This window comes from Phyllobates terribilis, unplaced genomic scaffold (assembly GCF_046119375.1).
Source record: "Phyllobates terribilis strain yellow unplaced genomic scaffold, ASM4611937v1 Scaffold_298__1_contigs__length_2340664, whole genome shotgun sequence".
In the NCBI taxonomy this organism is placed as follows: Eukaryota; Metazoa; Chordata; class Amphibia; order Anura; family Dendrobatidae; genus Phyllobates; species Phyllobates terribilis.
Genome location: NW_027363058.1, coordinates 1860070 through 1932158, shown reverse-complemented (window position 1 = coordinate 1932158; position 72089 = coordinate 1860070). Strand labels below are relative to the sequence as shown.

At 44.5% G+C, this 72089-nt stretch overlaps 3 protein-coding genes and 1 long non-coding RNA gene across 12 annotated transcripts; 3 read left to right on the top strand and 1 right to left on the bottom strand.

Moving 5' to 3' along the window:
* Positions 1 to 18376: 18376 nt before the first annotated feature.
* On the bottom strand, positions 18377 to 22160 carry LOC141220465 (uncharacterized). Its single transcript, XR_012288677.1, has 2 exons — positions 21927 to 22160; positions 18377 to 19216 (listed from the first exon to the last, which is right to left on the bottom strand). It is a non-coding gene; the product is annotated as an uncharacterized lncRNA (long non-coding RNA).
* Positions 22057 to 35018, top strand: LOC141220464 (gastrula zinc finger protein XlCGF66.1-like). Its single transcript, XM_073666377.1, has 6 exons — positions 22057 to 22258; positions 31802 to 31951; positions 32081 to 32182; positions 32266 to 32386; positions 32470 to 32567; positions 34772 to 35018. The coding sequence occupies exons 2-6, from the start codon at positions 31874 to 31876 to the stop codon at positions 34802 to 34804; spliced, it is 432 nt and encodes a 143-aa protein (XP_073522478.1). The 5' UTR covers positions 22057 to 22258; positions 31802 to 31873; the 3' UTR covers positions 34805 to 35018.
* LOC141220463 (uncharacterized) lies at positions 34787 to 38492 on the top strand. The gene has a single exon (XM_073666374.1). The coding sequence runs from the start codon at positions 34921 to 34923 to the stop codon at positions 36130 to 36132; it is 1212 nt and encodes a 403-aa protein (XP_073522475.1). The 5' UTR covers positions 34787 to 34920; the 3' UTR covers positions 36133 to 38492.
* A 6257-nt stretch (positions 38493 to 44749) lies between these two features.
* LOC141220466 (oocyte zinc finger protein XlCOF8.4-like) lies at positions 44750 to 70909 on the top strand. Of its 9 annotated transcripts, XM_073666378.1 has the most exons (10): positions 44788 to 44894; positions 47174 to 47294; positions 52782 to 52818; positions 54743 to 55042; positions 55258 to 55407; positions 55537 to 55638; positions 55722 to 55842; positions 55926 to 56023; positions 56220 to 56310; positions 69939 to 70909. In XM_073666378.1, the coding sequence occupies exons 4-10, from the start codon at positions 55016 to 55018 to the stop codon at positions 70148 to 70150; spliced, it is 801 nt and encodes a 266-aa protein (XP_073522479.1). In that variant the 5' UTR covers positions 44788 to 44894; positions 47174 to 47294; positions 52782 to 52818; positions 54743 to 55015; the 3' UTR covers positions 70151 to 70909. The 9 variants fall into 9 exon arrangements, with proteins under 9 accessions (XP_073522484.1, XP_073522479.1, XP_073522481.1 ...); XM_073666380.1 differs by lacking the exon at positions 52782 to 52818; XM_073666385.1 differs by lacking the exon at positions 54743 to 55042.
* The last annotated feature ends 1180 nt before the right edge of the window (positions 70910 to 72089 follow it).

Here is a 72089-nt window from a genome sequence, read left to right as displayed (position 1 = left end):
GCAACCTCTACGGCTGTAAGAAGATTCGGACAACGCCTTACCACCCGCAAACCAACGGGCTGTGTGAGAAAATTAATAATATCATCATTGATCTCCTCAAGACGTTGCCCCTGGAAGAATGCAGCCTGTAGCCGGAGAAGCTGCCAGACCTGATAGACTTATACAACCATATCCCGGTGAATGTTACAAATTGCACCCCGGCTTACCTGATGCGAGCAAGACCAGGTAAGCTGCCTATGGACCTGGAGATGGGAGTCCTGACACCCGAGGACACCTCCCCAGACGCAGACTGGGATGCGGAACGGCGGCTACTGTACAAGAAGGTACAGGAGAGTGTGGAGAGGAGTCTGGCTCAAGCGAGAGAAAAGCAAGAGAGGCTCTTCAACCAACACGCCCCTGCTGGTCCCCTGGAACCTGGAGAGCAGGTCCTGAAGTGGAAGAGAAGGCTTCACAAGCTAGATGACCAGTGGGAGAGCGACCCATACACAGTACTGCAGTCCGACCACAACAACCCGAAGGTATGTGTAATTACCAAGGATGGAGGAGAAACCACTAGCACCGTCTCCAGAGACCACCTAAAACGGTGCCCCGAGCAACTACAGAGTGCAGGAGAAGATCAACATGACCTTGAACCCGCAGAGGACAAGGAAGAAATGATCAGCACAGTTCTTGGAGAGTTTCCCCGGTCCTGGACTCGGATAAACGACGCAATAGTGGTACCCATCCTACACTTCCTTCAACCTACCCAGCAGGAACCTACAGGAGAGCGGGAAGAATCAAAAGAACAAGCAGCCCCGGAGGCAGAAGAACCCATGCCAGCAGCCCAGGAGAGTCAACCCTCTGCTGACAGTGAGCCTGCCATGCCTGCGGTAAACCAAAGGACCCGCAGACAGCTGCCTGCGCTGCCTGTAAACCCAGCTAGTAGCTGTACCCTAAATGCTAGTGGGGAAAGCCAGGTGAGACCACCACCAGACAGTGGGTTACGCAGGTCAACCCGGAGCACTAGGGGTCAAATACCAGCTCGCTGGAGAATCTAAATGCAAAGTATATAGTTAATGTTTTATATTTGTTACCTGGTTATTAATAATGTTTTTCCAGTTTTTCCTAGTACAATGGACTGACCGGTCATGGACACTGAATGGCCGGAACTGTCTTGTAGATAGTTGCACTTTGTGCCCTCTTGCGAAGATGGTCACAGAAGAAAAACATGTCCGGCGTGGCCCCTTGTGGCCCAAAGTAGGTAGCTCAGCCTTGTCGCCACGCCCAAGGCCAGGAACTTGGGGTCTATGGAGACAGGTCCCCGCACCGTTCCAAAACTTCACCTTATTGGGTGATATGGACACCCGGTCACGGAAGCGCCGTGACCTTAAGGACAAAATGTACTTTTATATATGTTATGTTATTGTTTATACCCTGTATTTGTGTTCCCTAAAAATGTGTTTAGTCCGGAGTACTAAATTTTACTAGGGGGGAATGTCACCCCAGGCCTGGATGCTACAAATATTAAAGTCTGTGTCTGAGAGCAGGAGGGAGGTTCCCTGGTTAGGGACCATTAGCATGCAGCACCTCCTGTCCCAGGCCAGTAGGGGGAGCTGGCTGCCCTATAAAAGCTGGAACTGGGGCAGGGTTAGGGAGGCCAGAACCCACTTCTGAAGTGACCAGACGAGTTCTCAGAGAAGAGGGACAGGTCAGCAGCAGCTGAGGAGTCCGTGAGGCAGAGGAGAAACTACAAGCCAGGAACAGAGGCGATGAGAGCCGGTCCTGGCAGAGAACCAATCTAACCGGACATTGGGGTCCAAGGCTGCCCTGGGTTATCAAGCCCAGCAGCAGAGAACCAACCCTCGAGGGATTTCAGGTCCCTTGGCCTAAGAAGACTGGGGCCTCTGCCACACAGAGGGACCAGTACAGCGAGGAGAAAGCAAAAAGGTACCCAAGGCCCGAGTCGCAAGCCATACAGGCGAGAAGTTCACGGCCAGCTCAGGGACGTGGGCTATTACACTACGAAGAGGGGGATAGTCAGAAAAAGCATAGAGAGAACGGTAGGCCTACACACTCACCCTGACCAGTGGGGCTCGCCCGAATGCTCTCAGATACCCAGGCCCATTCCTAACCGGTACTACTGTTGGGTCATTAATAACATCTACAATAAAGACCCAGGACTGCTTGAAACGGGCTCTGAACTTTTACTATCGCGGCCGGCATTATCACCCCCAGCATCCACCTACACTGCCCTGAGGCTACACTCTTCCCATGGGGAGTTGTCCTACCCCTGTGCTGCACACCAATACCAGCCTCAGTGGTCTGCCTCGCAGCGGCGGTTATCTCTGACCGCAATCCACGGGTGGCGTAGTCGGACATTCACAAATCTATTAATAGACTGCCACAGTATTTGGTCTGACCACCCTGAGCCACGGTATCGGGTTGCCACTACTACCCCCAGCATCGTACAGAAGCCCGGTTCCGGGTGCCCCACGGCCCAGGGGGCGAGTCAGCTTTAACATTAGAGCAACAATTAAATGAGCCTGGTGTCAATGTTTGGGGTGGTATTTCAAGTTTTGGTGTTTTAGGACCAATATTTTTTGATGGAACAGTCACAGGAGATAAGTATCTTGAAATTCTAATGAATCAAGTTGTTCCCCAGTTACAGCAACAGGCTAATTCACATGACCTTTGTTATTTCCAACAAGATGGGGCCCCTCCACATTATTCAAGAGTAGTCCGCGAGTATCTTGATGAAACATTTCCTAATAAATGGATTGGCCGAAGAGGCCCACTTGATTGGCCGGCACGTTCACCAGACTTGACCCCAATGGATTTTTTCTTTTGGGGAGTACTCAAGGACAAAGTTTATAGTCGAAAACCAAAAAGTGTCAGTGATTTGAAAAATTACATAAGAGATGCATTTCAAGAAATTAATACCCAAAGAGACTTGTGCAAAAAAGTTTGTCGAAGCGAAAGAGGCGACTTCAAAGCTGTGCAAATTGTAATGGAAAACAGTTTGAGCCCCTGCGCTGATAACATTTAAGGACTTTTGTATTATTGTTCAGAATAAAATGTAATTGTCAATGTTATGCTTGTGCTAGTAAATATAATTTTATATATAAATCAAAATAAATGTTATTATTTTCTGGCCACCTACTTTTGGACCACCCTGTATGTATACACCCCTGGTCAAAATTACTATTATTGTGAACAGTTCAGCAAGTTGAAGATGAAATGATCTCTAAAAGGCCTAAAGTTAAAGATGACACATTTAATTTGTATGTTACGCAAAAACAAATATATATTTTTTCATCTTTTACATTTTAAAAATTTCAAAAAGGAAAATGTGCCGATGCAAAAGTTTGGGCACCCTGCATGGTTAGTACCTAGTAGCGCCCCCTTTTGAACGTATCACAGCTTGTAAACGCTTTTTGTAGCCAGAAAAGAATCTTTCAATTCTTGCTTGAGGGATTTTCATCCATTCTTCCTTGGAAAATTCTTACAGTTCTGTGAGATTCCTTGGTCGTCTTGCATGCACTGCTATTATGAGGTCTAGCCACAGATTTTCAATGATGTTCCGATCAGGGCAGTGTGAGTGCCATTGTAAAACCTTCAGCTTGCGCATTTTGAGGTATTGCCGATTTTGACTGGTATTTAGGATCATTATCCATTTGTATAAGCCATCCCCTTTTCAAATTCAGGTTTTCTACAGATGGTGTTATGTTTGCATCAAGAATTTGTTGAAATCTCATTGAATCCATTCTTCCCTCTACCTGTGAAATGTTCCCCGTGCCATTGGCTGCAACACAACCCCAAAGCATGATTGACCCACCCCCATGCTTAATGGTTGGTGAGATTTTCTTTTCCTGAAATTCTGTGTCCTTTTCCTCCACACATACCTTAGATCATTGTGGCCAAAGAGTTCTATTTTAACCTCATCGGTTCCAAAGTGCATGAAGCTTGTTTAGCTGTTCTTTTGCATACTTCTGACACTGAATTTTATGGTGAGGATGCAGGAGGTTTTATTCTGATGACTCTTCCATGAAGGCCATATTTGTGCAGGTGTCTCTGAAGATCTTATGCAGTCAAGTGGGGGTTATGATTTGCCTCTCTAGCAATCCTATGAGCAGCTCTCACTGAAATCTTGCTTGGTCATCCAGACCTTATCTTGACCTCCACAGTTCCTGTTAACTACCATTTCTTAATTACATTTCGAACTGGGGAAAGGGCAATTTAAAAACGCTTTTCTATCTGCTCATAGCCTTTTCCGGCTTTGTGGGCCTCCACCATTTTCATTTTCAGAGTGCTAGGCAGCTGCTTAGAAGAACCCATGGCTGCTGTTTTTTTTAGCACAAGGTTAGACGAGGCTGGGTTTTTATAAAGTTGGGAAATTTGCATCACCTGGCCTTTCCTACCGATGATAGTGAACAAGCCATAACCCTAATGGGCTAATTAAGGTCTGAAACCTTGGTCAAAGTTATCTGAGCACACAAATCTCCAAGGATGCCCAAACTTTTGCATTGGCCCATTTTCATTTTTGTAATTTTTAAAATGTAAAAAACAACAGTATATATATATTTTTGCCTAAAATTCAAAGTAAATGCGTCATCTTTAAATTTAGGTCTTTTAGAGATAATTTCACCTTCAGTTTGCTTAACTGTTCACAATAACAGTAATTTTGACCAGAGGTGTCCAAACTTTTACCTGTCACTGTATGTATATATGTATGTATATACTGTTCTGCTCAAAAGTTTACATACCTCGGCAGAATTTTTCCTTTCTTGGCCTTGTTTCAGAGAATATGAATGATAACAAAAAAAAATCTTCTCCACTCGACAATTATTTCGCTTTCCCCATCACTCACAATCCAGAAACGTCAGTGGCTGGATGAAAGATGCAAAAGTCTGTCTGGATGCCAGAAACTCACTCAGCTTTTATGCACACACACTGATTACAAGCAAACAGGTCACAGGTGAGCATGTTACCTTTAGCAGCCATTCAAACCCATTTGTGTCAAATTCTGTGCATGTTATCAGTCCAAAATCACCAGGGTATGTGAACTTTTGATCAGGATCATTTGGATGTTTTTGGTTGTCATTAAGATTTAAAAAGAGAAAACACAGTAGTTTGACAATAAATGACTTCACCCAACCAATAACCATGAGTGGAGAAGTTTTTTTTGTTCTCATTCATATTCTCTGAAACCAGGCCAAGAAAGGAAAAATTCTGCCGTTTTATGTAAACTTTTGAGCACGACTATATATACAGTACAGACCAAAAGTTTGGACACACCTTCTCATTTAAAGATTTTTCTGTATTTTCATTACTATGAAAATTGTACATTCACACTGAAGGCATCAAAACTATGAATTAACACATGTGGAATTGCATACTTAACAAAAAAGTGTGAAACAACTGAAAATATGTCTTATATTCTAGGTTCTTCAAAGTAGCCACCTTTTGCTTTGATGATGGCTTTGCACACTCTTGGCATTCTCTTGATGAGCTTCAAGAGGTAGTCACCGGAAATGTTTTTCACTTCACAGGTGTGCCCTGTCAGGTTTAATAAGTGGGATTTCTTGCCTTATAAATGGGGTTGGGACCAATCAGTTGTGTTGTGCAGAAGTCTGGTGGATCCACAGCTTATAGTCCTGCTGAATAGACATAATTTGTATTATGGCAAGAAAAAAGCAGTTAAGTAAAGAAAAACGAGTGGTCATCATTACTTTAAGAAATGAAGGTCAGTCAGTGCGAAAAATTGGGAAAACTTTGAAAGTGTCCCCAAGTGCAGTTGCAAAAGCCATCAAGCGCTACAAAGAAACTGTCTCACATGAGGACTGCCCCAGGAAAGGAAGACCAAGAGTCACCTCTGCTTCTGAGGATAAGTTTATCCGAGTCACCAGCCTCAGAAATCGCAGGTTAACAGCAGCTCAGATTAGAGACCAGGTCAATGCCTCACAGAGTTCGAGCAGCAGACACATCTCTACAACAACTTTTAAGAGGAGACTTTGTGCAGCTGGCCTTCATGGTAAAATAGCTGCTAGGAAACCACTGCTAAGGACAGGCAACAAGCAGAGGAGACTTGTTTGGGCTAAATAACACAAGGAATGGACATTAGACCAGTGGAAATCTGTGCTTTGGTCTGATGAGTCCAAATTTGAGATCTTTGGTTCCAACCACCGTGTCTTTGTGCGATGCAGAAAAGGTGAACGGATGGACTCTACATGCCTGGTTCCCACCGTGAAGCATGGAGGAGGAGGTGTGATGGTGTGGGGGGGCTTTGCTGGTAACACTGTTGGGGATTTATTCAAAATTGAAGGCATACTGAACCAGCATGGCTACCACAGCATCTTGCAGCAGCATGCTATTCCATCCGGTTTGCGTTTAGTTGGACCATCATTTATTTTTCAACAGGACAATGACCCCAAACACACCTCCAGGCTGTGTAAGGGCTATTTGACCAAGAAGGAGAGTGATGGGGTGCTACGCCAGATGATCTGGCCTCCACAGTCACCAGGCCTGAACCCAATCGAGATGGTTTGGGGTGAGCTGGACCGCAAAGTGAAGGCAAAAGGGCCTACAAGTGCTAAGCATCTCTGGGAACTCCTTCAAGATTGTTGGAAGACCATTTCCGGTGACTATCTTTTGAAGCTCATCAAGAGAATGCCAAGAGTGTGCACAGCAGTCATCAAAGCAAAAGGTGGCTACTTTGAAGAACCTAGAATATAAGACATATTTTCAGTTGTTTCACACTTTTTTGTTAAGTATATAATTCCACATGTGTTAATTCATAGTTTTGATGCCTTCAGTGTGAATGTACAATTTTCACAGTGATGAAAATACAGAAAAATCTTTAAATGAGAAGGTGTGTCCAAACTTTTGGTCTGTACTGTATATATATATCTATATCTATAATATAAGGCGGCATGCGTGTCTCTGTCTGAAGCCTCGATAGACTGCGCATGCGTGACGCGCAGTCTGGCTCCAGAGAGAAGCAGGCATCCAGCCGTTACAGGTAAGAGGAGTATATGGCGCCGGAGATCGCGGTATGCGTAGACACTGAACGCATACCGCGATCTCCGGCGCCATACTTACATACTTACCTGACCGGGAGGAGCGTTGCCGCGGCGCCTCTCTTCGCTGGAGACCGGGGGCGGAGTGAAGGCGTCGGACCGGCGCATGCGCATTGCGCTACCCGGCACCATTTTACTGAAGACACATTTACAATGACATCCTGCATGGGGCATTATAAAGAGAGGGGGGTGACATCCTGCATGGGGCATTATAAAGAGAGGGGGGTGACATCCTGCATGGGGCATTATAAAGAGAGGGGGTGACATGCTGCATGGGGCATTATAAAGAGAGGGGGTGACATCTTGCATGGGGCATTATAAAGAGAGGGGGGTGACATCCTGCATGGGGCATTATAAAGGGGGGGAGGTGACATCCTGCATGGGGCATTATAAAGAGAGGAGGTGACATCCTGCATGGGGCATTATAAAGGGGGGGTGACATCCTGCATGGGGCATTATAAAGAGAGGTGACATCCTGCATGGGGCATTATAAAGAGAGGGGGGTGACATCCTGCATGGGGCATTATAAAGAGAGGGGGGTGACATCCTGCATGGGGTATTATAAAGAGAGGGGGGTGACATCCTGCATGGAGCATTATAAAGAGAGGGGGTGACATCCTGCATGGGGCATTATAAAGAGAGGGGGGTGACATCTTGCGTGGGGCATTATAAAGAGAGGGGGGGGTGACATCCTGCATGGGGCAATATAAAGAGAGGGGGGGGTGACATCCTGCATGGGGCATTATAAAGAGAGGGGGGGTGACATCCTGCATGGGGCATTATAAAGAGAGGGGGTTGACATCCTGCATGGGGCATTATAAAGAGAGGGGGGTGACATCCTGCATGGGGCATTATAAAGAGAGGGGGTGACATCCTGCATGGGGCATTAAAAAGAGAGGGGGGGCATCCTGCATGGGGCATTATAAAGAGAGGGGGGTGAGATCCTGCATGGGGCATTATAAAGAGGGGGCGTGACATCCTGCATGGGGCCTTATAAAGAGGGGGGGTGACATCCTGCATGGGGCCTTATAAAGAGGGGGGGTACATCCTGCATGGTGCATTATAAAGAGAAGGGGGAACAGCCTGCATGGTGCATTATAAGGGGGGGGGGCAGCCTGCATAGTGCTTTATGTGGGGTGAACAGCCTGCATGGAGCATTATAAGGGGGGGGGGACAGCCTGTATGGGGCATTATGTGGGGGGTAACAGCCTGCATGGAGCATTATAAGGGGGGGACAGCCTGTATGGGGCATTATGTGGGGGGTAACAGCCTGTACGGGGCATTATATGGGGGCCAGTATCCTGTATGGAGCGTTATAAGAGGACCAGTATCCTGTATGGAGCGTTATATGGGGGCCAGTATCCTGTATGGAGCTTTATAAGGGGGCCAGTATCCTGTATGGAGCTTTATAAGGAGACCAGTATCCTGTATGGAGCATTATATGGGGGCCAGTATTCCGTATGGAGCCTTATATGGGGGCCAGTATTCCGTATGGAGCCTTATATGGGGGCCAGTATTCCGTATGGAGCCTTATATGGGGGCCAGTATTCCGTATGGAGCCTTATATGGGGGCCAGAATTCCGTATGGAGCCTTATATGGGGGCCAGTATTCCATATGGGGCCTTATATGGGGGCCAGTATTCCGTATGGGGCCTTATATGGGGGCCAGTATTCCGTATGGGGCCTTATATGGGGGCCAGTATTCCGTATGGGGCCTTATATGGGGGTCAGTATTCCGTATGGGGCCTTATATGGGGGCCAGTATTCCGTATGCAGCCTTATATGGGGGCCAGTATTCCGTATGCAGCCTTATATGGGGGCCAGAATTCCGTATGGAGCCTTATATGGGGGCCAGTATTCCATATGGGGCCTTATATGGGGGCCAGTATTCCGTATGGGGCCTTATATGGGGGCCAGTATTCCGTATGGGGCCTTATATGGGGCCAGTATTCCGTATGCAGCCTTATATGGGGGCCAGTATTCCGTATGCAGCCTTATATGGGGGCCAGTATTCCGTATGGAGCCTTATATGGGGGCCAGTATTCCATATGGGGCCTTATATGGGGGCCAGTATTCCGTATGGGGCCTTATATGGGGGCCAGTATTCCGTATGGGGCCTTATATGGGGGCCAGTATTCCGTATGCAGCCTTATATGGGGGCCAGTATTCCGTATGCAGCCTTATATGGGGGCCAGTATTCCGTATGCAGCCTTATATGGGGGCCAGAAGTCCGTATGCAGCCTTATATGGGGGCCAGTATTCCGTATGGAGCATTTTATGGGGGCCAGTATTCCGTATGGAGCATTTTATGGGGGCCAGTATTCCGTATGGAGCCTTATATGGGGGCCAGTATTCCTTATGGGGCCTTATATGGGGACCAGTATTCCTTATGGGGCCTTATATGGGGGCCAGTATTCCGTATGGAGCATTTTATGGGGGCCAGTATTCCGTATGGAGCCTTATATGGGGGCCAGTATTCTGTGTGGAGCGATTCGCCGGTTTCTGAGCTATTGTGGAATTTACAATAGATATCACTCATGTAATGTAAGAAGTGAAATCTTTGCATTGTACTATATATATATATTTCTCTGCGGTATCTCTGCATCATGAATCGTGGTATGTGTTATAGGGGCCCATTGAGACTCTTTCGCCCGGGGCCCAGAGAAACCTGGAGCCGGCCCGGCTGACAGGAGCCCATAGATTCTGCTATCTTCCAGAATGTATGGGCTCCTTCCAGGACCTGACTACAGCCCATACATTCTAGGCTCAACCGTCCTGCATCCACTGAGGCCCCTGATCATGTGACCCCTGACTCCTCCCCTCCTGTGACCTCATCACAGGTCCTGTGCGCACACAACAGCCATATATGTGGTGGTGGCGGCTTGGTTGCGTCTAGTTTGGAGTTGATTATTTGTGCTCCTCCATTCTAGCTGATTCACCAGTGAGCCGTCTAGATTGGAGTTGATTTTTTGAGGCCTCATTTTATCAGCTCCACTCTAGGCGGCTCAGCACTGAAGTGACTGGATCGGAGTGGATATTTTGTGCTCCTCATTCCAGCAACTCCACTCTAGACGGTTCACAGCTGAGGTGACTAGATCGGAGTTGAATTTTTGAGGCCTCACTGTAGTCACATGTTTTTGAAGACCTCATTCCAGCATCTCCCCTCTAGCTGATCACTGGTGAGGTGACTGGATCGGGGGGATATATTGTGGTCCTCATTCCAGCATCTCCACTCTCGCTGATCACTGGTGAGGTGACTGGATCGGAGTTGATCTTTTGATAATCTCTCTGCTTCTCCATTCTACACAGTTCAGTTTCTACAGTGATGTTCCTCAAAAAAACAACCCCAATGTCCAGAATGGAGCAGATTCCTGGATCCTCACAGCCTGCAATGTAGTGGAATTGGAATGTACACACATTGTAGATATATATCAGCTTTATAATTGTAATGATTTCATGTTTTTATTTTTTAGGTACTTGCTGAAACTGTTATATTTATTATGTATTTCCAAAGGGCAAAATTTTATTTTTTTCATGATTAATCAAACTTGCATTTTATTATCGCTTTTTGTAATATAAATAATCACACACAGCACTGATCGTTCAGTTTTACGCGGGGAATAACGTAAAAGAGCGCAGCGACAGAGTCCTCATAATTTACAACATTGTATTGGAGTGGATTTTTTGAGGACCTCATTTGAGCAACTCCATTCTAGCTGATTCACTAGTGAGCCGTCTAGATCGGAGTGGGTATTTTGAGGACCTCATTTGAGCAACTCCATTCTAGCTGATTCACTAGTGAGCCGTATAGATCGGAGTGGATTTTTTGAGGACCTCATTTGAGCAACTCCATTCTAGCTGATTCACTAGAGAGCCGTCTAGATCGGAGTGGGTATTTTGAGGATCTCCCTGTAGCCTCCAAACTGTACAGTTTGGTGCTGAGGTGACTGGAATAGAGTTTTTCAAAGAGTGAGAGGAGCTTCGCAGGGAGAAACATAACAGAGCGCAGCTGAGAGAGTCCTCATAATTTACAACATTGTATTGGAGTGGATTTTTTAAGGACCTCATTTGAGCAACTCCATTGTAGCTGATTCACTAGTGAGCCATCTAGATCGGAGTGGATTTTTTGAGGATCTTCCTGTAGCCTTCACTCTGTACAGTTTGGTGCTGAGGTGACTGGAATCGAGTTTTTCAAATAGTGAGAGGAGCTTTGCAGGGAGAAACATAACAGAGCGCAGCAACAGAGTCCTCATAATTGACAACATTGTATTGGAGTGGATTTTTTGAGGACCTCATTTGAGCAACTCCATTCTAGCTGATTCACTAGTGAGCCGTCTAGATCGGAGTGGGTATTTTGAGGACCTCATTTGAGCAACTCCATTCTAGCTGATTCACTAGTGAGCCGTATAGATCAGAGTGGATTTTTTGAGGACCTCATTTGAGCAACTCCATTCTAGCTGATTCACTAGAGAGCCGTCTAGATCGGAGTGGGTATTTTGAGGATCTCCCTGTAGCCTCCAAACTGTACAGTTTGGTGCTGAGGTGACTGGAATCGAGTTTTTCAAAGAGTGAGAGGAGCTTCGCAGGGAGAAACATAACAGAGCGCAGCTGAGAGAGTCCTCATAATTTACAACATTGTATTGGAGTGGATTTTTTAAGGACCTCATTTGAGCAACTCCATTCTAGCTGATTCACTAGTGAGCCATCTAGATCGGAGTGGATTTTTTGAGGATCTTCCTGTAGCCTTCACTCTGTACAGTTTGGTGCTGAGGTGACTGGAATCGAGTTTTTCAAATAGTGAGAGGAGCTTCGCAGGGAGAAACATAACAGAGCGCAGCAACAGAGTCCTCATAATTGACAACATTGTATTGGAGTGGATTTTTTGAGGACCTCATTTGAGCAACTCCATTCTAGCTGATTCACTAGTGAGCCGTCTAGATCGGAGTGGGTATTTTGAGGATCTCCCTGTAGCCTCCAAACTGTACAGTTTGGTGCTGAGGTGACTGGAATCGTGTTTTTCAAAGAGTGAGAGGAGCTTCGCAGGGAGAAACAAAACAGAGCGCAGCGACAGAGTCCTCATACTTTACAACATTGTATTGGAGTGGATTTTTTGAGGACCTCATTTGAGCAACTCCATTCTAGCTGATTCACTAGTGAGCCGTCTAGATCGGAGTGGGTATTTTGAGGACCTCATTTGAGCAACTCCATTCTAGCTGATTCACTAGTGAGCCGTATAGATCGGAGTGGATTTTTTGAGGACCTCATTTGAGCAACTCCATTCTAGCTGATTCACTAGAGAGCCGTCTAGATCGGAGTGGGTATTTTGAGGATCTCCCTGTAGCCTCCAAACTGTACAGTTTGGTGCTGAGGTGACTGGAATAGAGTTTTTCAAAGAGTGAGAGGAGCTTCGCAGGGAGAAACATAACAGAGCGCAGCTGAGAGAGTCCTCATAATTTACAACATTGTATTGGAGTGGATTTTTTAAGGACCTCATTTGAGCAACTCCATTGTAGCTGATTCACTAGTGAGCCATCTAGATCGGAGTGGATTTTTTGAGGATCTTCCTGTAGCCTTCACTCTGTACAGTTTGGTGCTGAGGTGACTGGAATCGAGTTTTTCAAATAGTGAGAGGAGCTTCGCAGGGAGAAACATAACAGAGCGCAGCAACAGAGTCCTCATAATTGACAACATTGTATTGGAGTGGATTTTTTGAGGACCTCATTTGAGCAACTCCATTCTAGCTGATTCACTAGTGAGCCGTCTAGATCGGAGTGGATTTTTTAAGGACCTCATTTTAGTAACTCCATTCTAGCGGATTCACTAGTGAGCCGTCTAGATCGGAGTGGGTATTTTGAGGATCTCCCTGTAGCCTCCAAACTGTACAGTTTGGTGCTGAGATGACTGGAATCGTGTTTTTCAAAGAGTGGGAGGAGCTTCGCAGGGAGAAACATAACAGAGCGCAGCAACAGAGTCCTCATCATTTACAACATTGTATTGGAGTGGATTTTTTGAGGACCTCATTTGAGCAACTCCATTCTAGCTGATTCACTAGTGAGCCATCTAGATCGGAGTGGATTTTTTGAGGATCTTCCTGTAGCCTTCACTGTGTACAGTTTGGTGCTGAGGTGACTGGAATTTAGTTTTTCAAAGAGTAGGTGTAGCCTCGTGGGGAAAAACATAACAGAGTGCAGCCGACAGTCCTCATAATTTACAACATAAGATTGGAGTGGATTTTTTGAGGTCCTCATTTGAGCAACTCCATTCTAGCTGATTCACTAGTGAGCTGTCTAGATCGGAGTGGATTTTTTGAGGACCTCATTTTAGCAACTCCATTCTAGCTGATTCACTAGAGAGCCGTCTAGATCGGAGTGGGTATTTTGAGGATCTCCCTGTAGCTTCCAAACTGTACAGTTTGGTGCTGAGGTGACTGGAATTGAGTCTTTCGAGAGTGGGCGGAGCCTCGTGGGGATAAACGTAACAGCGCAGCGACAGAGTCCTCATAATTACCAGTAATGGATTGGAGTGGATTTTTTGAGGACCTCATTTTAGCAACTCTATTCTAGCTGATTCTTCATTGAGCCGTCTGGATCGGAGCGGATTTTTTTTGTGGACCTCCCTGTAGCCTCCAAACTGTACAGTTTGGTGCTGAGGTGACTGAAATCAATTTTTTTTTAAAGAGAGCGGAACCTCGCGGGGAAAAGCGTAACACAGCGCAGCAACAGAGTCCTCATAATTTACAACATTGTATTGGAGTGGATTTTTTGAGGACCTCATTTTAGCAACTCCATTCTAGCTGATTCACTAGTGAGCTGTCTAGATCGGAGTGGATTTTTAGAGGATCTCTCTGCAGCCTCCATTCTGTACAGTTTGGTGCTGAGGTGACTGGAATTCAGCTTTTCAAAAAGTGGCGGAGCCTCGCAGGGATAAACGTAACAGAGCGCAGCCGAGAGAGTCCTCATAATTTACCACATTAGATTGGAGTGGATTTTTTGAGGACCTCAAGCAGCCTCTGTGGCCAAATGTTTGAGACCTCCACTCGAGTCTATAAAGCTACAGCTGACAATCAAAATACAGGGTGCCATGATATACTGAGGGGCTGCCATTGGTTTGATTAGTATTTCTGTGATGACAGAGTCTCTTTACCCCCTGAGTGATTTCAGACCAATCACCTATTCTGTGGAGAAGTGATAAAGATTTACAAGACAGTGACTTGAAGGGTCAACTTGATATTTGAATTTTTTTCTCAAAACTTTATTTCAGTTATATTTTCAAGCAGATCAGGGGATGTTCATATCCTGAGACCACCATAAGATGCCCCAAAAAAACTCACTGTGTTCACCGAGGGGTGCGCAGTTCAGGCATAAGAAAAGTATACACAGTCCATAATATGGATATCCATGGAAAACAGAGGGCTTGTAGTGATCGATGGGTTATTGCATTGTAGGGTGTCTAGGTTCTGCTTGAAAGTATAAGGACATTCACAAATGAAAAAGATATCATACAAGGTTTACTTAAATCTCACAAATGAGAAAACAGGTGTACTGGTGTGATAATTCTAATAATACAGGTGCATCTCACTAAATTAGAATATCATCAAAAAGTTAATTTATTTCAGTTCTTCAATACAAAAAGTGAAACTCATATATTATATAGAGTCATTACAGACAGAGGGATCTATTTCAAGTGTTTATTTCTGTTAATGTTGATGATTATGGCTTATAGCCGATGAAAACACAAAAGTCATTATCTCAGTAAATTAGAATAATTAACAAAATACACCTGCAAAGGCTTCCTAAGCATTTAACAAGGTCCCTTAGTCTGTTTCAGTAGGCTCCACAATCATGGGGAAGACTTCTGACTTGACAGATGTCCAGAAGGCAGTCACTGACACACTCCACAAGGTCCCAGAGTCTGGAGGAAGAGTGGAGAGGCCACAATCCAAGCTGCTGGAGGTCTAGGGTGAAGTTTCCACAATCAGTGATGGTTTGGGGAGCCATGTCATCTGCTGGTGTAGGGCCACTGTGTTTTATCAAGACCAAAGTCAGCGCAGCCGTCTACCAGGACATTTTACAGCACTTCATGCTTCCCTCTGCCGACAAGCTTTTTGGAGATGGAAATGTCATTCTCCAGCAGGACTTGGCCCCTGTCCACACGGCCAAAAGTACCAGTACCTGGTTTACACACAACAGTATCACTGTGCTTGGTTGGCAGCAAACTCGCCTGACCTTAACCCCATAGAGAATCTATTATAGAGAATCTATGGGGTATTGTCAAGAGGAAGATGAGGGACACCAGACCCAACAATGCAGACGAGCTGAAGGCGGCTATCAAAGCCACCTGGGCTTCCATAACACCTCAGCAGTGCCACAGGCTGATCGCCTCTATGCCACATTGCCGCAATGATGCAGTAATTGATGCACAAGGAGCCCGACCAAGTACTGAGGGCATTTACTGAACAGTCATTTCAGTAGGACATTTCGGATTTTAAAATAATTTTTCAAGCTGTTATAAAAGTATTCTAATTTACTGAGATAATGACTGTTGTGTTTTCATTGGCTGTAAACCATAATCAACATTAACAAAAATAAACACTTGAAATAGATCCCTCTGTGTGTAATGACTCTATAGAATAGATCCCTCTGTGTAATGACTCTATAGAATAGATCCCTCTGCGTGTAATGACTCTATAGAATAGATCCCTCTGCGTGTAATGACTCTATAGAATAGATCCCTCTGCGTGTAATGACTCTATATAATAGATCCCTCTGCATGTTATGACTCAATATAATAGATCCCTCTGCGTGTAATGACTCTATATAATAGATCCCTCTGCGTGTAATGACTCTATATAATAGATCCCTCTGTGTGTAATGACTCTATATAATAGATCCCTCTGTGTGTAATGACTCTATATAATAGATCACTCTGTGTGTAATGTCTCTATATAATAGATCCCTGTGTGTAATGACTATATAATAGATCCCTCTGTCTGTAATGACTCTATATAATAGATCACTCTGTGTGTAATGACTATATAATAGATCCCTCTGTGTGTAATGTCTCTATATAATAGATCCCTCTGCGTGTAATGACTCTATATAATAGATCACTCTGTTTGTAATGACTCTATATATGAGTTTCACTTTTTGTATTGAAGAACTGACAAAGTAACTTTTTGATGATATTCTAATTTAGTGAGATGCATCTGTAGATAAAAGGGTTTCTTAACTTCAATTGACATCATAGCACAGACCTGCATCAACTCAGCTTAAACGGAACAAACCCCTAGGACCCTATTCATCATAGTGTTTACTCCAGATTTCTGTTATAAAATGCTCAATCGTATAATTTGGATGCAACTGATGACTATGTAAAAACGTTGCACCTTTTTGCTTTCTAATGCCATTTTTATGGGTAAGTGGGCCGGGTCGTGATGACTGCTGTTTGGCAACTTCATCATGAGCAGCGGTGGTCGCTACAAATCCTACTCCAGTCAGTGGCATAGCATGGAGGCGCTGTCCAGCCATCAGACGCTTCTGATCAATATGTCTCTTAATGAATCAGGAGCTGCGTCCTTCACCCCCGCCCTCTCATCAAGACATTAATCAGGTGCAGAGTTCTTTTAAGGTGACAATGCAGCAATTTAGCTCGAGGAGTTAATATTTTCTATGCATTTATGTACATAAGTGACAGCCGAGTGCTGTGATGGCCTATTTTTTAGTCCCATACAGAATCCATGAATGGACGGACAGACCTGTGCTAAGCATAAGTGAATTTTTTTTTATTAAATATGGACATAGTCTTTCCTAAGTAACATTGGGGTCCCTGGTGGTCCTAACCTCAGCAACTTGTTTTATCCAATATGACTAACAGTGCGTTCTTCACTTGCATTTCCGCATGCGGGTTGACAAGCGCTTTCCAAGAGATTTTAGCATCACTTGGAAAGTGCTTGACAACTTGGTCACACTATATAAATCCATGCAACCGGCATATATAGTGTGACCATAAAAGAATGGTAAAAAATAAAAAAATAAATCTATACTTACCCTCTGATGGCCCCCGGTGTCTTGCTTTGCTCCGTTCTGGCTGCCGGCAGATCGCGGTACACTGAAGGACCTGCCGACGTCAGCGTCGCGTGACCCGTCACATGACTATGAAGTCAGCGCAGGTCCTTCAGTCCATCGCGTTCTGCCGGCATGGGAGGACGAGTGCAGCGCGGGCCGCCAGAAGGTAAATAACATTTATTTTTTATTTTCTTTTTTTCACAGTGTCTATGGTACGCAGGTCCGGAGGAGAGTCTTCTCTCCTCTAGACCTGCGTACCATCCGCACATTGAACGCTTGTATTCCGCATGTACTTATCTAGTGAAGCGGAATGCATGCCTTCTAATGCAAGTCACTGGCGGCAAAAACGCAGCACTGCCGCAAAATAGTTGGTAGTGCTGCGTTTTTTTCCCCAGCTTGCGGTACACTGAAGGACCTGCCGTCACATGACTAAATGACGTCAGCGCAGGTCCTTCAGTCCACAGCACGCTGCCGGCAAGTGAAGACTAGGAGAGCGGGGGCCATCAGAAGGTAAGTATAATATTTATTTTTTATTTATTCTTTTTTTCACAGGTTCTATGGTACACAGGTCCGGAGGAGAGTCTCCTGTCCTCCACACCCGGGTACCATCCGCACATAGAAACGCATATTATCCATGTGTGCAAATGTGCTGACACGGATAATATGCGTTTCAATGCAAGTCAATTACAGTAATTACGCTGCATGTCCGCAAAATTAATTGACATGCTGCGTATTTTTCCGCAATGATAATGCGCAGCGGAAATTTCCGCAGCATGTGCACAGCACAGATTATCATTGGGGAACATGGCAGACCTTCTACCAAGCGTTTAAGCATTTCTGCAGAGTTTTTGCTGGTGCTTAAACGCATCGTGGGCACACAGCCTAACAGCGTGTCCCTCCCCCAGCCTGTGTTCATGGACTGTAATGTAATCAGGCCTAGGTCAACATCTCTTGTTGCATCTAGAGGGTGTGAACCCTTCCCCCATCCAGGGGCTGATCCCAGTAGACAGAACAATAGACTCATGTTTGGCCCAGTCAGTTGCGTGGTGCCTCCCGACGCTGGAGGGTCTCAGGCTGCGGCCAGACCCTCGTGGCGTGTGTGGATTGATAGAAGTTACCACGTGGGACTGTGTTGTGTCCTTCATCTGCTGGATCCATTGAACTCATCCAAGGACTATTTCTATATTTTCTCTGGCGGGAGGCGCCCCCGGACTTGTTTCTGCCGTTATATAGAAAAAACGAACCAAATACGGAGAATATGGCAAAGAATCAAAAAACTTTATTGTAAACAATATACAGAAAAGACAAACATGATTAAAAAGGACGACACACAGACAACCAAACTGGGTGACACATATACAACATAATAATAGATGTTACATATCTATTAGGACAAAGTGCAAGAAGTGCTCGAATTCAAGGCATTTATGCACTGGTACAAAATTATGGTATATTTCATCACTATGGATATGTACCACGTGCCATATGGCCTATAGTGCCCTATTAAGAAATGCTAGAGAATTATATTGCACTCTTACCCATATTAGATCAGCACTCAGAATAAACAAGGACCCCAATGCGTGTTTCGCGTGGTATATCCTATGGCTTCCTCGGGGGGATTGTTTAATAGGACCTTCCATGTCTGTTTAAATATACTTTAGGGCCTGCGGTTACGTGACCACAACGGACCAATCATCTCCTGGACCATCAGCGCATGCGCGCTGAACCGCCCGAGCCAGATGCGTCACGCACGGCCATCAAGGTGAACCACGCATGACAGGGAACCAGGACACGTTGCCATGACCCCCGAACATGTGCAGACACCATGCAGATGCCGTGCATGACGCAGAGGCAAGAGGAGGCATAGCACCCACGCGCTCGCCAAAGAGAACACAGCAACGCATTTAGACAAGTATAGTAACGCAACTACTTAATAATGCAAAAATGTGTTAGAGTAAGAAGTATCATCTTCCTATAATTGCAACACGATTCTGTCAGTACAAAAATCTATTTTCTTGGTCCAATTTAATTGTTGCTCGTAGTATCCTCATATTGATTAACCATATGTAGGTGATCCATATAGATGGTGCATATAGACTATGGAGCGGGAAAGTTACAAATGACAAAGAAAACTAATTAAAATCAACACATACAATTGTATAAAAATACCACAAAGAATATATCTATTAAAGAAATGGGTGAAGCTCAGGGCCTCATTAAGGCCATTTGGCGTCATTGTTCCCAGTTCCACTATCCATTTGGTTTCCCCTTGAGCCAGAACTTTTTTACATTTCCACCCCTAATGCCACTATGGATGACATCAATACCACGTACCATAAAGGTTTCAGGATTTCTCCCATGACAGATTTTAAAATGGCGTGCTATCGTCTTTAAGGAGGTTGTGTCGGCCACCGTCCTCGTACCCCATGTCACCTCACACCAGCCCCCTGGATGCCCCTCTACATACCCCATGCCCCTCACACCAGCCACACAGCCCCCTGGATGCCGCTCTACATACCCCATGCCCCCTCACCACCCACACAGCCCCCTGGATGTCCCTCTACATACCCCATGCCTCCTCACCACCCACACAGCCCCCTGGATGTCCCTCTACATACCCCATGCCTCCTCACACCACCCACACAGCCCCCTGGATGTCCCTCTACATACCCCATGCCTCCTCACACCACCCACGCAGCCCCCTGGATGTCCCTCTACATATCCCATGCCTCCTCACACCACCTACACAGCCCCCTGGATGACCCTCTACATATCCCATGCCTCCTCACACAACCCACACAGCCCCCTGGATGTCCCTCTACATATCCCATGCCTCCTCACACCACCCACACAGCCCCCTGGATGTCCCTCTACATACCCCATGCCTCCTCACACCAGCCACACAGCCCCCTGGATGTCCCTCTACACACCCCATGCCTACTCACACTACCCACACAGCCCCCTGGATGTCCCTCTACACACCCCATGCCCCTCACACCAGCCACACAGTCCCCTGGATGTCCCTCTACATATCCCATGCCTACTCACACAAACCACACAGCTCCCTGGATGTCCCTCTACATATCCCATGCCTCCTCACACCAGCCCCCTGGATGCCCCTCTACATACCCCATGCCTCCTCACACCAGCCACGCAGCTCCCTAGATGCCCCTCTACATATCACATGCCCCCTCACACCACCCACACAGACCCCTGGATGCCCCTGTATATATCCCATGCCTCCTAACACCAGCCACACAGCCCCCTGGATGTCCCTCTACATACCCCATGCCTCCTCACATAAGCCACACAGCCCCCTGGATGTCCCTCTACATACCCCATGCCCCCTCACACCAGCCACACGGCCCCCTGGATGTCCCTCTACATACCCCATGCCCCCTCACACCAGCCACACGGCCCCCTGGATGTCTCTCTACATACCCCATGACTCCTCACACCAGCCACACGGCCCCCTGGATGTCCCTCTACATACCCCATGCCTCCTCAAACCAGCCACACAGCCCCCTGGATGTCCCTCTACATACCCCATGCCTCCTCACACCAGCCACACAGCCCCCTGGATGTCCCTCTACATACCCCATGCCTCCTCACACCAGCCACACAGCCCCCTGGATGCCCCTCTACATACCCTATGCCTCCTCACACCAGCCACACAGCCCCCTGGATGTCCCTCTACATACCCCATGCCTCCTCACACCAGCCACACAGCCCCCTGGATGTCCCTCTACATACCCCATGCCTCCTCACACCAGCCACACAGCCCCCTGGATGTCCCTCTACATACCCCATGCCCCCTCACACCAGCCACACAGCCCCCTGGATGTCCCTCTACATACCCCATGCCCATCACACCAGCCACACAGCCCCTTGGATGTCCCTCTACATACCCCATGCCTCCTCACACCAGCCACACAGCCCCCTGGATGTCCCTCTACATACCCCATGCCTCCTCACACCAGCCACACAGCCCCCTGGATGTCCCTCTACATACCCCATGCCTCCTCACACCAGCCACACAGCCCCCTGGATGCCCCTCTACATACCCCATGCCTCCTCACACCAGCCACACAGCCCCCTGGATGCCCCTCTACATACTCCATGCCTCCTCACACCAGCCACGCAGCCCCCTGGATGTCCCTCTACATACCTCATGCCTCCTCACACCCACACAGCCCCCTGGATGTCCCTCTACACACCCCATGCCCCTCACACCAGCCAGGCAGCCCCCTGGATGTCCCTCTACATACCTCATGCCTCCTCACACCAGCCACACAGCCTCCTGAATGCCCCTCTACATACCCCATGCCCCCTCACACCAGCCAGACAGCCCCCTGGATGTCCCTCTACATACCCCATGCCCCTCACACCAGCCACACAGCCCCCTGGATGTCCCTCTACATACCCCATGCCCCTCACACCAGCCACACAGCCCCCTGGATGCCCCTCTACATACCCCATGCCCCCTCACACCAGCCAGACAGCCCCCTGGATGTCCCTCTACATACCCCATGCCCCTCACACCAGCCACACAGCCCCCTGGATGTCCCTCTACATACCCCATGCCTCCTCACACCAGCCACACAGCCCCTGGATGCCCCTCTACATACCCCATGCCCCTCACACCAGCCACACAGCCCCCTGGATGTCCCTCTACATACCCCATGCCTCCTCACACCAGCCACACAGCCCCCTGGATGCCCCTCTACATACCCCATGCCTCTCACACCACCCACACAGCCCCCTTTATGCCTCCACAGCATTTATCCACATGGTCAGTTCCCCCCACCTTAGTCCTCACAGCACAACGCTGAACACGAGCTCCTCATCACCATCCTCCTGTCCCGGCCCAATGTGCACTGCTGCAGCTGCAGGTGGAAGAGTGTCCACTGGACTGAGAAGCCCCGCCCCTTCCGGTGACGTCATGATAGAATGAAATCACTCCTCCCCCTCAAGAGATCAACTCCAAACTAGACGCTACCTGACAACCAGCACAGCAGAGTCCTGCATCCACTGAGGCCCCTGATCATGTGACCCCTGACTCCTCCCCTCCTGTGACCTCATCACAGCTCCTGTGCGCACACAACAGCCATATATGTGGTGGCGGCTCTGCAGGTGGAGGTATGTGGAGACCCCATTACTGGGCGCAGGGGGCATTAACCCCTTCAGCACGGAGACTCTTTGGGGGTCTTGTGTTGTCCCTTTATAAGAATCATAAGGTTTCTGTTCTGTTTCCTGTAATAGATACATACGACCCAACTATGGAGACAAGAAGGGAGGAAACGTATTGTTCTCAGAGTACGGGACCCCCACAGTGTAATGCCCCCATTATGCCCCTTATGCAGGATGTATGATGTCCCCACACAGTGTAATGCCCCCATTATGCCCCTTATGCAGGATGTATGATGCCCCCCCACACAGTGTAATGCCCCCATTATGCCCCTTATGTAGTATGTATGATGCCCACACACCGTGTAATGCCCCCATTATACCCCTTATGCAGGATGTATGATGCCCCCACAGTGTAATGCCCCCATTATGCCCCTTATGCAGTATGTATGATGCCCACCACAGTGTAATGCCCCCATTATGCCCCTTATGCAGGATGTATGATGCCCTACACAGTGTAATGCCCCCATTATGCCCCTTATGCAGGATGTATGATGCCCCCATTATTCCCCTTATGCAGGATGTATGATGCCCACCACAGTGTAATGCCCCCATTATGCCCCTTATGCAGGATGTATGATGCCCCCCCACAGTGTAATGCCCCCATTATGCCCCTTATACAGGATGTATGATGCCCTCACACAGTGTAATGCCCCCATTATGCCCCTTATGTAGTATGTATGATGCCCTCACACAGTGTAATGCCCCCATTATGCCCCTTATGCAGGATGTATGATGCCTCCCACAGTGTAATGCCCCCATTATGCCCCTTATGCAGGATGTATGATGCCCCCACACAGTGTAATGCCCCCATTATGCCCCTTATGCAGTATGTATGATGCCCCCACACAGTGTAATGCCCCCATTATACCCCTTATGCAGTATGTATGATGCCCCTACACAGTGTAATGCCCCCATTATTCCCCTTATGCAGGATGTATGATGCCCCCCCACAGTGTAATGCCCCCATTATGCCCCTTATGCAGGATGTATGATCCCCCCCACAGTGTAATGCCCCCATTATGTCCCTTATGCAGGATGTATGGTGCCCCACACAGTGTAATGCCCCCATTATGCCCCTTATGCAGGATGTATGATGCCCCCCCACAGTGTAATGCCCCCATTATGCCCCTTATGCAGGATGTATGATGCCCCCACACAGTGTAATGCCCCCATTATGCCCTTTATGCAGTATGTTTGATGCCCCCACAGTACCGCCTGAGGTCCTGCAGTTGGAATAATCCCTCTGGAGTTGGTTTTCCCTTTGCCTGCTCCCCTCCATGTAGACCCTCGAGCATGTATACATGCATGTAGGGGAGCAGCCGGCCTTACTAGATATCGAGGCTTTGTACAGTAATATACGGCCTGAGGATGGTATCAGAGGGGTAAGACGTTTCTTTTAATCGAGATCAGTACAGTGTAGCAGACATAATGACTTCATGGAGGATCTTCTAAAATTCACTCTTACTCATAACTTCTTTCTTTTTGACAGGCAGTACTTCCTCCAGCTCAGGGGTACTGCGATGGGGAACCCCTGTGCCCCCTCATGTGCTAACTTATCCCTGGACTGATGGGAGGAAAACATAATATTCTTTGATGATTATAAGTGGTGGCATCCATATACTGGGGTATGGTACAAATATATTGACTACATTTTTATCATCTGGTCGGGGACGAGTGAACAATCTTTTTAATTTGTCGGGGAACTCAACATCAATAGAGTGGGCCTTAGATTTACATCTGAATTTAATTCTAATCATAATTTTTATTTTTATAGCACCAACATATTCCACAGCACTTTACAATTTTAGGGGGGATTTATACAGACAATACAGACTTTACAGAATAAGCATAACTCAGATGTTAAACGGAGTGAGGGTCGCAAGCTTACAGTCTGTAAGGAAATAGGGGAGACATAAAGGTAAAATGTAGATATATTCTATAATACAGCCTTAATATAGTAAATAGGGTAAGTACGTAACACTACATGAACTGGTTGCCAGCCAGTATGTGTACAGTACAGACAGAGGCTAATCAGTGCATGAATGGTATGAGCATGATTTTGAAGAAAATTTTAATATGGGCCAAACTGGGACAGTTAGATAAGTGTGTTGAGGTGATAGGCCAGTCTAAAGAAATGGGTTTTTATGGCTCGCTTAAAACTGTGAGTATTAGGAATTAATTGAATTGTCCTGGGTAGTGCATTCCAAAGAATTGGTGCAGCACGCGAGAAATCTTGGAGGCGGGAGTGGGAGACTCGGATTATGGAAGATTTTAGATTTAAGTCATTGGCAGAATGGAGGGTACGGGAAGGGTGGTAGACTGAGACGAGGGAGGAGATGAAGAGTGGTGCTGAATCGTGGAGCGCTTTGTGGGTGAGAGTGATAAGTTTATATTGAACTCTGTATTGGATGGGCAAGCAGTACAATGACTGGCACAGGGAAGAGGCATTGGTGTAGCGGTTGGAGAAGAATATGATCCTGGCTGTTGCGATCAGGATGGATTGGAGAGGGGAGAGTTTAGAAAGAGGGAGACCGATTAGTAAAGAGTTGCAATAGTCTAGACAAGAATGAATAAGAGCTACAGTAAGAATTTTTGCCGAGTCAAAGGTAAGAAAATATCTGATTCTAGAGATGTTTTTGAGGTGTAGATGACACGAGCGAGTGATTTGATCTGAGGAGTGAAGGAAAGATCTGAATCGAGTATGAACCCAAGACCAACAAGTGGGCTTGTTGCTGGTTGCTGGGGAGTAATGGTGGAGCCACAAACTGAAGTGGCAATATTGGGCGCAAGTAGGATAGTGGAGGGAGGAAATACGAGTAGTTCAGTTTTTGACAGATTCAGTTTTAGATAGAGGGAGGACATAGTGTTAGAGATGGCGGAAAGACAATCACTGGTATTTTGTAATAATGCAGGGGTGAAGTCCGGAGTAGAGGTGTATAATTGGGTGTCATCAGCATAGAGATGGTACTGAAAACTGAATCTGCTGATTGTTTGTCCAATAGAAGCGGTATATAAGGTGAAAAGAAGGGGGCCTAGGACTGATCCTTGAGGAACCCCGACAATAAGGAACCCCGACAATAAGGGGAAGGTGAGAGGAAGAGGAGCCAGCAAAAGACACAGTGAAGGAGCGGTCAGAGAGGTAGATCCACAGTGTCTAATGCTGCAGAGTGATCCAGTAGAATCAGCAGGGAGTATTGACCATTAGATTTGGCTGTTAGGAGATCATTAGAGACTTTAGTGAGTGCAGTTTCAGTAGAATGTAAAGGGTCAAGAAGGGAGTTATCTGAGAGATGGCGTATTAGACAGGAGTGGACCAGGCGTTCCAGGAGTTTAGAGATAAAAGGAAGATTGGAAACAGATCTGTAGTTGGCCGTGCAGTTCTGGTCGAGGGATGGTTTTTTAAGTAATGGATGTATGCTGGCGTGTTTAAAAAAGGAGGGAAAAATACCAGATAAGAGGTAGAGGTTGAATATTTTAGTTAGGTGAGTGGTGACAGCTGGAGAAAGGGACTGAAGGAGATGTGAGGGAATAGGGTCACTGGTGCAGGTGGTAGAGCGAGAGGAAGCAAGGAGCCTTGTCACTTCTTCCATGACTGGTTCGAAGTCAGAAAATGAGCAAGATGCAGTGTGGGAGGGGGGGAGCATGCATAACATTTTGGGATTGGGAGAAAATTTCCTGTCTGATATGATCAAATTTTTCTTTGAAATAATTGGCCAGATCGTCAGCGCAGAGGTCGGTGGTCGGGCCTTGTGCTGTTTGATTAAGGAGAGAGTAAGTGTCAAACAGGTGTTTTGGCTTATTGGGCCTTGAGATGATGAGGTTGTTAAAGTAGGATTGTTTGGAGAGGTGAAGGGCGGAGTTATAGGTTTTAAGCATAAATTTATAATGGATCAAACCTTCGGCCAGATTAGATTTTCTCCACAGCCGTTCGGCACCAGGAGCACCGCTGGAGAAAACGTGTTTGTAGTGTGTGCCAGGGTTATCGCCATCTGTGCCGAGTTGTTCTTTGTGTAGGAGGTGCGGCTTCATCGAGGGCGCATAGCTTTATTTCTTTATAATGCTTTAGTGCAGAGTCGGGACATGAGAGGGAGGAGATTGGGACCAATGATGTTTGCAATGTTTTCATAAATTTCTGGGTGTTAATGGCGCGTATATTTCTATAGGTGTGGAAAGTGGGGGTGTCTTGAGCAGGGTGACAGTTCTTCACAGAGAATGAAAGAAGGTTGTGATCAGAGAGCGGAAGAGGAGCGTTAGAAAAGTCATGTATTAAACAGAGCCGGGCGAAGATAAGGTCAAGAGTATTTCCATCATGTGTAGGAGAATTAGTAAGCTGTGAAAGACCGAAGGAGGAAGTTAGCGATAAAAGATGAGCTGCAGATGGGGAGAATGGATCGCCAATTGGGATGTTAAAGTCTCCTATGATGAGGGTGGGGATGTCATAGGATAGAAAGTTTGAAAGCCAAGTGGCAAAATGATCCACAAACTGACAGGAGGGGCCCGGAGGGCGATAGACAACCAGCACTTGCAGGGAGAAGGGCCGGGAGAGTCTGACTCTGTGGCCCTCAAAAGAAGGGAAGATAAGTGAGGGTACTGAGGATATAACCTGAAAAGTACATTTTGTTTAAAGGACCAGACCAACACCAATTATTACCAGTTGCTGTTCCTGTATGTACTGATCAAGAAAGATTGAAATGGGACCCTAGGGACACTCCTCTACCATAAACCTTCAAGCACTAATAAACTATTGAAGTGTGATAACCACCACCCCCATCTCCATACAAAGAGGAAAACCCAAGGGCCAATTTTTCTGGTTGAGAAAGTACTGCTCGAATGTCACAGATTTTAATATACAGGCAATAGACCTGAACACCAGATTAAGGGATAAAGGGTACTCATGGTACATTTTCGATTCCGCATCATCGTTTGCAGAAAAATGGTAGAGACAGACACTCCACCATACCAATCCAAGAGACCAAGAAGAAGATTGGACTACACGAGTAAGAAAAACTTATGACAATCAGAGTGACTGTATCTTTCATATCCTCAGAAAACACTGGGATATACTTGTGGTCGACCCGGACCTGAGGGTGCTGTGGAATCTACTCCCACAATAACTTTCAGAAAGTTTAGTGCATAGTTTCTTTAAAAACTGCACCCAAGGGGACTTGGCTAGATAGAAGAATCTGTGGTTTCTTTAGTTCTGGAGAATGTTGTACATGTAATTGGATGAGACCATGTAAATCTTTCTCAAGTTCCTCCATGGTTAAAATCTTTTTCCAGTGGGATTATTCCAGCTGTAAAACCTCAGGACTAGTATATATGGCCACATGCACCTGCCCCTAGAATATGTAGACAAGATCAAGAGGGAGTCTAGGAGGAGAGGAGGGGAGCATTTGGGCGATATACGCCATGGTCGGGAGATCCCATTAGTGAGACACATGAACAGTGCACATCGAGGTGAACCCGGAGACCTCTCCTTTTGTATCATTGTGGTGGTTAAACCCAATGTGAGAGGAGGTGATCACAATAGATGTATCCTCTGAAAGGAAAGTGAGTGGATTGTTAGACTGGATTCACCAGCCCCTAAGGAACTCAATGAGCAAATTTCCTATGCCTGTTTTGTGTGACTACAGCCCCATTCTGGATTATATTTTTGGATTTTATGCTCTACCCATTGCTAGTCAGTTCCCTGTGAATGGGGTTCACATATTGTTGTACTTCACCGAGATATCTGAGCTTCTATATCAGAATTATTACTTATCAATTATATTCCACTTATACTATTTCGTCATTAACAAGTGTGGTGATCCTTGTGTATCTCTAATTGTGCAATAGAGGTCAAGTTTGACCATTTAGGAATATACTGTGGGCCACCATCCCATATTTTTTGTAGTGATAAAGTAGATCTACATGCCTATTGCATGATGGGAGGATGTGCAGTACTTGTTTTTAGTCTCCCATGATGCTGATCTCAGAGATAGGATTTTTCTATGTTGGTGGTATGCAATCCAATACCATATGCGATCCGGAGTTGTACGCATGCTTCCGGACATGCACATGCGCAGATAGGAGACCGTGATGCACTCCGGCATGGAACGCACATGTCCGGGAACGTTTGAGCTTTCTGTCCGCCCGTTGTTTTGTGCTGGATTGTGGGGCGTTCTTGAGAATTTATTTTTGTTCCATCTTTCTTTAGTTGATCCCACTGATGGATCAGATAAGTCCTCAGAGAATTATAATTAGAGGAACCCATGGACACATTAGGATTTGTGAAGCTGACCTCCGCTCTCCTCTATTTCCTTTGAATTTATTGTGTGACCTGTATTTCAGAACAGTAGCTCCTGGTTTGTTTCATTTCCATGTGTAAATTGAATTTGACTCGTAGTCTTTGATATCTCTCTCAAACGTAGTTTTTTTGATGTGTGAGATGGCATCCTCCAGACTTTGTAAATTCTTTTGCATATTTTGTTTGTGTTTTGGATCCAAAAAGGCTTCTACACCAGGCGGAATAAGCAAGAAACAAATATCAAACGCAATGTAACTTGGTTATCCTATAAGGGTTTTTTTAAATGTGGCCATACACCCTGTAAAGCATGCAACTATGTTAATAAAACCAACACATTTGAAGAAAACCTAACGGTACAGCAATTTTCAATACACAATTTCATCAATTGTAACACTATAGGGGGTCATTTATTTAATAGAGTGTATAGAGAGTTAACTGCAATACGTGGGATGCACGTCAGGTCCGCTAAAAAATGTATTAGAAGACATTAATCTATTAAGATATTTGGCAGTCGGCACCACACAATCTAAATCACTGAAATATGATACGGGGGCCAATGGTAACTGTGCAACAAAGCACATAAAGAAGTAGGTAGAGAAAAGCTTGCACAGTGAGATAATGCATATCCAAAAATAATAAGAAATACAATAGCAACTTTATTTCATGTAGGGACACACAAGTGGTTAAAAAACATACGACCCATGACGAAGCTACTGTAGTAGCGATACACGTAGGGCATAGATACCTACGGAGGGAGTCCACTGCAGAGAGGTAAGCCCTACGCGTATCGCTACTACAGTAGCTTCGTCAGGGGCTGTATTTCTCTTGCTGATCAAAAAGGTCATAGCATTTGTATAACCCTGAATGCTGAATTCTATTCGTTTGGAAGCAATCATGCTTACTGTGCTAATGACAAATTGTACTAAGTCAGCTGAAAGTTTATTTACAACAGCCCCTGTGATACCAACTATGTAAATAGATTAGCTCAAACAATGATAGGTGATCCCTGCACCCTTACCTCTTTTACCTGGGCTTTATGACCTCACACAGATGTAAATATAAACAGGGGTGTCTGTAGTGCTGTAGACATAATGAAATTTGGGACAGAGAATCACGGAACATCAGAAGGACTTTGGAAGGAGAATGGGAGACATCCTTCAGGAAAGTAGATGGATTGCATGGCATCTAAAGAGACACAGATTTGTATTCTACATGATTCTAGTCTAAGGGTATCAGATCTGCTCCATTAACCATCAGAGAGACAATGGATACTTTTGGGAAGTCCAGGAGAGGACGAAAAAGTCACATGGCCCCATGGATATGCTGTTTTGGTGTTGCTAGGAGGGACCCACTGGTCACCTAGAACCCATGGAGACATTTGGAGTTGCCAGGAGGGACCCACTGGTCGTCTGGTCCCATGGAAACTCTCGGAGAGGCCAGGATGGGACCATCGGGTCTCCTGGTCTTGTACCTCGATGGACTGTTGACTTCCTTAGCTTGCCGCTACCTTCTCTCTGTGGGGGCCCGGGTAGTCGGCCCTGGAAGTCTCCAAAGTCGCAGCTGTTCTATCCCAGAAAGGCAGAGATGGAAGGATGAGACTGTGTAATGTACCATCTTGGGTATTTTCTGGGACTGTTCTGTATGTTTAATGTCCGCTTTATGGTTTCTATAAAGTATTGCCACGCTGTTTTACCCTCACCCTGTGTTGTTTGAGTAGCATTACGCCCACAGAAGACCCCGGGTCTCCACAGTCCCTGACCAGGGTGACTCCATGCGGTGTTCTTCAGACAAGGTGCATTAAATAAACAGTGAGCTGACCTCCCTCTCCATTTTCTCATTATATGCATGTTTTCCTTATAGTGACAAATATTTATTTTTGCTAAAACTGTGATATTTTCACTTTACAACTTTTTTTAAACCTTTTTTATAAACTTTTTAAAATAACTCTCATTAGTGCGATCATACAACACAGAAGCCTTTGATTGCTCAGGTGATGCACTGTACTACTGTAGTGCCGTGTATTATCACTGCCTGTCAGTGTAATACTAACTGCCCCATACACATGAGATAAGTGTTGGCTGAAGGATCATTTGGCACACGGCTATCTCTCCAGACTCCCCCATACACAAATATTCCAGCTTTCCTGTGGTTTGTATGACTGACTGCATCTGTAGGGAGGTCCCCAAATACATTATATAGTCAACCAAAATCAGTGCTTCCATGTAACTTTAGTCTAATGTTTATGGAGGCGTTAAAAAGTAAGTTATGGAACTCTGCCTCTGGCCCGGCCTAATAGACTTTTGTACATTACAGGCCCAGTACTTGGGGGAGGAGGGCATTCAGCCGAACTCTGTCACACTTTATTAGATGCCATGTTTGCTTTTTGCAGGCGCAAGTGGTTAAACTGCCAGGGATTTTATTGCAGCCGCACCTGTGCCATCCCTGAGGTGTACATCTATGTTCTGGTGCCCAAAAGAGTTCATAATATGTTAAAAAATTACACAATGTGTCTTCTGCTTTTTGCATGTTTTTTCTTTTCACAAGAATTGTTGGTGTAAATTTTCTTTTGAAACCTTTTAATATCTGCTTTTTTTCTGGGTTTTTTCTTGTAATATAGGAAAGCCTAAGGCTAGAAATAAAACCCATAATACACTCTACATGTAGACTTTAGTATCAAATAATTTCTCTCCGCAGCATTTGTGCAAGCAAAACAGCTTTTATAAAAGCCTCAAACTTCTGTGTGTGAATCAGACATGAGATCTAACTTGATAGATTACAGCTCGGGGAAGACGGGAAACATTCATACAGACGGCCAGTGGTGATGTAGTCAGTGACGGACTGTCTCCAAATATGGTTTTAGATCCGTAGTAGTAGATGTTTCCTCATCATGAAGTAGTTATTTCTCATGTCACGTGAAATAAATATCTCCTGCATTATTGCTAATGCCAATTCCAGTGATGGAAAATGAGACGAGAATTGGCGTTATGGAAGGTGAGTCTATGAGTAACGTATTCTGCTGCAGACTTCGAGGACGGAATTGCTTGTTGCTATGACCTAAAATATGTAGGTTTTATTACTAGATGTAAAGAAAAAACTAAATAAAAAATAATAAATCTCCTCATATGTTTCCCCTTATTATCTCCAGTAATTGTATTATTACACAGGATTTTTATGATGTTACATCGGCTCATCTTCTTCTCGTTCAGGTCTCTACAACACCGGATCCACTCAGTGAAGATCGTCTATATAAGAAAATTTTCCTGATTTACCTTTCAAAGATGGATATGGACAGGGACAAGATGGTGGAGAGGATATTACACCTCACCCTAGAGATCCTCTTCCGGCTTACTGGAGAGGTGAGAGGTTCTGATGACGTCACATTACATCATTCTTATCTATGGGAATAACAGATGGACAGAACTGGAGAGGTGAGGACTCTGGAAATGTATGTAGTGAGATTTATTAATGTGTCTCTCCATAACCAGAGGTTAATCATGGAGCCTCCACCTCACCCCCTGATACATGAGGACATCAATGACCAGATCCTAGAACTCGCCTACAAGATGATTGAGCTGCTAACTGGAGAGGTGACACTGTTGGGAATGCTGGGACATTATACAGTAACGCTATGAAGGGTTCGAGGGGATGACAGTATCATTGTATGTGTCAGGTTCCTATAAGGTGTCAGGATGTCGCTGTCTATTTCTCCATGGAGGAGTGGGAGTATTTAGAAGGACACAAAGATCTGTACAAGATTATGATGGAGGTTCCCCAGCCCCTCACATCACCAGGTAATAGACAGGACTAAATACACAAGGCCTATAATTATCTGTATGTAAAGAATGAATTCAGTCCCTGTATGTGTTTCCTCCAGATCTATCCAGTAAGAGGACAACACCAGAGAGATGTCCCCTTCCTCTTCTTCCACAGGACTGTAAACAAGAAGATCCCAATGTTCCTCAGGATCATCAGGTAGATGGAGAGAAGGTGTCATGAGATCTCCCCTATGATGTGTAGACGGCTGTAAAAGTCATGTCTTCAGTCTTGTTTTATCCACCATTATTATGTTTTATACTTGTGTAATGAGAATGGTGGAGATGGCAGGATTAGAGCCGATCATACATGTGACTTTTCCAATGATGCTGTTGGCTTCCTAGATCCCTGATATCTTATTGGATGAATCTACCTTCTCTCCCTTCTGTGCTGCTGAATGTGCTCATATGGTCCCTACAAGACCAGGTCCAGTCTTTCTGGCCAAAGTTTGCTTTTTTGATCGATAACATTAAATGTGCAGTGAGGACCAAGTGTGAATTTCTGTACAATAACAATAGTTTCCCTTTATACTTTTCAATTTCTTTTTAAACCAACTAACTTCAAACAGGATCTTGATAAACTACATAAAAAACATTACACCTGTGCCATGATATGTCTTTAAGCTGTGCGTGGCTGATGGCTGTAATATACTTCTATTCACGCCTGCAGGAGATGTGGTGGCATGGCTCGAGCCCTGGTTTCATGGATTCACTCCATGTCATAAATTCCATTATGTTTTCAATCCTAAAGAATTCAGATTCCTGCACAATCTCTCCTGAAATGGAGGCACTAATACTTTCTCTACTCTTCTGGTCAGGACTCATCATACCTCCAATGGTCCACCATAAATGAGTGCAACTCCGGTTTAGTGTTGGATTTCTTCCTTCATACATATTTTGTTGTTGGGGATGTTACATATATTCTTTCTTTTTTTTACAAGTTCATTCTGTATGATAGTCTGATTGTGGTGGGATCGGCCGGCCTCACTTATGTGTCTCTGTAACTCCCTGGTAGTCTTTCAAAAAGTTCTCCATTGCCTCTTCCAAATGCCAGAGATCTAAATTTAAGACCCCTCAGCTCTGCAGTATTGTAAAAAACTTCACTTTAAATGTCTAATATTTCTTCTTGACACTCATGTGACAGAAAATATTGTCCCTTACGATAGTTTAGATGATGAAGAGCCCCCGAGCCCCAGACTCTAATTACCCCAGAGAGGTTTCTCCACTAGTTACTCATTTTTCTCTGATGAAGACTGTTGAGTTTGATCATTTCAGTAGATGTTTTATTGTCTATGCTCAGTTTTTGACTTCAGTAATCCTCTGATTTAACCCCTTCCCGCAGACAGTTTTATGTTCCTAATCGGCCCCATTTTTCAAATTTGACGTGTGTCACTTTATGTAGTGATAATTTTGGAATTCTTCACAAAGGATAATAGGAAACAAATGGACCTTACAAATTATTTTCCAACTTCTCTTGAATCTGACAATCCCCTATATACGGTTGTACACTACTGTCTGGGCACATGGCAGGGTAAGAAGGGAAGGAGCGACATTTAGCTATTAGGAATGCAGATTTTCCTGGAGTAGTTCGCAGACACAATGTATTGGGGGCGCTGTTCATGGTCTACTGGCAGCTCAAAAGATGGCCACCACAAACAGGCTTGTCACTATCTACCCTGTTTACAGATTTCACAAATTACTTTGCTGATCACCCTTTAACCCCTCTACATGGATCTGGCCTTACACAGATACTCCTAGGCTTGGGCCACGGTGTTACCTGCTGTTCTGTGGAGTGAGATGGGAAGCAGAATAGTCAGGTAGCCGGGTCAGAACCAGGAGGGCAGAGAAAGTACAAAATCAGAAGACACAAGAGTAGTCAGTAAACGGGCCGAGGTCACACCAGGAACCAAATACACAAGCCGGGAGCTGATCACAGAGGACTGAACCAGAGGAGAACAAGGCTGGATCTGGCAGCTTCCGGCAATATGCTTCCAGCTTTAGTAGGGTGCGGTGCTTTCCATATGGCTGAAGCAGGGAGCAGATTACTCCAGCTGGACAGCACACACACCCATACTGCCAGACTGGATGGTACTACTGGTCCCAGGCTACCTAATCTTAGTGGCTGGACAGAGCCTGTGCCTTTTACTCCATATTTGGGAGGCAGAATGAACAAACAGTTGAACACCACGCTCCACTGGTTCATCCTATGAGGTTTTCTATTAGATGGTCATTGTCCTGGTGAATAAGTGAATTTTTTTTTATATAACTTGCCTTTATTTACGGACAGTTTAAGTAGAAATGTTCAGAAATATAAAATTCAAGGATTTTTTATTAAAAAATAATAATTGGTTTTATTCTTGGCAGATAACTGTACCCGGAGATCAGAGGGACAGCTGACATCTTCAATTTTCAAATCAGATAATTTTCAGATCCCACAGAATACAATTGAAGTGACTGACGTTTCTCCAGATTTACCATCATCCCTTCCCAGCAAAGATCTGTCATCTGATCCTATGAAACACGTCCTGTCTTCTGATTCATTACCGACTACTAATGAAAATCAAAGTCACAAAATAAGCATTAAAAAACAAACTGCTCCTAATGCAAAGAAGCCATTTTCACATTCAGAATATAGAAATAGTTTTCCTCTCAAAAAGTCTTTTCTTAAACATCAAAAAATTCACACAGTGAAGAATAGATTTTCTTGCTCCAAGTGTGGGAGATGTTTTAATCGGAAATCAAATCTTGTTAGGCATGAGATAACTCCCACAGGAGAGAAGTCATTTTCCTGTTCAGAATGTGGGAAATGTTTTGTACAGAAATCAAACCTTATCGCACATCAGAGAACCCACACAGTGGAGAAGCCATTTTCCTGTTCAGAATGTGGGAAATGTTTTGTACAGAAATCAAATCTTATCAAACATCAGAGAACTCACACAGGAGAGAAACCATTTTCCTGTTCAGAATGTGGGAAATGTTTTGTACAGAAATCAAATCTTATCAAACATCAGAGAACTCACACAGGGGAGAAGCCTTTTTCATGTTTAGATTGTGGGAAATGTTTTGTACAGAAATCCTATCTTATAAGCCATCAGAGAACTCACACAGGGGACAAGCCTTTTCCATGTTCAGAATGTGGGAAATGTTTTACAGAGAAATCAACTCTTATCAAACATCACAAAACTCACACAGGGGAGAAGCCATTTTCATGTTCAGAATGTGGGAAATGTTTTACAGACAAATCAACTCTTATCACACATCAGAGAACTCACACAGGGGAGAAGCCTTTTCCATGTTCAGAATGTGGGAAAAGTTTTACAGACAAATCAACTCTTATCAAACATCAGAGAACTCACACAGGGGAGAAGCCTTTTCCATGTTCAGAATGTGGGAAATGTTTTACAGACAAATCAACTCTTATCACACATCAGAGAACTCACACAGGGGAGAAGCCTTTTCCATGTTCAGAATGTGGGAAATGTTTTAACCAGAAATCTAGTTTTCTTAAGCACCAGAGAACCCACACAGGGGAGAAGCCATTTTCATGTTCAGAATGTGGGAAATGTTTTACAGACAAATCAACGCTTATCAAACATCAGAGAACTCACACAGGGGAGAAGCCTTTTCCATGTTCAGAATATGGAAAATGTTTTAACCAGAAAGCACATCTTGATAACCACCGGAGAACCCACACAGGGGAGAATGCTGCAACTACACACAACTAGTCTCTGTACAGACAAGAAAGGCCCTAGCTGCACAACTAAAAACACCACCACAGACCTAACTCCCTAATAAGCCGTTGAGGAGTTTCTCATACCTCCTGAGGAACCAGAGGGGAGGCTGCAACACACTGTCAACAAGGGGAAAGTAAAGTATGAAGACCCATGACCTAGGACGCAAACCCAGCTTTCTGACACTAGGCACTAAATTGTGACCCAAAATCCTTTGCTAATCTTCAGATTTCATGATGTCTTGCACACAGTCAAGGCACCTAGTGCCAGAGGCAGCAAAACAACCCCAAAACACCTTTGAACCTCCACCATATTTGACTGTATGGGTTGTAAATTTATTGATTATGCTGCGCACCTTGGACAAAGGAACATGCGGATCCCTAAAGATGGACTTATAACCTTGAAATTGTTGATATTTTTCAACAATTTTGGTTCTCAAGTCCTCAGACAGTTCTCGTCTCCTTTTTCTGTTTTCTCCATGCTTAGTGTGGCACACATATGCACACAATGCAAAGATTGAATCAACTTCTCCCTTTTTTATCTAGTTTTAGTTGTGATTTTCATATTGCCAACACCTGTTACTTGCCACAATTGCGTTTGAACAAGCTTCACATGCTTGAAACAAAGTTGTTTACCCTCAATTTTGGCTAGGTGGCAACAATTTTTTCTGGCCTATTTTGTGTGAGATTATGTTTAATTTGCCTTTTTTTCTCTGTTTTCTTGTGTTGTTCCAATACTCGCAAAGGAAGTAAACGTGTATAACAAAACATGTAATTGCAATAATTTTCTGGGAGAATTACTTCATTTTCTGAAACAATTTCAAGGGATCCAACACTTTTCACCTTTACTTGTTTTTGTTGCCTTTTTAATTTGTTGCAGCATTTCATCCTCTACGTGTTCAGCTATATTAGGAGGCTTGTAGCAAACTCCAGTTAGCAGCTTTCCATTATTGCCATGTCCATGTACATTTACCCAGACTGATTCTACATCAGGAATGTAAAACTCAAAACATGAGAACTTTGACAAAGTCGTGGGCCAACCAGTATACAGTATAATGGGCCCCACATGCTCCTCCATACATAAGAAACGAGGAAAAAACTTCAAGTCAGAGTCCCATATAATAGTGAAAAAATTACAAAATGTTATTAATTATAATTTATACAGGAAAAAAATCTGAATCACAGAAACAGAGACAGTTAGTAGTAAAACAATGGAGGAGCACTAATGAGGAGCATGAGACAAATTAACATGATTCTTTTCTGATGTAAATACATAATTGGGCTGCCAAAAAATAAGAATATATTGTTAAAATGCAGTGAAGCATTCAATAAAAGTGCAGGTGCTTGTGAGGTAGGTCAGAAGTAGTTGCTATATAAGAGGTTAGTCACACCGCTGTCTATATATAGGGACTAATATAGATAGCTCATACCGGGGACAGCAGATCTTTGTAAGTGGTATCTTAGGCTACAGGGTAAAAGTATATCCTAATACATATTAATGCCTAGAAAATGCACCCAAGTAGGAAAAAAGATGAAAGAACGGCAGCAAAAAGAGTGTAGCATGAACCCTATAGAATACTTACAGCCAGTGGATGTGAATACGCCCCTCAATTGCGCTCACCGTGATGCGCGTTTTGGCACGGCTGCCTTCGTCAGGAGGTGGCATCAATGAAGGTGGGTAGGGTTTAAAAAGGGCCCTTGAGCCAATAGAAAAGGGGGTGTGTAGTCTCTCGGCCAATGGGTGTGGGGAGGGCGTGGCATGACACATGGCAATCACTGCTACACCGCCGCATCCAAGGCAAACGCATCATATGATCCGTCACGCCACAAGCACGTGGGGAACCACGTGATCACGCGTCATGGAGCATAAATTGATACGGCCAACGAGGACACCACAGAGAACAGTGAAGCATGAAGTATAACACGATTATATGAGATCATAGTATAAATGCATAATAAGATATAAGAAAATATCTCTCAAAATATCGATCTATAAATGCAAAATATATACAATAATAACTGGACAAAAAATGCGCACACAGAAAAAAAGTTACAGATCTTGAGAGACAATACAGTGCCAGCAATTATGTCCAAATTATCCAATAGCAGAATGGAAGTCCTCAACGTCATTGACAGAAATTATTAACTACTACCCAACCATACTACACTGCTCAAAAAAATAAAGGGAACACTTAACAGAATATACAGTATCTCCAAGTAAATCAAACTTCTGTGAAATCAAACTGTCCACGTAGGAAGCAACACTGATTGATAATCAATTTCACATGCTGTTGTGCAAATGGAACAAACAACTTGTAGAAATGATCGGCAATTAGCAAGACACCCTCAATAAAGGAGTGGTTCTGCAGGTGGGGACCACAGACCACATCTCAGTACCAATGCTTTCTGGCTGATGTTTTGGTCACTTTTGAATGTTGGTTGTGCTTTCACACTCGTGGTAGCATGAGACGGACTCTACAACCCACAGAAGTTGCTCAGGTAGTGCAGCTTATCCAGGGTGGCACATCAATGCGAGCTGTGGCAAGAAGGTTTGCTGTGTCTGTCAGCATAGTGTCCAGAGGCTGGAGGCGCTACCAGGAGACAGGCCAGTACACCAGGAGACGTGGAGGGGGCCGTAGGAGGGCAACAACCCAGCAGCAGGACCGCTACCTCCGCCTTTGTGCAAGGAGGAACAGGAGGAGCACTGCCAGAGCCCTGCAAAATGACCTCCAGCATGCCACAAATGTGCATGTGTCTGCACAAACGGTTAGAAACCGACTCCATGAGGGTGGTATGAGGGCCCGACGTCCACAGATGGGGGTTGTGCTCACAGCCCAAGACCGTACAGGACACTGGCGCCCTGTGCTCTTCACAGATGAAAGCAGGTTCTCACTGAGCACATGTGACAGACATGACAGAGTCTGGAGACGCAGTGGAGAGCGATCTGCTGCCTGCAACATCCTTCAGCATGACCGGCTTGGCAGTGGGTCAGTAATGGTGTGGAGGGCCGCACAGCCCTCCGTGTGCTCGCCAGAGGTAGCCTGACTGCCATTAGGTACTGAGATGAGATCCTCAGACCCCTTGTGAGACCATATGCTGCTGCGGTTGTCTCTGGGTTCCCCCTAATGCAGGACAATGCCAGACCTCATGTGGCTGGAGTGTGACAGCAGTTCCTGCAAGATGAAGGCATTGAAGCTATGGACTGGCCTCCCGTTCCCCAGACCTGAATCTGATTGAGCACATCTGGGACATCATGTCTCGCTCCATCCAGCAATGTCACGTTGCACCACAGACTGTCCAGGAGTTGGCGGATGCTTTAGTTCAGGTCTGGGAGGAGATCCCACAGGAGACCATCCGCAACCTCATCAGGAGCATGCCCAGGCGTTGTAGGGAGGTCATACAGGCACGTGGAGGCCACACACAATACTGAGCCTCATTGTGACTTGTTTTAAGGACATTACATCAAAGTTGGATCAGCCTGTAGTGTGTTTTTCCACTTTACTTTTGGGGGTGACTCCAAATCCAGGCCTCCATTGGTTAATAAATTTGATTTCCATTGATGATTTTTGTGTGATTTTGTTGTCAGCACATTCAACTTTATACAGAACAAAGTATTCAATGAGAATATTTCATTCATTCAGATCTAGGATGTGTTATTTCAGTGTTCCCTTTATTTTTCTGAGCAGTGTGTGTGTGTATATCTATATACAGTGAAGGAAATAAGTATTTGATCCCTTGCTGTTTTTGTAACTTTGCCCACTGACAAAGACATGAACAGTCTATAATTTTAAGGGTTGATTAATTTTAACATTGAGAGATAGAATATCCAAAGAAAATCACAGTGCCCCTGATGAAGCATCAGCAATACGGCGTTGGGGTGGTGTGAGGGGGCCGGGGTATGTTCTGAATACGTTTTCTCTTTTGATCCCGCTGGTTGTAGCCATTATGGGAAGGTGTCGCATCTTTTATTTGAGTTTTATCTCTTTATATATGAAATTAATATTTGTTATCATTTAATACATGCATATTTATATATATTTAAAAAAATTCTTTCCAAATCAGACAATGTGATTTTCAGGATTTGTTTTCCCATTTTGTCTCTGATAGTTGAGGTCGACCTATGATGTCAATATACATATAATATAATATATATACATATATTATCCCACATGAATATTGCTCCACTCATGTGTGTGTGTGTGAGCATATATTATTATATATATATTATTATATATATATATATATATATATAGTGTGTATATAAGACAGTGTGCTTTGCTGGAGGGGGAAGGACTTTTCTCTGAACAGAAGCTCAGTCTGGGCAAATCAGAAGCAGATTTGTGTAAAGGTGGTGTATACAACTCGTAACACCAGTTCCCTTCTGTCCTATCAGCTGAGGTTACCAGGGTTCATCATAGCTCTTAGTCAGTGATGGGGGAAAATGGGAGAATACAATAGGCTGGTGATATCAGTCCCCCACATCGGGGGCTGGAGATACCCCTCTTGGACTGGATGTAAAATCACAAGACATGTGACTTCTCTCTCTTACTCCATGGACACAATGACGACCATATCTGGTTGATACATTACAGACCAAAAGTTTGGACACACCTCATTTAAAGATTTTTCTGTATTTTCATGACTATGAAAATTGTACATTCACACTGAAGACATCAAAACTATGAATTAACACATGTGGAATTATATACTTAACAAAAAAGTGTGAAACAACTGAAATTATGTATTATATATTAGGTTCTTCAAAGTAGAAGGGAAGGACCAAATGTATGACGATGGGAAAATGGGGGAAACCCAACAACTAGGGAAAATGAGAGAGGAGACCCCCTAGGCACATCTTACAATACCCTGACTCCCCTATCGTCCCTAATCACCAAGAAACTCCAAGAAGAAACTAGCCGACAGCTAGAACTCCAGGCCTGAACAGAGGAAAATAGTTCACCGGTGACTCTCTGGAGACACTGTGGGTTTTTAAATATCAAGCAAGGGTGTGTCAATTAGCAGCAGAAAGAGATCACTGCTGGGTCCTAGTGAGAGGATAGCTCTACACTACAGGGATGAAAGAATCAAAAAGGTGTCTGCAAAGGCAAGCACAGCAACCTTCTACAGCTGGATCCAGAACGACTGTCTGTCAAACCTGATACACCCATGACACCCTCCCAGAATGTTAGACATAATTATTCCAGCAGCCTTTACGCCCATCGTGGGGGCGGAATAATAACAAATGTGGGATTAGAGGCTTAGAATACATAGGGGCGTGATGAATTCTAAGTCTTTGTATGAAATAGAATAAAAATGATAACAAAGATGGATGGCCACATTGGGAGATGAGAGGAAATAGGATGGGGTTTATTGATAATTACTATTTCACCCTTATTACTACTAACACTGAATGACTGTGGAGGTTGGCACCCTAAGAAGTCCATAGTCTAAAGAAAAGACTTAGAATTCATCATGTCCCTTTGTATTTTTAACCTCTAATACCAGAGGAATATCGTTTCCTAAGTGGGGTCACTATAGTGGGAGAGGGGGTCTGCTGTTTTGGCAGCGGCACAATATTCCAGACACAGCAGCAATCCAGAAACCATATACAGTGGATACGGAAAGTATTCAGACTCCTTTAAATTTTTCACTCTTTGCTTCATTGCAGCCATTTGGTAAATTCTAAAAAGTTCATTTTTTTTCTCATTAAAGTGCACTCTGCAGCCCATCTTCACTGAAAAAAACAGAAATGTAGACATTTTTGCAAATTTATTAAAAAAGAAAAACTGAAATATCACATGGTCATAAGTATTCAGACCCTTTGCTCAGGCACTCATATTTAAGTCACATTCTGTCCATTTCCTTGTGATCCTCATTGAGATGGTTCTACTCCTTCATTGGAGTCCAGCTGTGTTTAATTAAACTGATAGGACTTGATTTGGAAAGGCACACACCTGTCTATATAAGACCTCACAGCTCACAGTGCATGTCAGACCAAATGAGAATCATGAGCACAAAGGAACTACCCAAGGAGCTCAAAGACAGAATTGTGGCAAGGCACAGATCTGGCCAAGGTTACAAAAGAATGTCGGCATTACTTAAGGTTCCTAAGAGCACAGTGGCCTCCATAATCCTTAAATGGAAGAAGTTTGGGACCACCAGAAGTCTTCCTAGACCTGGTCGTCCAGCCAAACTGAGCAATCATGGGAGAAGAGCCTTGATGAGAGAGGTAAAGAAGAACCCCAATATCACTGTGGCTGAGCTCCAGAGATGCAGTAGGGAGATGAGAGAAAGTTCCACAAAGTCAACTATCACTGCAGCACTCCACCAGTCGGGCCTTTATGGCAGAGTGGCCCGACGGAAGACTCTCCTCAGTGCAAGACATATGAAAGCCTGCATAGAGTTTGCTCAAAAACACATGAAGGACTCCCAGACCATGAGAAATAAGATTCTCTGGTCTGATGAGACGAAGATAGAACGTTTATGGTGATAATTCTAAGTGGTATGTGTGGAGAAAACCAGGCACTGCTCATCACCTGCCCAATACAATCCCAACAGTGAAACATGGTGGTGGCAGCATCATGCTATGGGGGTGTTTTTCAGCTGCAGGGACAGGACGACTAGTTGCAATTGAAGGAAACATGAACAAGTACAGAGATATCCTGGATGAAAACCTCTTACTGAGTGCTCTGGACCTCAGACTTGGCCCGAAGATTCACCTTCCTACAAGACAATGACCCTAAGCACACAGCTAAAATAACAAAGGAGTGGCTTCAGAACAACGCTGTGACCATTCTTGACTGGCCCAGCCAGAGCCCTCACTTAAACCCAATTGAGCATCTCTGGAGAGACCTGAGAACGACTGTCCACCAACGTTCACCATTCAACCTGACGGAACTGGAGAGGATCTGCAAGGAAGAATGGCAGAAGATCCCCAAATCCAGGTGTGAAATACATTCCCAAGAAGACTCATGGCTGTACTAGCTCAAAAGGGGGCTTCTACTCAATACTGAGCAAAGGGTCTGAATACTTATGACCATGTGATATTTCAGTTTTTCTTTTCTAATAAATTTGCAAAAATTTCTACATTTCTGTTTTTTTTTCAGTCAAGATGGGGTGCAGAGTGTACTTTAATGGGAAAAATGAACTTTTTAGAATTTACCAAATGGCTGCAATGAAACAAAGAATGAAAAATGTAAAGGGGTCTGAATACTTTCCGTACCCACTGTAGTGATTCTTCCCTTCCGAGCCGTGGAAGCGAGATCTTCTGCCACATTCTGGTGTTGCCTCATTGTTGAGAAACTGCTTTAAAAATTGTGCAGCCTCCTATAAGCTATTCCTTCCCAGAGTGCCCCCATCCAGCGAGTGTTTGAGAAAGGTTATTACACTGAAACGTCCCGATATTCACAACCAAGGATCACAATCTCATTTATCATTGCTGCGCGCTGTTTACTGCATCAATGGAGGGAACAGCTGAGATTCTCCAGACTCCACTCGCTCCTCACACTCAGCAAATGTCTGCACTGCAGACTATATACCCGAAGCATCGCACACACGGCATCGTACACTAACTACTTCTGTTACATACGTTCTGCTCCGTACACACACGGCTCCGCTCCGTATGCCTCGTACACACGGCTCCGCTCCGTACACCTCATACACACACGGCTCCACTCTGTACACCTTGTACACACACGGCTCCGCTCCGTATGTTTCGTACACACGGCTCCGCTCCGTACACCTCGTACACGCACGGCTCCGCTCCGTACAACTCGTACACGCGCAGCTCCTCTCCATACACCTCATACACGGCTCTGCTCCGTACACCTCGTACACGCGCGGCTCCGCTCCGTACACCTCGTACACACGGCTCTGCTCCGTACACCTTGTACACACGCGGTTCCGCTCCGTACACCTCGTACACGCGCGGCTCCGCTTCGTACACCTCGTACACGCGCAGCTCCTCTCCATACACCTCATACACGGCTCCGCTCCGTACACCTCGTACACGCGCGGCTCCGCTCCGTACACCTCGTACACACACGGCTCCGCTCCGTACACCTCGTACACACGCGGCTCTGCTCCGTACACCTCGTACACACGGCTCTGCTCCGTACACCTTGTACACACGCGGCTCTGCTCCGTACACCTCGTACACACGGCTCTGCTCCGTACACCTCGTACACGCGCGGCTCCGCTCCGTACACCTCGTACACGCGCGGCTCTGCTCCGTACACCTCGTACATGCGCGGCTCTGCTCCGTACACCTCATACACGCGCGGCTCTGCTCCGTACACCTCGTACATGCGCGGCTCTGCTCCGTACACCTCGTACACACACGGCTCTGCTCCGTACACCTCATACACGCGCGGCTCTGCTCCGTACACCTCATACACGCGCGGCTCTGCTCCGTACACCTCGTACATGCGCGGCTCTGCTCCGTACACCTCGTACACACGCGGCTCTGCTCCGTACACCTCGTACACGCGCGGCTCCGCTCCGTACACCTCGTACACACGCGGCTCCGCTCCGTACACCTCGTACACACGCGGCTCTGCTACATCCACACTGTAAACCCCTCCTGACCCCACACATAAACTTCAGCTCATCCATCACCATGACAACCAGCACGGCAGAGTCCTGCATCCACTGAGGCCCCTGATCATGTGACCCCTGACTCCTCCCCTCCTGTGACCTCATCACAGCTCCTGTGCGCACACAACAGCCATATATGTGGTGGCGGCTCTGCAGGTGGAGGTATGTGGAGACCCCATTACTGGGCGCAGGGGGCATTAACCCCTTCAGCACGGAGACTCTTTGGGGGTCTTGTGTTGTCCCTTTATAAGAATCATAAGGTTTCTGTTCTGTTTCCTGTAATAGATACATACGACCCAACTATGGAGACAGGAAGGGAGGAAACGTATTGTTCTCAGAGTACAGGACCCCCACAGTGTAATGCCCCCATTATGCCCCTTATGCAGGATGTATGATGTCCCCACACAGTGTAATGCCCCTATTATGCCCCTTATGCAGGATGTATGATGCCCCCACACAGTGTAATGCCCCCATTATGCCCCATATGCAGTATGTATGATGTCCCCACACAGTGTAATGCCCCCATTATGCCCCATATGCAGTATGTATGATGCCCCCACACAGTGTAATGCCCCCATTATGCCCTTATGCAGGATGTATGATGCCCCCACAGTGTAATGCCCCCATTATGCCCCTTATGCAGGATGTATGATGCCCCCACACAGTGTAATGTCCCCATTATGCCCCTTATGCAGGATGTATGATGCCCCCACACAGTGTAATGACCCCATTATGCCCCTTATGCAGGATGTATGATGCCCCCCACACAGTGTAATGCCCCCATTATACCCCTTATGCAGGATGTATGATGCCCCCACACAGACATTTCTTTATATCGAGATCAATACAGTGTAGCAGACATAATGACTTCATGGAGGATCTTCTAAAATTCTTTCTTATTGACAGGCAGTACTTCCTCCAGCTCAGGGGTACTGCGATGGGGAGCCCCTGTGCCCTCTCATATCCTAACTTATCCCTGGACTGGTGGGAGGAATCCACAATATTCAGAGATGATTATAAGTGGTGGCATCCATATACTGGGGTATGGTACAAATATATTGACTACATTTTTATCATCTTGTCGGGGATGAGTGAACAATCTTTTTCATTTGTCGGGGAACTCAACTTCAATAGAGTGGGCTTTAGATTTACATCTGAATTTAATTATAATAATAATAATAATATTTTTGATTTTTAGAGCACCAACATATTCCACAGCACTTTACAATTTTAGGGGGCACTTATACAGACAATACAGACTTTATAGAATAAACATAACTCAGATGTTAAAAGGAGTGAGGGTCGCAAGCTTGCAGTCTATAAGGAAATAGAGGAGACACAAAGGTAAAATGTACATATATTCTATAATACAGCTATAATATAGTAAATAGGGTAAGTACATAACACTACATGAACTGGTCGCCAGCCAGTATGTGTACAGGACAGACAGAGGCTAATCACTGCATGGATTGTATGAGCATGATTTTGAAGAAAATTTTAATATGGGCCAAACTGGGACAGTTAGATAAGTGTGTTGAGGTGATGGGCCGGTCTAAAGAAATGGGTTTTTATGGCACGCTTAAATCTCTCCGTATTGGGAATTAATTGAATTATCCTGGGTAGTGCATTCCAAAGAATTGGTGCAGCACGCGAGAAATCTTGGAGACGGGAGTGGGAGGTTCGGATTACAGAGGATTTTAGTTTAAAGTTATTAGCAGAACGGAGGGGACGGGAAGGGTGGTAGACTGAGACGAAGGAGGAGATGTAGGGGGGTACTGAACATGGAGCGCTTTGTGGGTGAGAGTGATACGTTTATATTGAACTCTGTATTGGATGGGCAACCAGTGCAATGACTGGCACAGGGAAGAGGCATCGGTGTAGCGGTTGGCGAGGAATATGATCCTGGCTGCTGCATTCAGGACGGATTGGAGAGGGGAGAGTTTAGAAAGAGGGAGACTGATTAGTAGAGAGTTGCAATAGTCTAAACGAGAATGAATAAGAGCTACAGTAAGAGTTTTTGCAGAGTCAAAAGTAAGAAAATTTCTGAATCTAGACATGTTTTTGAGGTGTAGATGACACGAGTGAGTGAGTGATTTGATATGAGGAGTGAAGGAAAGATCTGAATCAAGTATGACCCCAAGACAGTGGGCATGTTGCTAGTAGCTGGGGAGTAATGGTGGAGCCACAAATGGAAATGGTAATATCAGCACAGGTAGGTTAGTGGAGGGAGGAAATACGAGTAGTTCAGTTTTTGACAGATTCAATTTTAGATAGAGGGAGGACATAATGTTAGAGACGGCGGAAAGACAATCACTGGTGTTTTGTAATAATAATAATAATGTTTTGTAATAATTCCGGGGTGATGTTTGGAGAAGAGGTGTATGATTGGGTCATCAGCATAGAGATGGTACTGAAAACCGAATCTTCTGATTGTCCAATAGGAGCGATGTATAAGGAGAAAAGAAGGCCGCCTAGGACTGATCCTTGAGGAACCCTGACAATAAGGGGAAGGGGAGAAGAAGAGGAGCCAACAAAAGATACAGTGAAGGAGCGGTCAGAGAGGTAGGAGGAGAACCAGGAGAGGACAGTGTCCTTGAGGCCGATAGAGCGGAGCGTAGTGAGGAGGAGCTGGTGATCCACAGTGTCGAATGATTCAGAGAGATCCAGAGAATCAGCAGAGAGTAGTGACCATTAGATTTAGCTGTTAGTAGATCATTAGGGACTTTAGTGAGGGCAGTTTCAGTAGAATGTAAAGAGCGGAAACTAGATTGTAAAGGGTCAAGAAGAGAGTTATCTGAGGGATAGCGGATCAAACGGGAATGGATGAGGCGTTCCAGGAGTTTAGAGATAAAGGGAAGATTGGAGACAGGTCTGTAGTTAGCAGCACTGTTCTGGTCCAGGGATGTTTTTTTTCTTCTTCTTCCGTGACTGGTTCGAAGTCAGAAAATGAGCAAGATGCAGTGTGGGAGGGAGGAGCATGCATTACATTTGAGAATTGAGAGAAACGTTTCTGTCGGATATGGTTAATTTTCTCTTTGAAATAATTGACCAGATCGTCAGCGCTGAGGTCGGTGGTCGGGGCCTGTGCTGTTTGATTGAGGAGAGAGTGAAAAGTGTCAAACAGGCGTTTAGGATTATTGGACCGTGAGATTATGAGGTTGTTAAAGTAGGTTTGTTTGGAGAGGTGAAGGGCAGAGTTATAGGTTTTAAGCATAAATTTATAATGGAGGAAATCTTCGGCGAGATTAGATTTTCTCCACAGCCTTTCAGCGCACCTGGAGCACCGCTGGAGAAGACGTGTTTGCGGCGTGTTCCAGGGTTGTCGCCGTCTGTGCCGAGTTGTTCTCTATGTAGGAGGTGCAGCTTCATCCAGGGAGCATTGCAATGTTTCTTTATAATGCTTCAGTGCAGAGTCAGATCATGAGAGGGAGGAGATTGGGGCCAATGATGTTTGCAACGTTTTGATAAATTTCTGGGTGTTAATGGATTGTATATTTCTGTAAGTGTGGAAAGTGGGTGTGTCCTGAGCAGGGGGACAGTCCTTGACAGAGAATGAATGAAGGTTGTGATCAGAGAGTGCAAGAGGAGCGTTAGTAAAGTCATGTATTGAACAGAGCCGGGCGAAGATCAAGTCAAGAGTATTTCCATCATGTGTAGGAGAATTAGCAAGCTGTGAAAGGCTGAAGGAGGAAGTTAGAGATAAAAGATGAGCTGCAGATGGGGAGATGGAATCGCCAATTGGGATGTTAAAGTCTCCCATGATGAGAGTGGGGATGTCATAGGATAGAAAATTTGGAAGTCAAGTGGCAAAATGATCCACAAACTGATGGGCCTCAAAAGAAGGGAAGATAAGTGAGGGTGCTGGGGGAATAACCTGAAAAGTACATTTTATTTAAAGGGGCAGACCAACACTAATTATTACCTGTTGACGTTCCTGTATGTACTGATCAAGTTAGATTGGAATGGGACCCTAGGGTCACTCATCTACCATAAACCTTCAAGCACTAATAAACTATTGAAGTGGGATAACCAACACCCCCATCCCCATATAAAGAGGAAAACCCAAGGGCCAATTTTTACGTTTGAGAAGGTACTGCTCGAATGTCACAGAATCTAATATACAGGCAATAGACCTGAACACCAGATTAAGGGATAATGGGTACTTGTGGTACATTTTGGATTCCGCTTCATCATTTGCAGAAAAATGGGAGAGAGAGACACTCCTCCATACCAATCCAAGAGACCAAGAAGAAGATTGGACTACACGAGTAAGAAAAACTTATGACAATCAGAGTGACTGTATCTTTCATATCCTCAGAAAACACTGGGATATACTTGTGGTCGACCCGGACCTGAGGGTGCTGTGGAATCTACTCCCACAATAACTTTCAGAAAGGGTTGGTCTTGCACCCAAGGGGACTTGGCTAGATAGAAGAATCTGTGGTTTCTTTAGCTCTGGAGAATGTTGTACATGTAATTGGATGAGACCATGTAAATCTTTCTCAAGTTCCTCCATGGTTAAAATCTTTTTCCAGTGGGATTATTCCAGCTGTAAAACCTCAGGACTAGTATATATGGCCACATGCACCTGCCCCCTAGAATATGTAGACTAGATCAACAGGGAGTCTAGGAGGAGAGGAGGGGAGCATTTGGGCGATATACGCCATGGTCGGGAGATCCCATTAGTGAGACACATGAACAGTGCACATCGAGGTGAAACCAGAGACCTCTCCTTTTGTATCATTGTGGTGGTTAAACCCAATGTGAGAGGAGGTGATCACAATAGATGTATCCTCTGAAAGGAAAGTGAGTGGATTGTTAGACTGGATTCTCGAGCCCCTAAGGGACTCAATGAGCAAATTTCCTATGCCTGTTTTGTGTGACTACAGCCCCATTCTGGATTATATTTTTGGGTTTTATGCTCTACCCATTGCTAGTCAGTTCCCTGTGAATGGGGTTCACATATTGTTGTACTTCACCGAGATATCTGAGCTTCTATATCAGAATTATTACTTATCAATTATATTCCACTTATACTATTTCATCATTAACAAGTGTGGTGATCCTTGTGTATCTCTAATTGTGCAATAGAGGTCAAGTTTGACCATTTAGGAATATACTGTGGGCCACCATCCCATATTTTTTGTAGTGATAAAGTAGATCTACATGCCTATTGCATGATGGGAGGATGTGCAGTACTTGTTTTTAGTCTCCCATGATGCTGATCTCATAGATAGGATTTTTCTATGTTGGTGGTATGCAATCCAATACCATATGCGATCCGGAGTTGTACGCATGCTTCCGGACATGCACATGCGCAGATAGGAGACCGTGATGCACTCCGGCATGGAACGCACATGTCCGGGAACGTTTGAGCTTTCTGTCCGCCCGTTGTTTTGTGCTGGATTGTGGGGCGTTCTTGAGAATTTATTTTTGTTCCATCTTTCTTTAGTTGATCCCACTGATGCATCAGATAAGTCCTCAGAGAATTATAATTAGAGGAACCCATGGACACATTAGGATTTGTGAAGCTGACCTCCGCTCTCCTCTATTTCCTTTGAATTTATTGTGTGACCTGTATTTCAGAACAGTAGCTCCTGGTTTGTTTCATTTCCATGTGTAAATTGAATTTGACTCGTAGTCTTTGATATCTCTCTCAAACTTCGTTTTTTTGATGTCTGAGATAGCATCCTCCAGACTTTGTAAATTCTTTTGCATATTTTGTTTGTGTTTTGGATCCAAAAAGGCTTCTACACTAGGCGGAATAAGCAAGAAACTAATATCAAACGCAATGTAACTTGGTTATCCTATAAGGGGTTTTTTAAATGTGGCCATACACCCTGTAAAGCATGCAACTATGTTATTAAAACCGACACATTTGAAGAAAACCTAACGGTACAGCAATTTTCAATACACAATTTCATCAATTGTAACACTATAGGGGGTCATTTATTTAATAGAGTGTATAGAGAGTTAACTACAATACGTGGGATGCACGTCAGGTCCGCTAAAAAATGTATTAGAAGACATTAATCTATTAAGATATTTGGCAGTCGGCACCACACAATCTAAATCACTGAAATATGATACGGGATGCAGTGGTAACTGTGCAACAAAGCACAAAAAGAAGTAGGTAGAGAAAAGCTTGCACAGTGAGATAATGCACATCCAAAAATAATAAGAATTACTTAAATAATAAATACAATAGCAACTTTATTTCATGTAGGGACACACAAGTGGTTAAAAAACATACGACCCCTGACGAAGCTACTGTAGTAGCGATACACAAAAAAAAAGCTCCAGAGAGGTGTGGGCTGGAATGAAGCTAGTGACTGGGTTTAAGGCAAGGTCGGAGCAGGGGGGTGGTGGACTTACAATGGCTAATGAAATGAATCAGTTCTTCAATAGATTCAGCAATAAAGGTGCGGTAGCAGCAGGGAAGGGGGAGGAGGCCGGGGAACAACTAGCTAAATTAACAGGGGGTGAAATAGATCATTTCTCGGTCTCCAAAAATGACGTGAGGGACCAGTTTAGTAAGCTGGCCATTGGCAAAGCAGCAGGGCCTGACGGTCTCAGTCCACGTGTCCTCAGAGTGTGTGCAAATGAGTTATGTACTGTCTTCCAGCATCTCTTTAACCAGAGCTTACAATCAAAGAGAGTACCAGTGCTATGGAAGACTTCCTGCCTGGTGCCGATTCCCAAGACTACCTTCCCGGCTTCCCCGGGGGACTATAGACCGGTGGCCTTAACATCGCATGCGATGAAGTCCTTGGAGAGAATAGTACTTGCTCACTTGTGTCCGAGGGTGATGGCGCATACTGATGCTCTTCAGTTTGCGTACCGGCAGGGACTGGGTGTGGACGATGCTGTAGCGTCTCTGCTACAAACAGTACATTCCTTTTTGGACAATGATGGAACCACAGTGCGTGCTTTGTTCTTTGATTTCTCTAGTGCGTTCAACACATTACAGCCACTCTTACTGCGAGGAAAGTTGATTAAAATGGCGGTGGATGAGGGACTTGTGAATTGGATAATTGACTACCTGTCGGATAGGCCACAGTTTGTTAGGTGGGGGACGGCTACATCAGATAGTGTACTGAGCAGTGTCGGAGCCCCGCAGGGAACAGTGCTGTCGCCATTCCTCTTTACATTGTACACAGCTGACTTTCAGTATAAATCAGACCGTTGTCACCTCCAGAAGTACTCGGATGACTCTGTGATAGTTGGCGGTATTGGGAAGGACCAGGACGAAGAGGAATATAGAAGGGTGGTTGCGGACTTTGTAGTATGGTGCCAGGCTAACCATCTAGAACTAAATGTTAAGAAAACCAGGGAGTTGGTGATGAGCTATGGAAGGTGCAAGAAGGTATGCCTACCTGTTACCATTGACGGTCAGGATGTGGAGATGGTGGACAGTTTCAAATATTTGGGGGTTTACCTGGATAGCAAGCTAGACTGGAAGTGCCACATGGAGAAGGTCTACAAGAAGGGGATGAGTAGATTGTACTTCCTAAGGAAGTTAAGGTCTTTTAATGTGTGTGGCAAAATGCTTGAGGTGTTCTACCAATCCATTGTGGCTAGTGCCACCTTTGCGGCAATAATTTGCTGGGGTAACAGTGTGCGTGTTGCTGACGCCAACAAGCTCAACAAACTTATAAAGAAGGCTAGCGCGACGGTGGGCCTACAGCTTGGGACTTTTGAAGAGGTGGTAGAGGATAGGATTAAGAAGAAGTGCAGAGCTATAATGGGCAACAACACACACCCGCTTTATGAACTGTTTGCGAAACAGAAGAGCACATTCAGCAATCGCCTAATACAACTAAGGTGTAAAAAGGAAAAATACAGGAGATCGTTTGTTCCAACAGCTATGGGGGTGTTTAACAAATGTCTGAAAAGCAATGTCTAAAGCATTCCAAATGTTTTGTTATTATATGTGTCATGTTCGAGATCTGTGTTCTGCTGCTGTGATACCGCAATTTCCTCCGGGATAAAATAAAGTATATCTTATCTTATCTTATCTTATCTTATCTTATCTTATCTTACACGTAGGGCATAGATACCTACGGAGGGAGTCCACTGTAGAGAGGTAAGCCCTACGCGTATCGCTGCTACAGTAGCTTTGTCAGGGGCTGTATTTCTCTTGCTGATCAAAAAGGTCATAGTATTTGTATAACCCTGAATGCTGAATTCTATTCGTTTGGAAGCAATCATGCTTACTGTGCTAATGACAAATTGTACTAAGTCAGCTGAAAGTTTATTTACAACAGCCCCTGTGATACCAACTATGTAAATAGATTAGCTCAAACAATGATAGGTGATCCCTGCACCCTTACCTCTTTTACCTGGGCTTTATGACCTCACACAGATGTAAATATAAACAGGGGTGTCTGTAGTGCTGTAGACAGAATGAAATTTGGGACAGAGAATCATGGAACATCAGAAGGACTTTGGAAGGAGAATGGGAGAGATCCTTCAGGAAAGTAGATGGATTGCATGGCATCTAAAGAGACACAGATTTGTATTCTACATGATTCTAGTCTAAGGGTATCAGATCTGCTCCATTAACCATCAGAGAGACAATGGATACTTTTGGGAAGTCCAGGAGAGGACGAAAAAGTCACTTGGCCCCATGGATATGCTGTTTTGGTGTTGCTAGGAGGGACCCACTGGTCACCTAGAACCCATGGAGACATTTGGAGTTGCCAGGAGGGACCCACTGGTCGTCTGGTCCCATGGAAACTCTCGGAGAGGCCAGGATGGGACCATCGGGTCTCCTGGTCTTGTACCTCGATGGACTGTTGACTTCCTTAGCTTGCCGCTACCTTCTCTCTGTGGGGGCCCGGGTAGTCGGCCCTGGAAGTCTCCAAAGTCGCAGCTGTTCTATCCCAGAAAGGCAGAGATGGAAGGATGAGACTGTGTAATGTACCATCTTGGGTATTTTCTGGGACTGTTCTGTATGTTTAATGTCCGCTTTATGGTTTCTATAAAGTATTGCCACGCTGTTTTACCCTCACCCTGTGTTGTTTGAGTAGCATTACGCCCACAGAAGACCCCGGGTCTCCACAGTCCCTGACCAGGGCGGCTCCATGCTGTGTTCTTCAGACAAGGTGCATTAAATAAACAGTGAGCTGACCTCCCTCTCCATTTTCTCATTATATGCATGTTTTCCTTATAGTGACAAATATTTATTTTTGCTAAAACTGTGATATTTTCACTTTAAAACTTTTTTTTAAACCTTTTTTATAAACTTTTTAAAATAACTCTCATTAGTGCGATCATACAACACAGAAGCCTTTGATTGCTCAGGTGATGCACTGTACTACTGTAGTGCCGTGTATTATCACTGCCTGTCAGTGTAATACTAACTGCCCCATACACATGAGATAAGTGTTGGCTGAACGATCATTTGGCAGACGGCTATCTCTCCAGACTCCCCCATACACAAATATTCCAGCTTTCCTGTGGTTTGTATGACTGACTGCATCTGTAGGGAGGTCCCCAAATACATTATATAGTTGACCAAAATCAGTGCTTCCATGTAACTTTAGTCTAATGTTTATGGAGGCGTTAAAAAGTAAGTTATGGAACTCTGCCTCTGGCCCGGCCTAATAGACTTTTGTACATTACAGGCCCAGTACTTGGGGGAGGAGGGCATTCAGCCGAACTCTGTCACACTTTCTTAGATGCCATGTTTGCTTTTTGCAGGCGCAAGTGGTTAAACTGCCAGGGATTTTATTGCAGCCGCACCTGTGCCATCCCTGAGGTGTACATCTATGTTCTGGTGCCCAAAAGAGTTCATAACATGTTAAAAAATTACAAAATGTGTCTTCTGCCTTTTGCATGTTTTTTCTTTTCACAAGAATTGTTGGTGTAAATTTTCTTTTGAAACCTTTTAATATCTGCTTTTTTTCTGGGTTTTTTCTTGTAATATAGGAAAGCCTAAGTCTAGAAATAAAACCCATAATACACTCTACATGTAGACTTTAGTATCAAATAATTTCTCTCCGCAGCATTTGTGCAAACAAAACAGCTTTTATAAAAGCCTCAAACTTCTGTGTGTGAATCAGACATGAGATCTAACTTGATAGAAGATTACAGCTCGGGGAAGACGGGAAACATTCATACAGACGGCCAGTGGTGATGTAGTCAGTGACGGACTGTCTCCAAATATGGTTTTAGATCCATAGTAGAAGATGTTTCCTCATCATGAAGTAGTTATTTCTCATGTCACGTGAAATAAATATCTCCTGCATTATTGCTAATGCCAATTCCAGTGATGGAAAATGAGACGAGAATTGGCGTTATGGAAGGTGAGTCTATGAGTAACGTATTCTGCTGCAGACTTCGAGGATGGAATTGCTTGTTGCTATGACCTAAAATATGTAGGTTTTATTACTAGATGTAAAGAAAAAACTAAATAAAAAATAATAAATCTCCTCATATGTTTCCCCTTATTATCTCCAGTAATTGTATTATTACACAGGATTTTTATGATGTTACATCGGCTCATCTTCTTCTCGTTCAGGTCTCTACAACACCGGATCCACTCAGTGAAGATCGTCTATATAAGAAAATTTTCCTGATTTACCTTTCAAAGATGGATATGGACAGGGACAAGATGGTGGAGAGGATATTACACCTCACCCTAGAGATCCTCTTCCGACTTACTGGAGAGGTGAGAGGTTCTGATGACGTCACATTACATCATTCTTATCTATGGGAATAACAGATGGACAGAACTGGAGAGGTGAGGACTCTGGAAATGTATGTAGTGAGATTTATTAATGTGTCTCTCCATAACCAGAGGTTAATCATGGAGCCTCCACCTCACCCCCTGATACATGAGGACATCAATGACCAGATCCTAGAACTCGCCTACAAGATGATTGAGCTGCTAACTGGAGAGGTGACACTGTTGGGAATGCTGGGACATTATACAGTAACGCTATGAAGGGATTGAGGGGATGACGGTATCATTGTATGTGTCAGGTTCCTATAAGGTGTCAGGATGTCGCTGTCTATTTCTCCATGGAGGAGTGGGAGTATTTAGAAGGACACAAAGATCTGTACAAGATTATGATGGAGGTTCCCCAGCTCCTCACATCACCAGGTAATAGACAGGACTAAATACACAAGGCCTATAATTATCTGTATGTAAAGAATGAATTCAGTCCCTGTATGTGTTTCCTCCAGATCTATCCAGTAAGAGGACAACACCAGAGAGATGTCCCCTTCCTCTTCTTCCACAGGACTGTAAACAAGAAGATCCCAATGTTCCTCAGGATCATCAGGTAGATGGAGAGAAGGTGTCATGAGATCTCCCCTATGATGTGTAGATGGCTGTGAAGGTCTTGTGCTCAGTCTTGTTTTATCCACCATTAATATGTTTTAGATTTGTGTAATGAGAATGGTGGAGATGGCAGGATTAGAGCTGATCATAGATGTGACTTCTCCTTCTGTCTGTGACTTTTATAATATTTGTTTCAGGGTGAAGATCTGACCCATATTAATACTACAGAGACATATGTGAGGGGTGATGAGTGGTGTAAAGAGGAGATTCCTACATATGACTACCCAGGTGAGTAGTGACCACTAAATGCAGAGAAGTCACAGATTCTTCTCAGTCACCGGCTTTGGCTGCTTTATCGGTGGTGTAGTCCGGCCTTATCACAATCGTGTGATCACCATTTTGCCGATAGACCACAACATTCTCCTCCGTCCGAAAATATTCAATTTACTTTGTGTAATTGTGAAAGCCCTTTTCGATAGAACTTACAACCTGGAGGATCCACCTACCCCCTGGGATTAGTAGACGCTGACCGTTACCTGCCCAGATCTGTAAACTACAAAGCCAAATGACAGCGTACGTAGAATGTGCTGACAAGTGAGAAAATCACTTGAAGAAAAATATTATGATGGGCCTGTAAGAGAAAGCGGAGGGTAATGATGCTGTTGGCTTCCTAGATCCCTGATATCTTATTGGATGAATCTACCTTCTCTCCCTTCTGTGCTGCTGAATGTGCTCATATGGTCCCTACAAGACCAGGTCCAGTCTTTCTGGCCAAAGTTTGCTTTTTTGATCGATAACATTAAATGTGCAGTGAGGGACAAGTGTGAATTTCTGTACAATAACAATAGTTTCCCTTTATACTTTTCAATTTCTTTTTAAACCAACTAACTTCAAACAGGATCTTGATAAACTACATAAATAACATTACACCTGTGCCATGATATGTCTCTAAGCTGTGCGTGGCTGATGGCTGTAATATACATCTATTCACGCCTCCAGGAGATGTGGTGGCATGGCTCGAGCCCTGGTTTCATGGATTCACTCCATGTCATAAATTACATTATGTTTTCAATCCTAAAGAATTCAGATTCCTGCACAATCTCTCCTGAAATGGGGGCACTAATACTTTCTCTACTCTTCTGAAAATCAAAGTCACAAAATAAGCATTAAAAAACAAACTGCTCCTAATGCAAAGAAGCCATTTTCACATTCAGAATATAGAAATAGTTTTCCTCTCAAAAAGTCTTTTCTTAAACATCAAAAAATTCACACAGTGAAGAATAGATTTTCTTGCTCCAAGTGTGGGAGATGTTTTAATCGGAAATCAAATCTTGTTAGGCATGAGATAACTCACACAGGAGAGAAGTCATTTTCCTGTTCAGAATGTGGGAAATGTTTTGTACAGAAATCAAATCTTATCGCACATCAGAGAACCCACACAGCAGAGAACCCACACAGTGGAGAAGCCATTTTCCTGTTCAGAATGTGGGAAATGTTTTGTACAGAAATCAAATCTTATCAAACATCAGAGAACTCACACAGGAGAGAAACCATTTTTCCTGTTCAGAATGTGGGAAATGTTTTGTACAGAAATCAAATCTTATCAAACATCAGAGAACTCACACAGGGGAGAAGCCTTTTTCATGTTCAGATTGTGGGAATTGTTTTGTACAGAAATCCTATCTTATAAGCCATCAGAGAACTCACACAGGGGACAAGCCTTTTCCATGTTCAGAATGTGGGAAATGTTTTACAGAGAAATCAACTCTTATCAAACATCACAAAACTCACACAGGGGAGAAGCCATTTTCATGTTCAGAATGTGGGAAATGTTTTACAGACAAATCAACTCTTATCAAACATCAGAGAACTCACACAGGGGAGAAGCCTTTTTCATGTTCAGAATGTGGGAAATGTTTTACAGACAAATCAACTCTTATCAAACATCAGAGAACTCACACAGGGGAGAAGCCTTTTCCATGTTCAGAATGTGGGAAATGTTTTAACCAGAAATCTAGTTTTCTTAAGCACCAGAGAACCCACACAGGGGAGAAGCCATTTTCATGTTCAGAATGTGGGAAATGTTTTACAGACAAATCAACTCTTATCAAACATCAGAGAACTCACACAGGGGAGAAGCCTTTTCCATGTTCAGAATATGAAAAATGTTTTAACCAGAAAGCACATCTTGATAACCACCGGAGAACCCACACAGGGGAGAATGCTGCAACTGCACACAACTAGTCTCTGTACAGACAAGAAAGGCCCTAGCTGCACAACTAAAAACACCACCACAGACCTAACTCCCTAATAAGCCGTTGAGGAGTTTCTCATACCTCCTGAGGAACCAGAGGGGGGGCTGCAACACACTGTCAACAAGGGGAAAGTAAAGTATGAAGACCCATGACCTAGGACGCAAACCCAGCTTTCTGACACTAGGCACTAAATTGTGACCCAAAATCCTTTGCTAATCTTCAGATTTCATGATGTCTTGCACACAGTCAAGGCACCTAGTGCCAGAGGCAGCAAAACAATCCCAAAACACCTTTGAACCTCCACCATATTTGACTGTATGGGTTGTAAATTTATTGATTATGCTGCGCACCTTGGACAAAGGAACATGCGGATCCCTAAAGATGGACTTATAACCTTGAAATTGTTGATATTTTTCAACAATTTTGGTTCTCAAATCCTCAGACAGTTCTCGTCTCCTTTTTCTGTTTTCTCCATGCTTAGTGTGGCACACATATGCACACAATGCTAAGATTGGATCAACTTCTCCCTTTTTTATCTAGTTTTAGTTGTGATTTTCATATTACCCACACCTGTTACTTGCCACAATTGCGTTTGAACAAGCTTCACATGCTTGAAACAAAGTTGTTTACCCACAATTTTGGCAAGGTGCCAACAATTTTTTCCGGCCTAATTTGTGTGAAATTATGTTCAATTTGCCTTTTTTTCTCTGTTTTCTTGTGTTGTTCCAATACACGCAAAGGAAATAAACGTGTATAACAAAACATGTAATTGCAATAATTTTCTGGGAGAATTACTTCATTTTCTGGAACAATTTCAAGGGAGCCAACACTTTTCACCATGACTTGTTTTTGTTGCCTTTTTAATTTGTTGCAGCATTTCCTCCTCTACGTGTTCAGCTATATTAGGAGGCTTGTAGCAAAGTCCAGTTAGCAGCTTTCCATTATTGCCATGTCCATGTACATTTACCCAGACTGATTCTACATCAGGAATGTAAAACTCAAAACATGAAAACTTTGACAAAGTCGTGGGCCAACCAGTATACAGTATAATGGGCCCCACATCCTCCTCTATACATAAGAAACAAGAGGAAAAAACTTCAAGTCAGAGTCCCATATAATAGTGAAAAAATTACAAAATGTTATTAATTATAATTTATACAGGAAAAAATATGAATCGCAGAAACAGAGACAGTTAATAGTAAAACAATGGAGGAGCACTAATGAGGAGCATGAGACAAATTACCATGATTCTTTTCTGGTGTAAATACATATTTGGGCTGCCAAAAAATAAGAATATATTATTAAAATGCAGTGAAGCATTCAATAAAAGTGCAGGTGCTTGTGAGGTAGGTCAGAAGTAGTTGCTATATAAGAGGTTAGTGACACCGCTGTCTATATATAGGTACTAATATAGATAGCTCATACCGGGGACAGCAGATCTTTATAAGTGGTATCAGTGCCCTGACTCTTAGGCGACAGGGTAAAAGTATATCCTAATACATATTAAAGCCTAGAAAATGCACTTAAGTAGGAAAAAAGATTAAAGAACGGCAGCAAAAAGAGTGTAGCATGAATCCTATAGAATACTTACAGCCAGTGGATGTGAACACGCCCCTCAATTGCGCTCACCCTGATGCGCTTTTCGGCACGGCAACCTTCTTCAAGAGGTGGCGTCAATGAAGGTGGGTAGGGTTTAAAAAGGACCCTTGAGCCAATAGAAAAGGGGGTGTGTAGTCTCTCGGCCAATGGGTGTGGGGAGGGCGTGGCATGACACATGGCAATCACTGCTACTCCGCCGCATCCAAGGCAACCGCATCATATGATCCATCACGCCGCAAGCCCGTGGGGAACCTGGTGACCGCGCGTCATGGAGCATAGACTGATACGGCCAGCGAGGACACCACAGAGAACAGTGAAGCACGAAGTATAACATGATTATATGAGATCATAGTATAAATGCATAATAAGATATAAGAAAGTATCTCTCAAAATATCGATCTATAAATGCGAAATATAAACAATAATAACTGGACAAAATGCCCACACAGAAAAAAAGTTACAGATCTTGAGAGACAATACAGTGCCAGCAATTATGTCCATGTTATCCAATAGCAGAATGGAAGTCCTCAACGTCATTGACAGATAGAAATTATTAACTACTACCCAACCATACTACACTGCTCAAAAAATAAAGGGAACACTTAACAGAATATATCTCCAAGTAAATCAAACTTCTGTGAAATAAAGCTGTCCACTTAGGAAGCAACACTGATTGACAATCAGTTTCACATGCTGTTGTGCAAATGGAATAGACAATAGATGGAAATTATTGGCAATTATCAAGACACCCTCAATAAAGGAATGGTTCTGCCGGTGGGGACCACAGACCACATCTTAGTACCAATGTTTTCTGGCTGATGTTTTGGTCACTTTTGAATGTTGGTTGTGCTTTCACACTCGTGGTAGCATGAGACGGACTCTACAACCCACAGAAGTTGCTCAGGTAGTGCAGCTCATCCAGGATGGCACATCAATGCGAGCTGTGGGAAGAAGGTTTGCTGTGTATGTCAGCATAGTGTCCAGAGGCTGGAGGTGCTACCAGGAGACAGGCCAGTGTGAAGGTTTCACCAATTTAAGATACACTAGGTAACTGCTCTCCTCCAAATTAAAGATGTCCGAGTGCATGCAGAGAAGCTAATTAACCAAATCTGCTAATCTGGTTGATTAAACTTCACTCAGAGACTGAACCATGCAAATGGCATACTTTATTACGTAGACATGGGGTTAAATAGCATTCTCCTTCTAGGTGAGATTAGTAAAATTTATTGCTCTTTTCTGATAACTCGGCATGCTGTAATTTGTTCATCTATGTATCTCTTGCACTCAGTAATGCCTTAGGTATTCCGATGGGAGGGGTGAGTTCGTCTCTCAGCGCCATCTTTGCCAACTCGACATGAATCTCTCTGTTATCAGCCGTGCACATGCATACGTCATTCGCAGGAAATAATTTAGTTGTTTGTGTCTACAAATTAGAACAGAAGCTGTTAGTTATATATTCATTAACTATTAACAATTCCATGTGAAGATACGCATTTGCATACATACATACACATAGATTATTCCATCATCTCTATATTGATTCACACTGATTAGGTAATCTATTAAAAGAAACGAATTGATTTTCTATAATATATATATTTTACCTTGACACCAGGAGAATTGGAGCGGGCCGTAGGAGGGCAACAACCCAGCAGCAGGACCGCTACCTCCGCCTTTGTGCAAGGAGGAACAGGAGGAGCACTGCCAGAGCCCTGCAAAATTACCTCCAGCATGCCACAAATGTGCATGTGTCTGCACAAACGGTTAGAAACCGACTCAATGAGGGTGGTATGAGGGCCCGATGTCCACAGATGGGAGTTGTGCTCACAGCCCAACACCACGCAGGACGCTTGGCATTTGCCACAGAACAACAGGATTGGCAAAGTCGCCACTGGCGCCCTGTGCTTTTCACAGATGAAAGCAGGTTCACACTGAGCACATGTGACAGACGTGACAGAGTCTGGAGACGCAGTGGAGAGCGATCTGCTGGCTGCACCATCCTTCAGCATGACCGGTTTGGCAGTGGGTCAGTAATGGTGTGGGGTGGCATTTCTTTGGAGGGCCGCACAGCCCTCCATGTGCTCGCCAGAGGTAGCCTGACTGCCATTAGATACCGAGATGAGATCCTCAGACCCCTTGTGAGACCATATGCTGGTGCGGTTGGCCCTGGGTTCCTCCTAATGCAGGACAATGCCAGACCTCATGCAGCTGGAGTGTGTCAGCAGTTCCTGCAAGATGAAGGCATTGAAGCTATGGACTGGTCCGCCCGTTCCCCTGACCTGAATCCCATTGAGCACATCTGGGACATCATGTCTCGCTCCATCCACCAATGTCACGTTGCACCACAGACTGTCCAGGAGTTGACGAATGCTTTACTCCAGGTCTGGGAGGATGTCCCACATGAGACCATCCACAACCTCATCAGGAGCATGCCCAGGCGTAGTAGGGAGGTCATACAGGCACGTGGAGGCCACACACAATACTGAGCCTCATTTTGACTTGTTTTAAGGACATTACATCAAAGTTGGATCATCCTGTTGTGTGGTTTTCCACTTTAATTTTAGGGGTGACACCAAATCCAGGCCTCCATTGGTTAATAAATGTGATTTCCATTGATGATTTTTTTGTGATTTTGTTGTCGGTGTTAGAACTCTCCTGTTAGTTTTTTTTTTGTTTGCTGGTCACATGACCATTTTTGCCTATTTAATCCGGCTCCGCCCTCCTGGCCTTGCTGGGCTTCATTGTATTTACTACTCTTGAGCTAGCTTGGTGCTCTGTTACCGTTCTCTGTTAGTTTTGCTAGGTCTTCTGACCTCTATGCTTTTTGTTGTGTGTTTGTCTTTGACTGCTACTATTTCTGCTAGGAGGTGTCCAACTTATCCCAGTCCCTAGTTCTTGTAGGGATCCCTCCCTCACATCTATAGGTCTTCGTACAGACTAGCCGAGGACTTTAGCTGGTCTGATCGCAGGATCAGGTTCCCCGTTACATCGAAGGGATCTAGTTTAGTTATATTGTAGGGACAGATCTCCTGTCTTTCCTTAGTCCCTGTAGCAGATCATAACAGTCGGCACATTCAACTTTGTACAGAACAAAGTTTTCAATGAGAATATTTCATTCATTCAGATCTAGGATGTGTTATTTCAGTGTTCCCTTTGTTTTTCTGAGCAGTGTGTGTGTATATATCTATATACCGTGAAAGAAATAAGTATTTGATCCCTTGCTGTTTTTGTAAGTTTGCCCACTGACAAAGACATGAACAGTCTATAATTTTAAGGGTAGATTAATTTTAACATTGAGAGAGAGAATATCCCCCAAAAAATCAAGAAAATCACAGTGCCCCTGACTAAGCATCAACAAAACGGCGTTGGGGTGGTGTGTGACGGGGCCGGGGTATGTTCTGAATAAGTTTTCTATTTTGATCCCTCTGGCTGTAGCCATTATGGGAAGGTGTCACAGCTTAATTGAGTATTATATTTTTATATATGAAATGAATATTTGTTATCAATTTAACACATGTATATTTAAATAAATTATTTCCAAATCAGACAATGTGATTTTCAGGATTTGTTTTCTCATTTTGTCTCTCATAGTCGAGGTCGACCTATGATGTCAATTACAGGTCTCTCCCTGTAAAGGGGAGAACTTGCACAATTGATGGCTGACAATACTTTCTTTCCCCACTGTATACATATAATATATATATATACATATATTATCCCACATGAATATTGCTCCACTCATGTAATTCCTCACGTATGTGTGTATATGTGTGTGTGTATATATATATATATATATATATATATATATATATATATATATATATATATATATATATAATGTGTGCATATAAGACCGTGTGCTTTGCTGGAGGGGGAAGGACTTTTCTCTGAACAGAAGCTCAGTCTGGGCAAATCAGAAGCAGATTTACAATAGTTGTGTAAAGGTGGTGTATACAACTCGTAACACCATTTCCCTTCTGTCCTATCAGCAGAGGTCACCAGGGTTCATCATAGCTCTTAGTCAGTGATGGGGATGAACTTTACTCAGTAATGGGGGAAAATAGGGGAATGCAATAGACTGGTGATATCAGTCCCCCACATCGGGGGCTGGAGATGCCCCTCTTGGACTGGATGTAAAATCACAAGACACATGTGACGTCTCTCTCTTACTCCATGGACACAATGACGACCATATCTGATCCTCTGTGACCCCTTGCTTACTAGGCCCTGCTTACCCAGTGCTCCTGCATTAACCCCCTCTATTTATATATATATACAGTACAAACCAAAAGTTTGGACACACCTCATTTAAAGATTTTTCTGTATTTTCATGACTATGAAAATTGTACATTCACACTGAAGGCATCAAAACTATGAATTAACACGTGGAATTATATACTTAACAAAAAAGAGTGAAAGAACTGAAAATATGTCTTATATTCTAGGTTCTTCAAAGTAGCCACCTTTTGCTTTGATGACTGCTTTGCACACTCTTGACATTCTCTTGATGAGCTTAAAGAGGTAGTCACCAGAAATGGTTTTCCAACAATCTTGAAGGCGTTCCCAGAGATGCTTAGCACTTGTTGGCCCTTTTGCCTTTACTCTGCGGTCCAGCTCACCCCAAACCATTTCGATTGTGTTCAGGTCTGGTGACTGTGGAGGCCAGGTCATCTGGCGTAGCAGACCCACTTCCTAATAATGGGAACATTTTTTCATGAGGCCCTCTACGTCTCTTCCAAGAGGCATTGGAGTTCCTCCAAATTTTTGGCACTTCACTGTATAGGCAAACAGTATGGGAGACCCTCTTTTTTGTAATGGGAATTTGCCGTTACTGTGGCCCTCCTCTACGTGTCTTTAAATTGTTAGTGGGGTTTTTCCTAAATTTTGTCAGCCGCTGGACTTGCTGCATACCCTATAACTGTATAGCAGACCCTCTCCTTTCTAATGGGAACATGTCGTACTCGTTACTGTGGCCCTGCTCTATGTGTCTTTAAATTGTTATTTGGGTTTTTCCTAAATTTTGTCAGCCGTTGGACTCACTGCATACCCTATAACTGTATAGCAGACCCTCTCCTTTCTAATGGGAACATGTCGTACTCGTTACTGTGGCCCTGCTCTATGTTGTTAAATTGTTAGTGGGGTTTTTCCCAAATTTTGGCAGCCCTTTCAGTCACAGCATGAGTATTACCACTATAGGAGACCCACTCCTTTATAATGAGAACATTTTTTTTACTGAGACCCTCCTCTGTGTCTCTTCAAAGGGGTATTGGGTTTTGTCCAAATTTTTGGCAGCCCTTGCAGTCACTGCATACGCAATAACAATATAGGAGACTCACTCTTTAGTAATGGGAACAACAAAGCATAGCCGGCTGATGGCTCTCTAACAATAGCAAGGGCCGACTGCTGGCCTTTTAAGAACAGTAAGGGCCTCCTGATGGCCCTATAAAAATAGGCTTTGTGACTTTCAAAGTCCCCCCTTCATAAATGAAACAGGATGTGTCTGATGATATGTCACACACCACATTGCCAGATAAGGTTGTAAAATGTTAAAATGACATTTCCCAGTGAATGCATTTGTCTTAAAAAATAACGTAAAAAAACAAAACAAAACAGTAGGATCTTTCTTTAGTATAAAAAACAGAGTCGCCAATGTAACCTCAATGTAATCACATTGTTCAGCTCCTGCACCTCTTCTTCCATCTCTGAAATGACCACATCAGTCACAAGCTGAAAGCACTGCAGCACTGCCTTGGCCAAGCGGCAACAGGCTGTGCTGAAGATAACATGCTTAATGCTTAGGTGACAAACCGCCCAGCGCTGTAGAGTTGTTGAAAGCTGTATCACAGCAGCCTGATCTGTGCCTCTCACTGCTGAACATACAGCCAGGCATGGTGGTGTGTGACAATGGGCGGAACCTGGTGACGGAGAAATGACAGCCGGAGTAGATACGGTTTCCCACTATGCCAGTCCTTTCACCCGAGCTAAAGAATATGGCTGTGGGGAAATACAACTCCCACTGCGAAGCTGTTTCAGATTTAAAAACATTGGGCCCACCAGAGGATTTGATTCTGAGGGCTCACCTTTCTCCCCCGTTCAAGAGCCCCATAGCAGCTGCAAAGTTAGCGCTATCATGAACTCTCCTTATGTAGAAGCCAGGGGACACCAGAGGATTCTCCCTGCCGAGAAGTAGTCCTGGCTAAGAAAAGTGTGTGGGAAGGTTCCCAGACACTCTATGGCTGCTTTTTTACTGAGGTGGAAACCCATGCAAACACAGGGAAAACATACAAAATCCTTGCAGATGTTGTCCTTGATGGAATTTGAACCCAGGATCCCAGCGCGGCAACGCTTCAGTGTTAACCACTGATCCAATGTGCTGCCATTCACCCTCTGATATCTAACAGGCTGGAGAAACTTGCACCTACTGCTACTCTATCTTCAGCTCCTTTGTGAGAAACTAATGTATTTGGGCAGCCACTCAGTCTACCAAATAAAATTCCTGAGAAGGAAATTGGGGATGGCTTGGCTACTGGTACTGGTGACAGTGCTAATGTCAGGGTAAGAAAGAATATTTATTTTTCCACTTTTATACTTTTATACGCTTTGCTTATGTACTAACCACCATTTTGTGTCTTATAACAATAAGCTTTCCTTGCTACGTGTTACTTAGATCGAAACTTATGCTAAGATGGTGCCAGTATCAGCCAAGCACCTGTTTCAGAGAAATGAAACCGAAACATCAACTGATTGTTGTCTGCCCAGAGACTGAGTTAAGGAGACGTGGACCAATCAGGAGTGGCTGGATACTAGACATTTATGGCTTACCCCGCCCCGAACAATCAATTTATGGCTTACCCCGCCCCGAACACTCCCTTTCCCCTCCCCATTACGTAGTGTATTTAAGTTTGTGCATGCGGAAATAAAGACAGAACATTGCTGAGATCGTGGCTTGCCAGTAGCCTTCTGAGCATGCTCTGAGTTTGAACCAGCTTGTTGTCTGACTCATTCTTTGAATGGTTGACCCATGCTCATAGCCTTAATTTGGAGTGACTGGAGGACGAGTGGAATGTCGCTACGACCCCGACACTAATACCATGGTGTCATATCATAGTTTACTGGAAATATTCCAGGCTAGTAGGAGGCAAGCAGATTCTCACAGAAAAGTACCAGCAGTAATGTTCAGGGACCTGCGCTTGTAGGAGGCGGAAACAATACCGGAAGAAATAGTGGCGGCTGGGGACTGAGTATGGACACCCGGCCGCCGCCATGAGGTTGTGGACATCTTACACCTCCACAAGCTTAAAAGGCCATATTTCAAGTGCAAGTAGCTGCCCAGAAATCTGGCAGTTTAGTTTTGCGGCCTGTGGGTGGGTGGCTGGCAGCATACTTGCGCTTGCATTCCAAGTAACAGAAAACTAAGCAGATGGTGGTCTCTATCATCATCATGGCCTCACCTCGGCACTATGAACTCTCCTAAAGGAGAAGCCAGGGCCCACCGGAGGAGTCTCCGGTTCTCTTGTGGGCCCGTCCAACCCTGCTGGGAAGCAGCCCTGGCTAAGAAAAGTGCGTGGGAAGGTTCCCGGACACTCTATGGCTACATTTTTAATGTGGACTGGCTACATTCACCTGTCCACGTGTTTGTGGTTAGGCGGTCCTTCCCAGTAAGTGCACTGGGGAGGGCACGGGTAATGTTGTGGGACCCGTGCTTGTGGAAGGCGGAGAAGATACCCGGAGAAATAGTGGTGGCTGGGGACCAAGTATGGACACCCAGATGCCGCCGGCATGAGGTTGTGAAAAGCTTCTGTCTCCACTAGTCTAAAAGGCCACATTTCAATTGAAAGCAGCTTTAGTGGACTTCCTGGGAGAAATGACAGCTGAAGTAGATATGGTTTACCAAGTCCTTTCACCAAGCTAAAGAATATGGCTGTGGTGAAATACTACTCTCAGCATAAAAAGCAGTGGACTGGCTCCATACTGTCCCTGGCCACATTCACTTGACGACGTGTTTCTGGTTAGGCGGTCCCTCCCAGTAAGTTCACTGGGGAGGGCACGGGTAATGTTGTAGGACCCGTGCTTCTGGAAGGTGGAGACGACACAGGGACAAATAGTGGCAGCTGGGGACCGTGTATGAATACCCGGTCGCCGCCACCATAAGATTGTGGACAGCTTCTGCCTCCACGAGTCTAAAAGGCCACATTTCAAGTGCACGCAGCACGCATGGGGTAGGGACAACTGAACGCTGCACTGGGACAAGGACGTGGCTGGTGATTGTTGAAAGTCTGCAGCGACAGGTGCGTGGCGGGAGGCATCTTCTCATGCGCCAAGGATCACTTATGATGGACACACTTTTAGGCAGTGACCTGGGAGTCAGAGCTGCTTCCAGAGGTCTTCCCCATGCTGTTCCCATGTCTTTTCAGCACTGTATGCATGTGTCTGATGATTTGTCACACACCACATGGCCAGATAAGGTTGTAAAATTTTAAAATGACATTTCCCGGTGAATGCATTTGTCTTGGTTGAAAGCAATGCAAAAGTGCAAAAACGCATCAAAAACGCTACGTGTGAACGGAGCCCAAGGTGTGGAGGAGTCTTTTTGGTTTTGGTTATTTATTTTGCCTTATATACAAGTCATTACCCTGGAAAGGATGTTCCCTAACATGTTGCCCAGGAAAATCCATTTTGGTTTCGTTTTTGTATGTTTTATTGTGAGTCCGTAAAAGTGGTGTAATACTCTGACAATGTTGCTGACAGCAGTGCCCTGGGGGTCAGAAATGCTTCCAGGGGTCTTCCCCATGCTGTTCTCATGTCATTTGAGCACTTTTCCCATTGATTTGGGTAATTTTTAGGCCCTCTGCAGACCGCCGGGGGGAGCCGCCTGAAAAATGCTTTAGTTTCCCGTAAACTTACATTGGGCTCGTTACTCGGACTGAGGACCCGATTATTCCAATGTGCTCGACCCGAGCATCGAGCACCCGAGCATTTTAGTGCTCACCTATCACTAGTGATAATCACTACTAAATAATCCAGAGACACATGCATTTCCCGTCTTGTCTCTATGTGTCTCCTAGTTGGGTTTTGGATGGTTTTTTATACTCATTCCTATTTTTAAATTACCTATTGTATATTTGTTTTTCACTTTTTGTATTTTTTATATTTGCACTTTTTGTCTATGTGCCATTGTATAATTGTGTTTGCGTTTTCTTCTGGCAGCGTTGTCGGTTCATACTTTGATAATATGAACTAATTATTTCATCGGTCTGCAATTTCTGAGAGTATTCAGGATGCGCCGACACACCGTCACGAAATCCATGCTGATTATGGTCTGTGGACACGTGTGATTAAATCAGCACACCGGTCTGTAATTATCAATGGAATTTAAGATGCACTGACACACTGTTCCAGAAGCTGTGACAAAGGACGACAGATCATTCGAAACGCGTAGCACTGTCCACCTACCCCCCCACCCTTTCCTCATGGATGTCATTTTTAACATGGACTAATTAAACGCATGTTTTTACTTGGAGCTGGATTACACGATTTCTTTGGCCATTCCTCATGTTTTGCTCAGAACGTTTTCCCGTTCTCCATTCATGATCCACACAGCTGATCGGCTTTACTTTTTTCTTAATTGTACATGTACGTCAGCACTACGTAATGACTTAATATTTGTACGGCCACACGCGCACTTTTCTGGTGTATTTTGTACATTAAAGGTTGTATTTATATTTATGGAGGCTTCTTGTGTTCTCCTTATTGGAATGTCAAGATATTGGCTAATAATGGTAAAGGTATCATTTGTGTTCATTTCTGGCTCCTCTTATAACAGTGAATGATATCACCCGACGCTGGCACAGCTGTCAGGATACGTATACAAGGGAGCGTGCCAAAAATGGGTCTGCGGCGTCCAGAAAGCATCCCTATATTTATATGGACTAGCTCAATGTCCTGGCCCCCATTATAGACCTATGTCCATATGTTATGGCTTGTTTAATCATTGTTAATGATTAGAAACATATTAAGTTATCTAATTTTACCCAACATCACATCCTTTTTTGTCACTTGCAGAACTGAATCCAACTTACAGGACAGGGAGATGGCCTTGGAGTCAGATGACGCCGTGTTGGATCCAGTGGCCGATTCTGCCGAGGTGCAGGACCAGCAGCAGGGCAGTCATCGGATTCCGCAGCAACATCTGCATCAGCACCATCAACAGCACCAGCTCAAGCCTCGGAGGAAGTGGAAGGACGCCGGAGCAGCAGCCCAACCCCTCGACTTGACAACTCCCCTGTTGCTGCTCCCATCCCACGAAGAATTAGATGTAGGAGGGAGCTCCCCATTATCACCACTAGGCACGAGGTAGATAGTGGGGTATTAGATTATCTTGTCCGCACGGCGAATGATGATGGGGAGGAGGCGTTTACGTGGAGCCTAGGCATGGTATCTGAGTGATATCGACACGTCTGTGCAGCTGCCTGCCAGGAATTCCTTCCATATTATTTTGGATGCTTGCATGTGACCTAATAATCTTCATGAGGTGTTTGACTGTCTGCACTCGGCAGATGAGGACTATGTGGGTTCATCACAAAACCCATCATGCCTCAGCTCCCTACTTCCCAACCAACATCCCCTGTGGATCGACAACCACCCATTCAGTCAGAGCACATGAGTGGGCAAAGGAAAGAGGAGTGGGCTGGTCCAGGAGCTCCAATGGCTGGATCCTTTGTTAGTGATAGGCCACTACAATGGTCCAGGCATGGGCCTACTGGAGGAGAATATTATTATGCTCATGAAGGGCAATACCATCACCCCCAAGAGCCACACACACAGATGTGCATTCCCTTCAGGGTCATATAGCCCTCAATTCATGGCCCAAATGATTTCCACAGCACCAGCATCTTTGTCTGGAAACGTTTCTGCCTCCCAACAGAAGGCCTTCACCTCCCAACCTATAATTTGTAATGTTAGGATTACGATGTTAAAATTCTGAATGTTTCATTTCTTTATGCCAGATTGTTTGGATTCTAAAAATAAAAAAGGTGTACATATGACAAAATATGTATGTACTTATTTGTATATATATATTTTATTAAAATTTTTGTTAACAAAAAAGCCATGTTTTTCATTTTTAGAAAATAAAAAATACATGTTGCTAGTAAAGGGAGCAAAAAAACACATATGTTGGATGTTTGACACATTATTGCACAAGGAAAGTAAAAAAAAACAAAAACATAAACACATTATTAATTCAAGGAACAATAACGGGGGGATTCTGCCATGGCGTCTCATCCTATGGAGTTAAGAAACAGGAGGCAAAAAGATCCTGAACCTTAATGACAGAAGACTGTCGTCATGTAGTCGGCACAAATGGATAAAGGAAGGGATTGGGCACATCCTGGACATCTTCAGGACCTGGACCATAACGACACTCATGCCTGCAGGTAAAGTTGTGCAACAGCACACATGCCTTGATCCCGCCATTCACATTCTGTTCGCTAAGTTAGAGGACAGACTGGAGCACGCGCCATTCAGCGCACAGGATGACAGAAGCACACTCAACCATTCTGCGAGCACGAGACAGCAAATAATTGAAAAATTACCTCTGGTGATTGAGGCCTCGATGTGGGAACGACTGCATCACATCTCTTGTTAATTGGAAAGCCTCATCAGCAATGAAGACATATGGTGCTGCTTCAGACCTTGAACCAGGAAGAACACATGGAGGTGGGAGAGCAAGGTCATTATTTAGAAGGCATAGACCCATTACCGATGTTTTAAAGATGCGGGAATCACCTGTACTCCCATAGGCCCCAATATCTACAATTCTAAACATGTAATTACTGTCAACTACCGCCAATAGTACAACAGAAAAATACTGCTTAGAATTGAAATATTGGAACTGCTTATAATTGAGAGTTGGACGGCTTCTTGACCCTGATGTGTTTCCTATCCAAGGCCCGAGGTAGTTTGGAAATTGAGTTTTCAGCAAAAAGCCTCGTGATATCCGCTCCCAGGCAAGTTGTGCCGGCTCCGGCACCACCACAGAATGGAGTCTGTCCCATATCTGGGCACATATGTTCCAGACAATTCCTGAAATTGTTGACTTGCCCAGGAGGAATTCCAAATGAAGGGCCACAAATGATACACCAGTAGATAGAAACCTATTGGATAAATGTAACAATGCATAATGAGATGGTGGAGGAGGATATTTTAACTAAT

Coding starts and splice junctions, on each gene's coding strand:
- LOC141220464 (XM_073666377.1), top strand. CDS start 31,874: ATGGATATGGACAGGGACAAGATGGTGGAGAGGATATTACACCTCACC. Junction 31,952..32,080: donor TCTTCCGGCTTACTGGAGAG/GTGAGAGGTTCT, acceptor CTCCATAACCAG/AGGTTAATCATGGAGCCTCC. Junction 32,183..32,265: donor TTGAGCTGCTAACTGGAGAG/GTGACACTGTTG, acceptor TGTATGTGTCAG/GTTCCTATAAGGTGTCAGGA.
- LOC141220466 (XM_073666380.1), top strand. CDS start 55,016: ATGAGACGAGAATTGGCGTTATGGAAG. Junction 55,043..55,257: donor GAGAATTGGCGTTATGGAAG/GTGAGTCTATGA, acceptor CTTCTCGTTCAG/GTCTCTACAACACCGGATCC. Junction 55,843..55,925: donor CCAGCTCCTCACATCACCAG/GTAATAGACAGG, acceptor TGTTTCCTCCAG/ATCTATCCAGTAAGAGGACA.
- LOC141220463 (XM_073666374.1), top strand. CDS start 34,921: ATGAAACACGTCCTGTCTTCTGATTCATTACCGACTACTAATGAAAAT.